The following is a 72,089-nucleotide window of genomic DNA, read 5'->3' as shown; positions in this document are numbered from 1 at the left end:
ACCCTTAGGGCATGCGTAGCAGGCTTGTGGCCTCCTCGGGAACCTTCTGGCCCCCTCTCCAAGTCCTGTGGGTGTCTTCTGGTCCAAGAAAAATAACCGCGCAAGTTTTATTCCGTTAGGACTCCGTTTGGTATTCCTTTTCTGTAAAACTCAAAAATAAGGAAAAAATAGAAACTAGCAAGGGGCTCTAGGTTAATAGGTTAGTCCAAAAAATAATATAAAATAGCATATTAATTCATATAAAACATCCAAAACAGATAAAATAATAGCATGGAACAATAAAAAATTATAGATACGTTGGAGACGTATCATTTGTCGGTGCTCTGACATCGCCCGACGCCGCTGTCTGCCGTACTCAAGCCACTGTCAATCCGACCCTCCTCGGCGTCCGCGTATGGCCTGGGTGGGTGCGGCGCTCCGTCCCGAACCCGCCGGTGCCTCCCCCTCAGCTGGAGGTGGATGGAGCCGCCGAGGCCAGCGTCGGCCGCGCTCGGCGTCGCCCCTCCTCTGTTCTGTCTATAGCTAGGAGAAGGGGAGCCGGAGGAGAGAGCGAAGTCAATGCAGGCCCCACACGTCAGTGACTCAGCCACCGGGCCCACGGGTTTAAGTGGAAACACACTCTCTAAAATGTGTTTTCCCTTTGGGAAAGCGTGTTTCTCTGCTGCTTCAGCCATTAATGCGCTTTCCTTATAAGGAAAGCTTATTTTGCCGAAGTGCATTTTCTTTTTAACCCCGTTGGCCGAAATCCTTATATAATGAGCGTTCATCAGTTAGCAGTAGAAAAGCACAGTTTTCATTTGTTTTTGTGCCTAAGGAACAAACGACCATATCTCCGCGACCATAACTCCGATTCAGGTGATTCAAAAGCCCGCGTTCTCTATTCGTCGAGCCCATTCTGTTGGCACCATTTTCATGATGCTATAGAACTATGAAAATTACCACTTTTCCCTTGCCACCTAAACAACTCCGCCGGGGGAGAAACTTTTCTGGCAAAATTTTCCGTGAATTCATCGTACCTCTTCCTGATGGATCCTTCATCCCTAAGCAAGCCACAACAGCCACTTGCATGTTGGCCTTGCAATATCCATGGTTTCCACTTGAATGATTGAATAATTGTGTGCTCATTTACTTATTATGTAAATGATATGCATATGCTTGTGGGTCCATGTTATTCCTCATGCCATGTTCTTTTGCATCTAGTCAGTTAAATGATTACTTGTTACTATTATTATTATGTTTCATTCTTGCATTCATTTCATATGCTAGTGATAATGCTATGCCCATATGAATTATTATCATCTGTTATGATAATACTTGTGATACTCATGATCCTCATTTTGCCATGCTCAGTTGCATCTAGTAGATTAAATGACTTATTGTTGTTGATGCATATGCTAAATGGTTATGTTGCCTACCCATGATCATGTTGATATCATGCTGATATGCATTGTTATTTCATCATACTATTTTGTTATGGCTCAGCTCGTCACCATTCAAGTTAAACCTGACACTAATCGAACTTGAACAAGTTGTTGATTGAGTCATGGTGCCATCGAACCTAGCTCACCAGTGCAACCACACTTGTCTGGATGGGGAGGCCCTAGTTTTGTTTATTGTCATCCCTCTCGCCGGTGCCTCCAACTAGGGAAGGTTATATGCGCTAGTTGTCCTAGCCTGGTAGGCGACAATAAACTTGTGTGCCCGAAGTTCTATGGTAGCATTGTCCCCGTTTGGGACCGTTTTTGGTTTGCCATGACGGTGGCCGACCACGAAGGTGGCAGATGTCTAGAGTGGGCATGCGAGGCCACCCATGGCATAGCCCAAAAGGGAGTTTATCGGAGTGGCCGGGAGAGTGTCATGCAATAGATTGGTTTTGTCGGAATGTCATTGGACCACCCGAATGGGAGCACAGGGCCATGAATTTCGTGGTGTGGGTACAATGTACTAACCTCTACAGAGTGAATAATCTATCGATAGCCGCGCCCTTGGTTATGGGCCCATTTAGTAGTAGGTCACACTATGGGACAATAGTAACAATAACCGGAGTAATAAACAACCCCATTTTGATGGGAGAAGAAGTTGGTTCATCTTTATGTGGTCACGCAATGAACACGATGGTATCATTGATACCGAAGTTGGTTGATTTGTATGGGGTGATGCGATGATCACGGGTAAAGATCGAGCTCCTTGTGATCATGTGATGATCACTATGGTATTGTTAATACCAAGCTTGGTTAATCCCGAAGTGATCGTGTGATGTTCCTGATGGTAAGTTGATAGTTGTGAGGTGACCTCCGAGCAGAGTAAGTTGGTCCGCAAGACCTTAAACATTAACCCCCCTTGCATACTAGTTCCAGTATAATCATGTTCATATCTTGAGTAACATGTTCATGCAATGCTCATCTTGTTCTAGTAATACCATGTTCATCATGGATAATTAACCTATAAATGACATGTTGTTGTTTGTCTCGATTGCTTAGGTTGCTGTGAGCTTGCGATACATTCAAAGTACTCACCTGGTGTATCATGCCAAATTGCAGGTGATGCCGTGGTTGATTGCTTGTCAAGGATCTCGAATTAAGCAAGTGTGCAGCCCCTGGTCCAAGCCAGGGTGTTGTCAGCATCTGATCGGGAAGTGTCGATCCGTCGCGTGACGCGGAAAAAATCTCCAACGATTTTGTAACCCTTGAACAGCTGACCGGCTCTCGCCGTATCATGACAGTTAGTTTTCGGCTTTCTCTACTGAGGTGCTCACCCGGTCAAAGCCAGGGCACAATCGTAGTAGTTCTCCCTTTACTACCCTAGCCGATAGAGCGGAACATAGGGTAGCAAGCACAGGAGCCGGGCAACCCAACTATTGACCAAAGACATGATTCGGATCCAATGCATATAATACTAAATTCGGGGTGCGAACTGATATATATAATAATTGTTCGGTCTTTGCTGCCATGTTGTGGGGCGATAAGTAGCCCCTGGCGGGTATGAGACGTACCAAAGAATAATGATGCAGCCGATAAGTAGATCGAAATAAAATGAAGTAAGAGGCTAAAACCATAGAAATTGGGCCGCAAACCATTTTCATTATGACTGGATGGATACGTCAAGGCGTATCTTGTACAAATAGTTCGATAAGCCTCCGGGCTATTTAACATGCCGGAATCAAGAGGGCGCAGCGTGCGGGTCCTGGGAAATAAATATAAATACTGTCAAGAAGACGTATAGAGGTTACTCTACGCACCTATGCTGCTTGCCTCCTTATATATGTCGATCCTTCGAAGGGACTGGTCAGCAGGCCCGTGGGAAAAGGAACCTGAAATAAAAAGAAAAGGTGAAAGTATGTATGTCCGGGGTCGGTCTAGCCCAACTGTAGATCCCGGGTTAGCTTCTGCCTCCGTCGATGTCCATGGGATTTTGAGTGCGTAGTTATGTACGCGTGGAGCAAATGCCACTACTTCGTCGGGACTGGGGCGGAGGTCAAATTGCTAATCGAGCTCTTGACGAGCCGTGCTGTCCTGCTGCAGTGTAGTCTGGAGCCTCTTGATGATGTCCAGGGGCTCGGCAGCCGCATTATGGTGCTGCTTGAGAAGGCCGCTCTGTACCTCTGCTGCTAGGGCGGCGGTGTGCTCCTCTGTTCGGAGGGAGCGTTCCGTATTGCCATTGACTGTTATGATGCCGCGTGGACCAGGCATCTTGAGCTTGAGATAAGCATAGTGTGGCACTGCGTTGAATCTAGCACACGTTGTTCGTCCGAGCAATGCGTGGTAGCCGCTTCGGAAGGGGACGATGTCGAAGATTAACTCCTCGCTTCGGAAGTTGTTCGGAGAACCGAAGACCACTTCCAGTGTGATTGAGCTGGTACAGCGGGCCTCTACGCTTGGCATGACTCCTTTTAAGGTAGTCTTTGTTGGTTTGATTCGTGATGGGTCAATGCCCATCTTCCGCACTGTGTCTTGATAGAGCAGGTTGAGGCTGCTACCGCCGTCCATCAGGACTCGTGTTAGGTGAAACCCGACAATAATTGGGTCAAGGACTAGTGCGGCTGAACCGCCGTGGCGGATACTGGTTGGGTGGTCTCGACAGTCGAAGGTGATCGGAAACGACGACCATGGATTGAACTTTGGGGCGACTGGTTCAACCGCGTAGACTTCCCTAAGCGCTCGCTTACGCTCCTTTTTGGGGATGTGTGTAGCGTATATCATGTTCACCGTTTTGACTTGAGGGGGAAATTTCTTCTGCCCCCCAGTGTTCGGCTGCCGGGGCTCTTCGTCCTCGTCCTCACTTTGTGATCCCTTTTCTTTGTTTTTGGCATTTAACTTGCCGGCCTGCTTGAAAACCCAACAATCCCTGTTGGTATGATTGGCTTGCTTGTCTGGGGTGCCATGTATCTAGCACGGACGGTCGAGTATGCGGTCCAGGCTGGAAGGTCCTTCATTGTTTCTTTTGTAGGGCTTCTTCCATTGGCCGGACTTGGAGCCAGTGAATCCGGCATGGACTGTGGTGTCATCGGTGTTGTTGTCATTGCTTCAGCGTTTGTGTCTATTGCGCCGGAGCTTGCCAGTGCTATTCTTGGCCTCAGAGGGGCCTGTCTCGCTGGCTGTGTTATTACTATGAGCCAGCCAACTGTCCTCTCCTGCGCAAAAGCGGGTCATGAGTGTCGTGAGGGTTGCCATAGACTTCGGCTTCTCTTGGCCGAGGTGGCGTGCAAACCATTCATCACGGATGCTGTGTTTGAAGGCTGCTAAGGCCTCTGCGTCTGGACAGTCAACAATATGGTTCTTTTTGGTTAGGCACCTAGTTCAGAATTTTCTGGCTGATTCTCCAGGTTGTTGAACTATGTGGCTTAAGTCATCGGCATCCGGTGGCCGGACATAAGTTCCTTGGAAGTTATCGAGGAGAGCCTCTTCCAAGTCCTCCCAGCTACCGATGGAATTCTCAGGCAGGCTATTTAACCAGTGTCGAGCTGGTCCCTTGAGTTTTAATGGGAGGTATTTGATGGCGTGGAGGTCATCTCCTCGAGCCATATGGACATGGAGAATAAAATCCTCGATCCATACTGCAGGGTCAGTTGTGCTGTCGTATGATTCAATGTTGACAGGCTTGAACCCCTCGGGGAATTCGTGATCCAGCACCTCATCTATGAAGCAGAGAGGGTGTGCGGCGCCTCTATAGCGGGCCGCATCGCCGCGCAGCTCTGATGAATTCTGTCTGCGGCATTCGGCCCGGGCGTGGTTAGTTTTGTCACGTCCGAATAGGTAGCCGTCGTCGTGCCTCGAGGCACATCCTCGTGATCCGTAGATCGATCTCGTATGTCTTGCTCTACGGTCCAATTCTTGCCGAAGATCGTATGTATGATCCCGAGCTGGTATGTCCCTGTTTTTGCGAGGAGGTGGGGCGGGCTGCTGTTCAGCTTGGGTTGCCGCTTTATCCCGACCGCGGGGTGGCCGGTCCGCCGCTCTATCCCGACCACGTGGTGGTCGGTCCGCATTGTGCGAGGAGGGTACGAGATCTGGTGCTTCCTCGTCAAACTGAGGTAGCAGTCTACGTTTTGGGTAGCTCTTGGCTGGGCGCTTGAGGCTGTATTCTTCAGCTATCAGGACATCAGTCCATCTGTCCATGAGCAGATCTTGTTCGGCTTGAAGATCCTGCTATTTCTTTTTCAGGCTCCTTGCTGTGGCTATGAGCTGAAGCTTAAAGCGCTCCTGCTCCAGGGGATCCTCAGGCACGATGAAACCGTCATTGCCGAGGCTTGTCTCCTCTTTGGAGGGTGGACGGTAACTATCGTCCTCCGAGTCATCTTCTATGGCCTGTTCGTCAGGGTTATCTTGCCCGTTGTCATTTTCTTCCTGTTCGGATGTAGCTCCGGCAGGGTCTTCGTTGTTTTTGGCGTCACCTGGAGTGCTATTTTCTTCGGTGCCATTGTTGCCATCTTTTGAGCATCGAGGCTTAGAGCGGAGTTTGGCGCGCCGGCGTTTGGACTGTGTCTTGTCCGTGGCTGGCTCTTCTTTGTCGTTGCCAGATTCTTTGGGTGTATCAACCATGTACACGTTGTACGAAGAGGTGGCCGTCCAGCGTCCAGTAAATGGCGGGTCTTGGCCTTGTTCCTTGTTGGCATCATTGTTCATATCGTCGATGTCTTCGGAGCCATAGTCAAGCACGTCGGTTAAGTCGTCGACGGTGGCTATGAAGTTGGTGGTGGGTGGGAAGCGAAATTCTTCGTCATCCGCCTCTAATTCAAACCGAACATAGTTCGGCTGTGAGTCCTTCTCCACGGATAAGTTCTTTAAAGAATTTAGCATATCACCAAAGGGTGAGTGCTGGAACAAGTCTGCGGCGCCAAATTCGAAAGTCGATAACCGATCCAGCTCGGTATCCGCAGGCGCACCTGATCCGGAACGTGTAGCCGGAAACGAGTCCGACGCTCCATTGACGCAGGTATTGCAGGATGTCGAGTCCGTGTGCGGCTCCAACGCCGTGGACTTTGTGGCCTTGGAGGGCACGAGCTGCTTTGGTTCCGAGGCCGTTGCAGCAACATGATCCATCTCCTGGGTGTGATCCGATGACAGATTTAAGTCATGTTCATCGGAGAGAGGGGGAGCAACTGCCGCAGTCTCGAATCCATCGGAGATCAAGTCTCCACGGGTATCCGTGACGCAGTTAAAGCTTCCAAATCTGACCTGATGGCCAGGGGCGTGGCTATCGACCTGCTACAGATGGCCAAGCGAGTTGGCCCGTAGTACGAAGTCGCCGAACACAAAGGTTTGTCCGGGGAGGAAGGTTTCTCCCTGAACAGAGCCATTACTAACGATCAAAGGGACCATCAATCCTCTTGGCGACGGCACAGTGGAACTCTCAATGAAAGCACCAATGTCGGTGTCAAAACCGGCGGATCTCGGGTAGGGGGTCCCGAACTGTGCGTCTAGGATCGATGGTAACAGGAGACAGGGAACACAATGTTTACCCAGGTTCGGGCCCTCTCTATGGAGGTAATACCCTACTTCCTGCTTGATTGATCCTCATGAATATGAGTGTTACAAAAGTTGATCTACCACGAGATCGTAATGGCTAAACCCTAGAAGTCTAGCCTACGTGAATATATGGTAATGAATGTGTCCTATCCGAACTATGCTCTCCGGTTTATATAGACACCGGAGAGATCTAGGGTTACATGGGGTTGGTTACATGAGAGGGGATCTTCATAGTCGGTCGCCTAGCTTGCCTTCCACGCCAAGGAGAGTCCAATCCGGACACGAGTATAGTCTTCGGCCTTCATATCTTCACAGCCCATCAGTCCGGCCCATTGATAACAGGCCGGACGCCCGAGGACCCCTTAATCCAGGACTCCCTCAGTCGGGGACGAGCGATGGTCTTTTCCTACCAATCTATCCCCCTAGGAGCATGCGTAGTAGTACTTTACTTCGAGGGCTAATACACTTTTGCAATAAGTATGTGAGTTCTTTATGACTAATGTGAGTCCATGGATTATACGCACTCTCACCTTTCTGCATTTTGCTAGCCTCTTCGATACCGTGCATTGCCCTTTCTCACCTTGAGATGTGGTGCAAACTCTGTCGGTGCATCCAAACCCCGTGATAGGATACGCTCTTTCACACATAAGACACCTTATATCTTCCTCAAAACAGCCACCATACTTACCTATTATGGCATTTCCATAGCCATTCCGAGATATATTGTCATGCAACTTCCACCATTATGTTTTATTATGACACATATCATCATTGTCATATTGCTTTGCATGATCATATAGTTGACATAGTATTTTTGGCTTGGCCACCGTTCATATTTTTTTATACATGTCATGCTAGATCATTGCACATCCCGGTACACCGCCTGAGGCATTCATATAGAGTCATATTTGTTTTCTAGTATTGTCACGCCCAAAATGCGATCCTATCCGAGAGAACTCGAAGGTCCCACCAAGGATAGAGTCGCATATTGAAAATGCTTTTGCAAGGTTGATATCATTACATCGTACCATTACATAATAGCTGGGGATACATACAAATGGCATACAAACGCCACAAGAATGCATCAATACATAGCAACCATCAAACTAAAGAGCGGCATCCGACTACGGATGAAAACAAATGAAAAGACAAACAACATCCACCCTGCTAGCCCAGGCTGCCGACCAGGAACCTATTCCCTGATCGAAGAAGAAGCAGAAGAAGAACTCCAAAACAAGTAAACATCGCTCTCATGTCAGATCATCGCATTACCTGCACCTGCAACTGTTGTTGTAGTAATCTGTGAGCCACGAGGACTCAGCAATCCCATTACCATGGGTATCAGGACTAGCAAAGCTTAATGGGTATGGAATGGATATGTGGCGAGGTTGCAGCAGCACTAAGCATTGTATGGTGGCTAACTTACGAGTACAAGAAGAAGATGAGAAACTACGCAACGGTCGCAAACTAGTAATGACCAAGAAGTGATCCTGAACTACTTACGTTCAAACATAACCCCATAGTGTTCTCTTCTCGACTCACCCGAAAAGAGACGGTCACAGTTATGCACGCGGTTGGTGTATTTTACTTCAGATATGTTGTCAAGTTCTCTACAACCGGATATTAAAAATTCCCATCTGCCACATAACCGTGGGCACGTCTTTCGAAAGATCAAACCCTGCAGGGGTGTCCCAACTTAGTCCATCACAAACTCTCACGATCAACGAAGGAAAATCCTCCTCCCAGAACAACCCGATCAAGCTCGGAATCCCGGTTCACAAGACATTTCGACAATGGTAAAACAAAACCAGCAAGACCACCCGGTGCATCGATACCCCGATAAGAGTCGCGCGTATCTCGTTCTCAGGACAACACCATCTATGGAAAGTGGACGGTAGCCAAAATACATCGAATTGCCCAGGGCGGCACCGCCGACTGCTAGGTAGGTGGACCAACACTCATGTCGAGCACTAGCCCGGGGGTTGATTAAGAGACCTCGGGGGCCGGCATGTCCCTATGCAAGTTTTAGTTGTTATTAGGCAAATGGTAAAACCAATGATGGGCCTTGCTGGAAGAGTTTTATTCAAAGCAAACTATCAAGGGGGCCCATAAACCCCAACCGTGTTAGGAACGCAAAATCAAGGAACATAACACCGGTATGACGGAAACTAGGGCGGCAAGAGTGGAACAGAACACCAGGCATATACATGAGCAGAGTTAATATGATGGCATGTTGGAGGCAAGCAGCATAGGTGCTCCACTGAGGCACTTGAGCCTCCATAGGTGCTCCACCAGATCCTGCTGCAGTCTCGGATCTCCTGCCGCATACTGAGGTAGGCAGTCCAGGTTGCCGGTAGCTGGTGATCAACTTTGGCTAGAGGACCCTGCGTATAGTATGGTTCAGTGTCAAACACTGGCTCTTCCTGCTCGCTCTCGATGATCATGTTGTGCAAGACGACACAGCAAGTCATGATCTCCCACATTTGATCTTTCTACTAGGTCTGAGCAGGGTACCTGACAACAGCAAATCGAGATTGGAGCACACCAAATGCCTGCTCGACATCCTTCCTGCAAGCCTCCTGTACCTTGGCAAAGTGGGACTTCTTGCCTCCTGGCACAGCGTTTGAGATAGTCTTCACAAATGTAGACCATCTCGGATAGATGCCATCAGCTAGGTAGTAACCCTTGTTGTAGTGCCGCCCGTTGACCTCGAAGTTCACCGGAGGAGAATGACCTTCAACAAGCTTGGCAAAGATAGGGGAGCACTGCAGCGCGTTGATGTCATTGTGAGTTCCTGGCATACCAAAGAAAGAGTGCCAAATCCAGAGGTCCTGTGTGGCCACCACCTCAAGTACCACACTGCAACTGCCTTTGGCGCCTTTGTACATCCCCTGCCAAGCAAATGGGTAGTTCTTCCATTTCCAATGCATGCAGTCGATGCTTCCAAGCATCCCAGGAAATCCTCTTGATGCATTCTGTGCTAGGATCCGAGCAGTGTCTTCCGCATTGGGTATTCGCAAGTATTGTGGTCCAAAAACTGCCACCACTGCCCGAAAAAACTTGTAGAAACACTCAATGGTGGTGGACTCGGCCATGCGCCCATAGTCGTCGAGTGAATCACCAGGACCTCCGTATGCAAGCATCCTCATCGCTGCCGTGCACTTCTGGATCGAGGTGAATCCAAGTTTGCCGGTGCAATCCATCTTGCACTTGAAGTAGCTGTCGAACTCCCGGATGGAATTCACAATCCTGAGGAAGAGCTTTTGGCTCATCCGATATCGGCGCCGAAATGTTTTGTCGCCGTGCAGTGGAGCGTCGGCGAAGTAGTCGGAGTAGAGCATGCAGTAGCCTTCGAGACGATGCTGGTTCTTTGCTTTGATCCAACCCAGCGCCGAACCACCTCGCCGCGGCTTTTCATTGCTCGCCAGCAGGCCGGCGAGGGCGGCGAGGACCATGAGATGTTCCTCTTCCTGGACGTCGGCCTCGGCTTCCTCCTCCAGCAGCGCGGCGAGCGCCTCCTCGTCGTCCGAGTCCATTGCCGAGGCAGGCAAATCGCTGAACACCTTGCGGGCGCAGTGGGCGCATACCCGCCGCTAAACTGCCTCTCCGTGGCCGGAAACGGCGGGAAAAGCGCCCAGCTGCTGGTGGAGGGGCTCCCTCGGCGAAACCTCTCCTCTTCTTCCGGCAGGGATGGGCACTCTAGCTGTGGCGGGTGGTTGGCGGCGGCGGGATCAGCCGGTTGGTGGCCGAGCGCGTGGGTGGTGGGAGGCGAAACTGGAAGAAAGACTTGACTTTTCGCCTAACGGTGTAGGCCAGACGCGCTTTTCCCTTGCGCCGGAGCCCCCGAGCGCCCCCTAGTGCGTCGGGTTCGGCCTGCGATCGCTGGGCCCAAAAACGGGCCGAACCGGTGGATTTGGCGTCCTGGGGGCGCAACTGGGGCGTTTTTTCGGCGCCGGCGCCGAAAAAGTCGCCTGGGGGCCTGTTGGGGGCGCGGCTGGAGATGCTCTAAGAGTATATGAGCAGCGAAAGTAGAGCATGCAAGTTGCAAGAAAGTAAAGGGATGGGATTAGAGTGTGCAAACGAAATTGGAGACACGGAGATTTTTGGCGTGGTTCCGATAGGTGGTGCTATCGTACATCCACGTTGGTGGAGGCTCCCAAGTGACACCTAACCAATCTAGGAGACACCGCTCTCCAAAAGGTAATAGATGGTGTGTTAATGATGAACTCTTTGTTCTTGTGCTTCAAATGATAGTCTCCCCAACACTCAACTCTCTCTCACAAATTTGGATATGGTGGAAAGATGATTTGAGTGGAAAGCAACTTGGGGAAGGCTAGAGATCAAGATTCTTGTGGTTGGATCGGAATGTCTTGGTTTCTCAGAAAATGAGTAGTGGAAGTGTAGGCACGTTCTGATGTCTCTCTCTCTCTCAAATGGAGAAGGGGGTGGAGGGGTATTTATAGCCTCCACACAAAATCTAACCGTTACACACAATTTACCAAACTCGGTGGGACCGAATAGTCAAACTCGGTGAGACCCACCTGGTTCAAAATGTGAACGTTAGGCTTTTCGGTGGGACCAACATGATCAACTCAGTGGGACCGATGTGCTAGGGTTAGGGCGAAACCTATACTCAGTTTGACCGATTACACAAACTCGGTGAGACCGACTTTGCTAATAAGCAAACAGAGAGTTGGTCAAGCAAACTCGGTGGGACCGACTGCATATCTCGGTGGGATCAAAATAATTGCAGCAGGCAACAGAGAGTTTGCAAGCCCATCTCGGTGAGACTGAGATCCCATCAGTGAGACCGGACTGATTAGGGTTTCTGGCAGTGGCTATGTCAAGTGAACTCGGTGGCGCCAGATAGATCAAATCGGTGGGGCCGGGTTTGACTTTGGGTTTAGGACATATGTGGAAATGAGAAAGTGGTTGAGGGCTCTTGGAGCATATCACTAAGCATTTTGAGCAAGCAAGCCATTAAGCAACACATCATCCCCTTTTAATAGTATTGGCTTTTCCTATGGACTCAATGTGATCTTGGATCACTAAGATGAAAATGTAGAGTCTTGAGCTTTTGCCAATATGTGTCCTTAGCATCTTGAAGGGGTTCCACATTCTCTTGTCCATGCCACGCCTTTGTTGAACTTCCTAAAATATACTAGATGAAGATATTAGTCCAACAAGAGATATGTTGACATTAATTACCAAAATCACCTGGGGAGCACGTGTGCTTTCAATCTCCCCCTTTTTGGTAATTGATGACAACATACATCAAAGCTTCAGATAAAGATATGAAGAATACCAAGTAAAGCTTTGGAAAGACATGTAACATGCATGTGCTACCTCTACATGTATGCAATCATGTAAATATAGAATATAAGAGCATGTGACTGCATAAGCATGTCAGAGCAAGTAATGAGTTACATGTATCTTCGTTATATGCATCAGAGAAAATGATGTAACTAGGAAATGTACCTCCATGTTCATGATTCCTTCTTGCAAACAATATGTACACCAGCAAGAAATCATCATGCACATGAGGGTGATGCATATACTTACCTTGTGGTCTAGAGCTGGCTTTGCAAGAGATGAACCTGAGTAAACAAGGTTAGATAACACACGAACACCTACTAAACAAAGCAAGTTCAGGAGACCACAAAAGTACCAAGACTGGGATGACATGTAGTGAGTGAGTACTTGGTACTCTATTTGGATAAAGACATGTCCCCAAAGAGTAAAGATATGCAATGAATTTGAAGATTTCCTTCCCTTAAGTGTCTTTCTCCCCCTGAATCTTATATTGGATAACGGGAGAACATAGGGTAAAAGAAAATCAGAGCAAAATAATCATAACAACAATCATAACACATACTAACATGTCTTTCCCCTCTCGAAGACATGTGACTTCTCTCCTCTATGGATAATAAGCATCTGGAGAAGCTTAAGGCATGATTTCTCTTTTATGTGATAAGCTTTGGTGTGCTCTCTCTCCCCCTTTGACATCAATTTCCAAGAAGGGATCTTCTGGAGCATGAGCCAAGTAGGTTTGGTCCTTGAGTCACATTACAAAGAGTGAATTGCAGAAAACATCGACATTGAAGGCTAGGGTTGCAGAAACCACAGTTCTATAGTTTTGTGCCAAAAATCACTAATTTTGAGGCTAATTTTTTGCAAAAAACACTAGTCACCTGGTTCGCTCGTTTTAATCACGATTATGACAGATGGGTCCCACAGAAAAGGGTGATGTGGCATGACATCACGGATCGCAATTAGACAGCATATAAGGGACTACATTGTAAAAGGGCATAAGAGGATAAGGTCATTTATATTCATTAAAAAACAAAGGATAAGGTTCCAGCGAGCTGCTAGCTCGTGCATGGCCGCCTGGCCACCGGCGCCACTGCTCGCACACGCGTGGCCGGCGGGGCTGCTGCTTGCTCCGGCGCCGTCGCCGCTGCTCTCTCCCCCAGGCGCCGCTGCTCGCTCGCGCCTGGCCACCTGTGCCACTGCTGCTGCTCGCTCCGGCGCCGCTGCTACTCGTCGTCGCTGACGCTCGGCGGCAGGCACCGCTGCTGCTGCTCGCTCCCATCGCCGCCCCTCCCCCCTGCTCTACCTCCCTCGCGCCCCCACAACCATGGCTCCAGCCATTAGCCAGCGCAGCCGAGCTTCGCAGCCGCCCTCGTCGCCGGCGATCCCAACCCCTCTGCTCCAGCCAACCGGCAACGCCGCCCCGACCCTTGTCTACGGTGAGGACCCCCAGCCACCTAGCAAGCTAGCAGTGCAGCCACCCGCTTGATCCTCACCGAGATGGCACCTCCTCCATTCGTGGCCGTCCCAGCACCACCCGATGCAGACGCGGCACCACCGGCTGAATGACAGACGCCGCCCTCTTCCCCCTCCGGGCGATGCTCTGGTGGCCGTACCTTGCCGGCGACGAGACCCCATGAACGTCGCCGTGTCGTGCTGCAGTTTTGCTTTGGCAGGACCCGATTGCATTTTTATTTTTGCCCCAAGGGTGTCTATGTAAATGTAGATAAACCTGTCTAAGCCGTTCGTGCAAAATCGTAATGCCACATCAGCTTTTGTGGGTTCCACTTGTCATAATCGTCATCAAATGGGTCAAAACCAACAACTAGTGTTTTTTGCAAAAAAATAGCCTTGGAATTAGTGGTTTTTGGCACAAAACTGTAAAACTGTGGTTCATGCAACCCTAGCCTTCAATGTCGATGTTTTCTGCAATTCACTCCATTACAAAGCAACATGTAATATAAGATGCTGGTAGAGGACAAGAATCATCGAGTGGAGCTGGAACAAATAAGCAGGATGCAAATGGCAAAATGTTTTCTCAGCATTGAAATTGGTAACACCGAGTCTTTTTCTTTGGTGGCACCGAGTTGTTTCGGTTTAGCCGATAAGAAACAAATCGTTGAGGCCGAATTCAACACAGGGAGAAAAAAATTGTCATCTCAGCTCACTAGGCAAATAAGATCTCACAAAGATTTGCAAGGAATTAACTGAAGGATTTGCAATGAATTGGATGCAGGGAATGCAGAACATAACGGAGAAGAGAAAAAAGAAATCTAGATGAAGTGAAAGGAAACAAATGTGCTAGACACAAATACATGAGCACAAAGACACACTAGAGAACTTCATCTAGAATTGGTCGGTGACAAAGTCACCTATGTTAGAGTATATTGACTGAGGAGTCAAGTGAGAACACTTGATCGTAGGTCATACTCATCGTTTAAGCTCAAAATGGGGTTGCCATTTTTTGTTTAAGCATTTTGATGTATTCGCATCTTGTTGAGCTTCTCCGACCCAAGTCTTGGGGTAAAGCGTCTCTAAGATGGAATGACATACCTTGGGTGGTGGTGTTGATCTTGATCATGTAGTTGAACTTGTAGTTTGAGTTCATCTACCTACATGGGTTAGTCTTGCAAGGAAGAGCACTTGTGTATCCAAAATGACAAGCATGAAATTTGGTACCAAATGAAATTTGGTATATAAAAAAATTGTCAAAGGATATGTTGAAATGATTTATGCTTCCTTGTCTTCAACCACCAAATTGTAGAGACTTGGTGATGAAGAGATTGCTCGAGATGTGAGTGAGTTGCAAACTCATAGATTTAGATTCATCCAAGTACCTACAAGAGTTAGATAGCATGCAAGGGTACAAGTATAGATCGAAGACGTATGATCATCATCATAAGAGAAATATCAAGGATTAGTCAAAGGCTCATGCCTTGCATGCATCCAAATGGAGTGTCTACTCCAAGTTTGAGGCATCAATGATGTTCAATTCACCTCTCAAATGGCAAAATACTTTCTCATCAAGCGGTTTGGTGAATATATCCGCAATTGCTTATCGGTACGAACATGCTTAAGATCAATGTCTCCTTTAGCAACATGATCTCGAATGAAATGATGACGAACTTCAATATGCTTAGTTTGAGAATGTTGCACGGGATTGTGAGCAATCTTAATAGCACTTTCATTATCACAAAGCAATGGAACATGTTTCACATTTATCCCATAATCTTTAAGAGTTTGGGTCATCCAAAGTAATTGAGCACAACATGAACCGGCGGCAATGTATTCCGCTTTGGCGGTGGATAAGGATACCGAGTTTTGTTTCTTGGAGGACCGAGACACAAGAGATCTACCAAGAAATTGACATGTTCCCGAAGTGGACTTTCTATCAACCTTGTCATCGACATAGTCCGAGTTGGAGTAGCCAACAAGATCAAAAGAATACCTCTTAGGATACAAAATGCCAAAGTTTGGTGTATGAATTAAGTATCTCACTATCCTTTTCACAGCCTTAAGATGACATTCTTTGGGGGGCGCTTGATATCCTGCACACATGCACACACTTAGCATAATATCGGGATGGGAGGCACATAGATATGACAATGAACCAATCATAGAGCGATAAACCTTTTGGTCAACCGATTTGCCATCCTTAGTCAAGTCAATATGTCCACTAGTAGGCATGGGTGTTTTCATACCTTTGCTTTCTTGCATGTTGAACTTCTTGAATAAGTCCTTGGTATACTTCGTTTGGGAAACAGAGGTACCCTCCTTAGTTTGCTTGATTTGCAAACCAAGAAAGAACGAGTTCACTCATCATAGACATCTCAAACTTCTTCGACATTAGCCTTCCAAACTTTTCACTAAAATGAGGGTTAATTGAACCAAATATGATATCATCCACACAAATTTGGCACACAAATAATTCTCCATTAACCCTTTTAGTAAAGAGTGTAGAATCAATCTTTCCAATCTCAAAGCCTTTTTCAATAATGAACCCTATCAAACATTTATACCACGCTCTAGGAGCTTGTTTAAGACCATAGAGCTTTGTGAAGTTTGTAAACATGATCGGGTTTCTTAGGATTAACAAAGCCGGGAGGTTGTTTGACATAAACTTCCTCCCCAAGTTTACCATTTAGAAAAGCACTTTTAATGTCCATTTGATATAATGTGATATCATGATGACTGGCATAAGCAAGTAAGATGCGTATGGACTCAAGTCTAGCAATGGGGGCATATGTCTCACCATAGTCCATACCTTAGACATGAGTGTATCCTTGGGCGACGAGACGGGCCTTGTTGCGTACAACTTGTCAATCTTCATCTTGCTTATTCTGAAACACCCATTTTGTACCAATGATATTTTGGTTGTTGCCCGGCTTCTCTACCAATGTCCACACTTGGTTCCTCTCAAAGTTGTGTAGCTCTTCATGCATGGCGTTCACCCAATCCGGATCATCAAGCACTTCTTCAACCTTCATATGTTCAATACTAGAGATGAATGAATAATGTTCACAAAAATTAGCCAAACGAGTTTTTGAGCGAGTAATTCTCCCGGTTTGGATATCATCGAAGATTTGTTCGACGGGATGATCTCTTGAAACTCTTGCTCTAACTCGTGAGAGCTTTTGTTTGGGTCGGGGTGGAACATCCTCTTCATCATCTTGTTCTTCCTCTTGGCCTTCTTCGTTGTTGGTGTTGTTGTTCTCTCGTGGAGGTGGAGAAGGAGGTTGATGAGGTTCATCTTGGTGTACTTCCTCGTTTTCTTCATCTTGGCGTGTCCCACTTGTGGATGCCTCCGAGTCAACTCGTGGTTCACCTTGTCGTGAGGTAGAAGCTTCCACTTGGACGAACAAGGTACTCTCCTTCACCTCCGTTGGGCGAATCTTGCCAATAGACAAGTCTTGGATTGCTTCCGAAGGGTCTTTATCTACTACATCAATTGGCAATTGCTCTACTTGCGAGCCATTAGATTCATCAAACTTCACATCTACCGTCTCTTCAACCTTTCGGGTGAAATTGTTGTAGACATGGTAAGTGTGAGAGTTTGAGCCATAACCGGGTAGGAAACCCTCATGAGATTTAGGAGCAAATTTAGAATGACGATGCTTATCAAGAATATAGCACTTTGAGCCGAATACTCGAAAGTATCCAACTTGGGGTTTGTTACCGGTGAGAAGCTCGTATGTCGTCTTGCCGAGTAGCTTGTGAAGATATAGATGATTTGTTGCATGACAAGCTGTCTCAACCGCTTCCGCCCAAAAGTATTTTGGCGTCTTGTACTCATCAAGCATCATTCTCGCCATCTCAATAAGAGTCCGGTTCTTCCTCTCAACAACTCCATTTTGTTGAGGCGTGTACGTAGGCGAGAACTCATGTGAAATCCCTTCTTCGTCAAGAAAGGTATCCACATTTGCGTTCTTGAACTCCGTTCCGTTGTCGCTGCGAACCTTTTTGATCTTCACTTCAAATTGATTTTGGGCCTTCCTGGCGAAGTTCTTGAAGATCTTTTGGACCTGAGATTTATCATCAAGAAAGAACACCCACGTAAATCTTGAAAAATCATCGACGATGACTAAACCAAACGAATTTCCACCGAGACTTTTATAGGTGTTTGGACCAAAGAGATCCATATGAAGTAGCTTGAGTGGTCTTCTCGTGGTCATGATGTTCTTCACGGGGTGGCTTCCTCCAACCTGTTTTCCTGCTTGACACGCACTGCACAATCTATCCTTTTCAAATATAACATCTTTCACTCCAAGGATATGATCACCTTTAATAAGCTTATCAAGATTTCGCATGCCCACATGACCTAACCTTCTATGCCACAACCAACCTTTAGAAGATTTAGCAATCAAGCAAGTTCTAGGTTGAGCCTTTTTAGTGAAATCAACAATGTATAGATCACCTCTACGTATACCGATAAAGACCATATTATGATTATCTCTTCGAAACACTTGGCAATCTACTTCAGTAAATAGGACATTGAATCCAAAGTTAGCTAGTCTAGATACGGAAAGTAAATAATAGCCAAGAGATTCAACGAGCATAACATTTTAGATGGAGTTGTCATGTGAGATGGCCACCTTACCAAGGCCAACCACCTTACCCTTTGAGTTATCACCAAAAGTGACATACTTTCGAGGGCCGTCATTTTCAGCAAGCTCATGAAACATATCCTTGTCTCCAGTCATGTGATCAGTACATCCACTATAAAGAACCCATTCCTTTCCTCCAGCCATGTAGCCGCGAAGGTTAGCCATAAGACCAAAGTGTCTCATAGACTCATCGAGATCGAAGTCACTATCATCATCCTCATCGTAGTATCCATGTTCAACATCGTCTTGTGATTGATCATTACATAGAGAGAGTGATTCATTAGATGTATGATCATGGCAATGTTCATCTTTATGAATTCTAATGACTTCCGAGATGATATTACTAATGATTCCAACATCTCTTTTGGCACACATAAGGTTACGAAGCTCAAATAAAAAACCACCAAACTTAGGATCTTTAGGATTCATCTTATTTAAAGCAATGGACTTTTGAAGAATCACATCTAGATTTTTCAAGGAATAGTTTGGGAAACGTTCCTCAAGAAATCTCTATATGGTGTAAGCACAATCAAGAGTAGGCAACCAACCAATCAAATTTCTAGGCAATCCTCTAATGATAAGGTTAATAGTCCTAAGATTGTGGATCATGTCAAGTGACTCATCGAGGGTAGGATGCAAGGGGTCAACAAGGGGCGCACAAGGGCTAGTAATGTACTTGTTCAAATGATATTCATTGAAAATCTCAAGCATCTCCTTTTTTCAAGCATGAAAGAACTCTCCATCAAGTATGGGCACTCTACGTCTAAAACTCCCAATCATAGACTCATCCATCTTCCTCCAATGGTGATTTAACCAAAGCAATGGAGACCAATGCTCTGATACCAATTGAAAGGATCGAGAAGAGGTGTCTAGAGGGGGGTGATTAGACCCTCAACAAAGAAAGGTAGCAGTTTTTAAGATCTTTAAGTTAAGGTGGAGTTTTAGCACAAGTTTAAACATTCACAATACATTTCAAGCAAGCATGGTAAGAGTATATGAGCAGCGGAAAGTAGAGCATGCAAGTGGCAAGAAATTAAAGGGATGGTATTGGTGTGTGCAAACGCAATTGGAGACATGGAGATTTTTTGCGTGGTTCCGATAGGTGGTGCTATCGTACACCCACGTTGGTGGAGACTTCAACCCACGAAGGGTAACGGTTGCGCGAGTCCACGGTGGGCTCCACCCACGAAGGGTCCGCGAAGAAGCAACCTTGTCTATCCCACCATGGCCATCGCCCACAAAGGACTTCCCTCACTTGGGTAGATCTTCACGAAGTAGGCGATCTCCTTGCCCTTACAAACTCCTTGGTTCAACTCCACAATCTTGACCGAGGCTCCCAAGTGACACCTAACCAATCTAGGAGACACCACTCTCCAAAAGGTAATAGATGGTGTGTTGATGATGAACTCCTTGCTCTTGTGCTTCAAATGATAGTCTCCCCAACACTCAACTCTCTCTCTCACACAGATTTGGATATGGTGGAAAGATGATTTGAGTGGAAAGCAACTTGGGGAAGGCTAGATATCAAGATTCTTGTGGTTGGATCGGAATGTCTTAGTCTCAACACATGAGTAGGTGGTTCTTTCTCAGAAAATGAGTAGTGGAAGTGTAGGCACATTCTGATGGCTCTCTCTCAAATGGAGAAGGGGGTGGAGGGGTATTTATAGCCTCCACACAAAATCTAAACGTTACACACAATTTACCAAACTCGGTGGGACCGAATAGTGAAACTCGGTGAGACCGTCCTGGTTCAAAATGTGAACGTTAGGCTTTTCGGTGGGACCGACATGATCAACTCGGTAGGACCGATGTGCTAGGGTTAGGGTGAAACCTATACTCGGTTTGACCGATTACACAAACTCGGTGAGACCGACTTTGGTAATAAGCAAACAGAGAGTTGGTCAAGCAAACTCGATGGGACCGACTGCATATCTCGGTGGGACCGAAATAATTGCTACAGGCAACAGAGGGTTTGCAAGCCCATCTCGGTGAGACCGAGATCCCATCAGTGAGACCGAACTGATTAGGGTTTCTGGCAGTGGCTATGTCAAGTGAACTCTGTGGTGTCGGATAGATCAAATCGGTGGGGCCGAGTTTGACATTGGGTTTAGGACATATGTGGAAATGAGAAAGTGGTTGAGGGCTTTTGGAGCATATCACTAAGCATTTTGAGCAAGCAAGCCATTAAGCAACACCTCATCCCCTTTTAATAGTATTGGCTTTTCCTATGGACTCAATGTGATCTTGGATCACTAAAATGAAAATTTAGAGTCTTGAGCTTTGGCCAATATGTGTCCTTAGCATCCTGAAGGGGTTCCACATCCTCTTGTCCATGCCACGCCTTTGTTGAACTTTCTGAAATATACTAGATGAAGATATTAGTCCAACAAGAGATATGTTGACATTAATTACCAAAATCACCCAGGGAGCACTTGTGCTTTCACATAGCGAGGGTGAACTCACCAGAGGGCCCTTGGGCCAGAGCGGGGTGGTGCAGAGGGGTGGCTCGGGGCGGTCTGGGCGAACCGGGTGGTTCCGGGCCACGGTCTACGCGGGTCGGCCCGATTCAACTAAACCGGCCGGCCAGAGCGGCTCCGGCGGGGTCCACCTGCCCGGCACGGACAAAGGAGGCGGGCGGCGCGGCTTGGCTTGGGGCGACGCCAGTGGCGACGACACGAAGGGGACGACAGGGGCGCGAGACGGGGACCCGGTAGATCCGGGTGCGCCTCGCAGAGATCTGGTCGGGGCGAGGTCCGGCGAAGGGGCTACCGGCACGGGCGCAAAGGTCCACGACCGCGGTGGCAGAGCCCGATGCACGGCGGCGCAGGATCCGGGGCGCGGCGCTGGTCGCCGACAATGAGGAGGACGGCGAGGCGACCCGTGGCGGCAGGCGGGAGAGGCGGCAGTGGAGGTGGTTGCCGGTGAGGCCTCCGGCGAGCAGATGACAAAGGCGGCGAGGAGCTCAAGGGTAGGAGGCAGACCTCCCTAGATGCGGGGCGACGAGGAAGCGACGGGCTCGTCTGCGGGCGGCTCGGGCCCAGATGGGATCGGGCGGGCCTGCTACCTCTTGAGCACTGCGTTGGTTTTCCCTTGAAGAGGAAAGGGTGATGCAGCAAAGTAGCGTAAGTATTTCCCTCGGTTTTTGAGAACCAAGGTATCAATCCAGTAGGAGGCCATGCACAAGTCCCTCGCACCTACACAAACAAATAAATCCTCGCAACCAACGCAATAAAGGGGTTGTCCATCCCTTCACGGTCACTTACGAGAGTGAGATCCGATAGATATCATAAGATAATATTTTTTGTATTTTTATGATAAAGATGCAAAGTAAAGAAAGCGAAATAAAGACGGCGCCAGAAATAGCTAAGTGCTGAAAGATTAATATGATGGAAAATAGACCCGGGGGCCATAGGTTTCACTAGTGGCTTCTCCCATCAGCATAAGTATTACGGTGGGTGAACAAATTACTGTTGAGCAATTGATAGAATTGAGCATAGTTATGAGAATATCTAGGTATGATCATGTATATAGGCATCATGTCCGAGACAAGTAGACCAACTCCTGCCTACATCTACTACTATTACTCCACACATCGGCCGCTATCCAGCATGCATCTAGAGTATTAAGTTCAAAAGAACAGAGTAACGCTTTAAGTAAGATGACATGATGTAGATGGATAAACTCATGCAATATGATATAAACCCCATCTTGTTATCCTCGATGGCAACAATACAATACGTGCCTTGTTGCCCCTACTGTCACTGGGAAAGGACACCGCAAGATTGAACCCAAAGCTAAGCACTTCTCCCATTGCAAGAAAGATCAATCTAGTAGGCCAAACCAAACTAATAATTCGAAGAGACTTGCAAAGATAACTAATCATACATAAAAGAATTCAGAGAAGATTCAAATATTGTTCATAGATAAACTTGATCATAAACCCACAATTCATCGGTCTCAACAAACACACCGCAAAATAAGATTACATTGAATAGATCTCCATAAGGGAGGGGGAGAACATTGTATTAAGATCCAAAAAGAGACAAGAAGCCATCTAGCTAATAACTATGGACCCGAAGGTCTGAGGTAAACTACTCACACATCATCGGAGAGGCTATGGTGTTGATGTAGAAGCCCTCCGTGATCGATGCCCCCTCCGGCGGAGCTCCGGAAAAGGCCCCAAGATGGGATCTCACAGGTACAGAAGGTTGCGGCGGTGGAATTAGGTTTTTGGCTCCGTATCTGGTAGTTTGGGGGTACGTAGGTATATATAGGAGGAAGAAGTACGTCGGTGGAGCAACATGGGGCCCACGAGGGTGGAGGGCGCGCCCCCCTACCTCGTGCCTTCCTGGTTGATGTCTTGACGTAGGGTCCAAGTCCTCTGGATCACGTTCGTTCTGAAAATCACGTTCCCGAAGGTTTCATTCCGTTTGGACTCCGTTTGATATTCTTTTTCTGCGAAACTCTGAAATAGGCAAAAACAGCAATTCTGGGCTGGGCCTCCGGTTTATAGGTTAGTCCCAAAAATAATATAAAAGTGTATAATAAAGCCCAATAATGTCCAAAACAGAATATAATATAGCATGGAGCAATCAAAAATTATAGATACGTTGGAGACGTATCAAGCATCCCCAAGCTTAATTCCTGCTCGTCCTCGAGTAGGTAAATGATAAAAACAGAATTTTTGATGTGGAATGCTACTTGGAATAATTTCAATGTAATTCTCTTAATTGTGGTATGAATATTCAGATCTGAAAGATTCAAGATAAAGGTTTAATATTGACATAAAAGTAATAATACTTCAAGCATACTAACTAAGCAATTATGTCATCTTAAAATAACATGGCCAAAGAAATTTCATCCCTACGAATTCATATAGTTTAGTCATGCTCCATTTTCGTCACACAAGAATGCTCTCATCATGCACAACCCCGATGACAAGCCAAGCAATTGTTTCATACTTTAGTAATCTCAAACTTTTTCAACCTTCACGCAATACATGAGCGTGAGCCATGGATATAGCACTATGGGTGGAATAGAATATAATGATGGGGGTTATGTGGAGAAGACAAAAAAGGAGAAATTCTTGCATCAATGCGGCTAATCAGTGAGCTATGGAGATGCCCATCGATTGATGTTAATGCAAGGAGTAGGGATTGCCATGCAACGGATGCACTAGAGCTATAAATGCATGAAAGCTCAATAAAAGAAACTAAGTGGGTGTGCATCCAACTTGCTTGCTCACGAAGACCTAGGGCATTTGAGGAAGCCCATTGTTGGAATATACAAGCCAAGTTCTATAATGAAAAATTCCCACTAGTATATGAAAGTGACAAAACAAGAGACTCTATATCATGAAGATCATGGTGCTACTTTGAAGCACAAGTGTGGAAAAAGGATAGTAGCATTGCCCCTTTTTATTTTCTCTCTTTTTTTAGGCCTTCTTTTTTTTGGCCTTTCTCCCCTTTTTTATTAGGGCAATGCTCTATGAAAGATGATCATCACACTTCTATTTATTTACAACTCAATGATTACAACTCAATACTAGAACAAAGTATGACTCTATATGAATGCCTCCGGCGGTATACCGGGATAACAATGAATCAAGAGTGACATGTATGAAGAATTATGAACGGTGGCTTTGCCACAAATACAATGCCAACTACATGATCATGCAAAGCAATATAACAATGATGAACGTGTCATGATAAACGGAACGGTGGAAAGTTGCATGGCAATATATCTCGGAATGGCTATGGAAATGCCATAATAGGTAGGTATGGTGGCTGTTTTGAGGAGGATATAAGGAGGTTTATGTGTGAAAGAGCGTATCATATCACGGGGTTTGGATGCACCGGCGAAGTTTGCACCAACTCTCAATGTGAGAAAGGGCAATGCACGGTACCGAAGAGGCTAGCAATGATGGAAGGATAAGAGTGCGTATAATCCAAGGACTCAACATTAGTCATAAAGAACTCACATACTTATTGCAAAAATCTACAAGTCATCAAAAACCAAGCACTATGCGCATGCTCCTAGGGGGATAGATTGGTAGGAAAAGACCATCGCTCGTCCCCGACCGCCACTCATAAGGAGGACAATCAAAGAACACCTCATGTTTCAAATTTGTTACATAACGTTTACCATACGTGCATGCTACGGGACTTGCAAACTTCAACACAAGTATTTCTCAAATTGACAACTACTCAACTAGCACAACTTTAATATCACTACCTCCATATCTCAAAACAATCATCAAGCATCAAACTTCTCTTAGTATTCAGCACACTCATAAGAAAGTTCTTTACTAGTCTTGAATACCTAACATATTAGGATTAATTTCCCAATTTAAGCAAATTACCATGCTGTTTAAGACTCTCAAAATAATATAAGTGAAGTATGAGAGAATAATAGTTTCTATAAAACAAAACCACTGTCGTGCTCTAAAAGATGTAAGTGAAGCACTAGAGCAAAAACTATATAGCTCAAAAGATATAAGTGAAGCGCATAGAGTATTCTATAAATTCCGAGTCATATGTGTCTCTCATCAAAAGGTGTGTACATCAAAGATGATTGTGGTAAACTAAAAATCAAAGACTCAAATAATACAAGACGCTCCAAGCAAAACACATATCATGTGGTGAATAAAAATATAGCTCCAAGTAAAGTTACTGATGGAAGTAGACGAAAGAGGGGATGCCATCCGGGATATCCCCAAGCTTTGGCTTTTTGGTGTCCTTAGATTATCTTGGGATGCCATGGGCATCCCCAAGCTTAGGCTCTTGCCACTCCTTGTTCCATAATCCATCAAATCTTTTACCCAAAACTTGAAAACTTCACAACACAAAACTTAGCAGAAAATCTCGTGAGCTCCGTTAGCGAAAGAAAACAAAGACCACTTCAAGGTACTGTAATGAACACATTCTTTATTTATATTGGTGTTAAACCTACTGTATTAAAACTTCTCTATGGTTTATAAACTATTTTATTAGCCATAGGTTCATCAAAATAAGCAAACAACACACGAAAAACAGAATCTGTCAAAAACAGAACAGTCTGTAGTAATCTGTAACTAACGCAAACTTCTGGAACTCCAAAAATTCAGCCAAAATAGGACGACCTAGATAATTTGTTTATTGATCAGAAGCAATTGGAATCAATATTTATCACGTTTTGGTGATTTTTAACAATTATTTTCGTGAACAGAAAGTTTCTGGAATTTTCAGCAAGATCAAATAACTATCATCCAAGAAGATCCTATAGGTTTAACTTGGCACAAACACTAACTAAAACATAAAAACACATCTAACCAGAGTCTAGATCAAATATTTATTCCTAAACAGAAGCAAAAAGCAAAAAACTAAAAATAAAATTGGGTTGCCTCCCAACAAGCGCTATCGTTTAACGCCCTTAGCTAGGCATAATAGCAAGGATAGATCTAGGTATTGCCATCTTTGGCTTTCAATTTTTTAGCGGAATCATGCTCGAATCCAGGAGGTTCTTTACGTTTCCCTTCATATTCGGAAATTTTTAGATCTAAAGAATCCAACCGCTTATTGCAAAGGGTAATCAACATATTCATGCGGTGAATATTTCCGCTAACGTTCTTAAGAGGTTCAAGAGACTTTTGTAAGATCTTAGTTACTTCGCAAATCTTTTCAAAAACTTGTGTCTCTTCCTGGGTATGTTGTGGCCCCTTTTGTTGAGGTAGTGTTCCCACTATTCCCTCTATGATTTCATGCGCAACACTGGGATCAATTTCAATAAAAATTTCCTTTGGCAACACAATCCAAGAGTTGTCTATGGGACATATTCAGTCCAACATAAAAACTGCGAAGCAAAATTCTAAAACTCACCTCTAAGGTGCAATTACGATAAGATTCTATCATCCTATACCAAGCATCTTTGAAATTTTCTTCTTGTCTTTGTTTAAAGTGAAGAACTTCAAACTCAGGGGACAAAGGAGCAGATAGGGGACTAGCCATAACGACAAGCAAGCGAAAAAAGAGGCAAACGGAAAAGAGAGGGCGAATAAAACGGCAAGGATGAAGTGGGGGAGAGGAAAACGAGAGGCAAATGGCAAATAATGTAATGCGGGAGATAAGGGTTTGTGATGGGTACTTGGTATGTTGACTTTTGCGTAGACACCCCGGCAACGGCGCCAGAAATCCTTCTTGCTACCTCTTGAGCACTACGTTGGTTTTCCCTTGAAGAGGAAAGGGTGATGCAGCAAAGTAGCGTAAGTATTTCCCTCAGTTTTTGAGAACCAAGGTATCAATCCAGTAGGAGGCCACGCGCAAGTCCCTCGCACCTACACAAACAAATAAATCCTCGCAACCAACGCAATAAAGGGGTTGTCAATCCCTTCACGGTCACTTACGAGAGTGAGATCCGATAGATATCATAAGATAATATTTTTGGTATTTTTATGATAAAGATGCAAAGTAAAGAAAGCGAAATAAAGACGGCGCCAGAAATAGCTAAGTGCTGAAAGATTAATATGATGGAAAATAGACCCGGGGGCCATAGATTTCACTAGTGGCTTCTCTCATGAGCATAAGTATTACAGTGGGTGAACAAATTACTGTTAAGCAATTGATAGAATTGAGCATAGTTATGAGAATATCTAGGTATGATCATGTATATAGGCATCACGTCCGAGACAAGTAGACCGACTCCTGCCTGCATCTACTACTATTACTCCACACATCGACCGCTATCCAGCATGCATCTAGAGTATTAAGTTCAAAAGAACAGAGTAACGCTTTAAGTAAGATGACATGATGTAGAGGGATAAACTCATGCAATATGATATAAAGCCCATCTTGTTATCCTCGATGGCGACAATACAATACGTGCCTTGCTGCCTGTACTGTCACTGGGAAAGGACACCGCAAGATTGAACCCAAAGCTAAGCACTTCTCCCATTGCAAGAAAGATCAATCTAGTAGGCCAAACCAAACTGATAATTCGAAGAGACTTGCAAAGATAACTAATCATACATAAAAGAATTCAGAGAAGATTCAAATATTGTTCATAGATAAACTTGATCATAGACTCACAATTCATCGGTCTCAACAAACACACCGCAAAAGAAGATTACATCGAATAGATCTCCACAAGAGAGGGGGAGAACATTGTATTGAGATCCAAAAAGAGACAAGAAGCCATCTAGCTAATAACTATGGACCCGAAGGTCTGAGGTAAACTACTCACACATCATCGGAGAGGCTATGGTGTTGATGTAGAAGCCCTCCGTGATCAATGCCCCCTCCGGCGGAGCTCCGGAAAAGGCCCCAAGATGGGATCTCATGGGTACAGAAGGTTGCGGCGGTGGAATTAGGTTTTTGGCTCCGTATCTGGTAGTTTGGGGTACGTAGGTATATATAGGAGGAAGAAGTACGTCGGTGAGCAACCTGGGGCCCATGAGGGTGGAGGGCGCGCCCCCCTACCTCGTGCCTTCCTGGTTGATGTCTTGACGTAGGGTCCAAGTCCTCTGGATCACGTTCGTTCCGAAAATCACGTTCCCGAAGGTTTCATTCCGTTTGGACTCCGTTTGATATTCTTTTTCTGCGAAACTCTGAAATAGGCAAAAAACAGCAATTCTGGGCTAGGCCTCCGGTTAATAGGTTAGTCCCAAAAATAATATAAAAGTGTATAATAAAGCCCAATAATGTCCAAAACAGAATATAATATAGCATGGAGCAATCAAAAATTATAGATACGTTGGAGACATATCAGGGCCCCGCACGGGCCTGGCGGGCCGGCGGCGCTGGGAGGCTGGGCAGGGGCACGTGGTGTCGAGGGGTTGGGCGCGGGCGGTGGCTCAGGTGGTGGCGGGAATGGCTGGTGGAGGATAAGTGGCGGCGGGGCAGCGGCGCGGCGCAGATTTCGAGGTGGTGACGGCGACTGATCTGAGGGGAAGGCTAGAGGTAGGTGGAGGTGCTTGGGATGCCAGAAATGGAATATGGGTGCTGCTTAAATAGGCAGGGGGTCTAGGGTTAGGGGATTTAGTCCGTTTTCGGACCGTTCGATCGCCATAGGACGGTTTGGAGCGGAGGGAGTAGGTAGGTGGGCTAGGAGAGGGCTATTGGTGAGCCGTTTTCGCCCACATGATCGTGATCCGACGGCGATGAGCATGGAGGGGAGTTTGTTGGGCTAGGTGGCTAGTGTGGAGAGGTGTTGGGCTGCAAAGTGAAGGAGGGAAAGGGTCTGGTTCGTCTTAGAGTACCGAAACGTCCGGCGGTTAACACGGTTAACCGTTGGGGCATCAAACAACCTCCAAATGAGACGAAATTTGGAAGGCGGTCTACCGACCGCTCGCCAACTCTCGGCCCATTCCGAGAACGTTTTTCTCCCGCTCATAAAACAAGATCTTGGAGGTGCGGCGGGTGCGTGTGAGAGTGTCGGAATCCGAAACGGACAACGGAGAAAATGTCGAACACGACCGGATGCAAGTTTTAGAAACACATGTAGATGAAATGCATATGATGACATGACAAAGTGCAACACGCAAGCGGATGACATGGCAACGATGGCGAATAACTGGAAGACATCTGGCGCATCGGTCTCGGGGCGTTACAAGTATCGAGTTGTAATTCTTGAGTTGTAAGTAAATAAAAGTGTGACGATCATCATTATTAGAGCATTGTCCCATGTGAGGAAAGGATGATGGAGACTATGATTCCCTCACAAGTTGGGATGAGACTTCAGACTAAAAAAATGAGGCCAAAGAGCCATAAATAAATAAATAAAAAGAGAGGCCAAAGAGCCCAAAAAGAAAAGAAAAAATAAAAAATGAGAGAAAAAGAGAGAAGGGACAATGTTACTATCCTTTCCACACTTGTGCTTCAAAGTAGCACCATGTTCTTCATGAAAGAGAGTCTCCTATTTTGTCACTTTCATATATTACTAGTGGGAATTTTTCATTGTAGAACTTGGCTTGTATATTCCAATGATGGGCCTCCTCAAATGCCTGAGCAAGCAAGTTGGGTGCACACCCACTTAGTTTTCTTTTGAGATTTCAGACACTTATAGCTCTGGTGCATCCATTGCATGGCAATCCCTACTCCTTGCATTGACATTAGTTGATGGGCATCTCCATAGCCCGTTGATTAGCCTCGTCAATGTGAGACTTTCTCCTTTTTTGTCTTCTCCACACAACCTCCAACGTCATATTCTATTCCACCCATGGTGCTATATCCATGGCTCGCGCTCATGTATAGCGTGACAGTTGAAAAAACTGAAGCGCGTTAAAAAGTATGAACCAATTGCTTGGCTTGTCATCGGGGTTATGCATGATAAATACTTTATGTTAAGAAGATGGAGCATGACAAGACTATATGATTTTGTAGGGATAAATTTATTTAGCCATGGTATTTTGAAAGACATATTCCAAAATAATTCTCCAAACAATTTCGTCCAATTCCGAGAACTTTTATTTCTGCACAAAAACAACACCATGGTAGTTCTGCTGAAAACAACGTCAGTCCGGGTTAGTTTCATTCAAATCATGCAAAGTAGAGTCCAAAATAAGAGCAAAAGTGTTAGGAAAAGTAGATACTATGGAGATGTATCACTGCTATTACAATTACTATAAAACTGCTATTGTTACTACTACCGTTGCTATTGCTACTGTTACTACTACTATCAAACTATCATATTACTGTGCTACTGATCACTCTGCTGCAAATATTTAGTCTCTAGGTGTGGTTGAATTGAGAACTCAACTGCTAATACTTGCAAATATTCTTCGGCTCCCCTTGTGTCGAATCAATAAATTTGGGTTGAATACTCTACCCTCGAAAACTGTTGTGATCCCCTATTCTTGTGGTTATCAGTCGTAGATGCCGAGATCAAGCACCTTCATGTCGGCGGTGAATTGGTACCCTTGTGAGCACCACGTGCATCCTGGAACATTTGTGGAGCAGAGCAGCTCCCCCCCCCCCCCCCCCGTCCGCTACGCGCACCTTGTATGCTCTTGATAGTGGACGCACACCTTCACTGCCCTCGGGGAATCACTTGTTGATGAACGAGGTGACGCTACCTGAGTCGGCCAGCATCAACACCTCGCGGCCTTGAATCCACGCCCAGAGCTGGAACGCCTTCGGGAACACCCCTCTCGTCATGGCTGATCGCGAGATCGCCATGACTGCATCCTATCTTGGCTCCTCTGGTGGTGTGTTCTATAGATCAGACGATGCGTTGATGCCGAACAGCTCCAGCAACTCCTCCACCATGTCGAATTGCACCGATGTGGGGCAAACATTCTCGTGGCCCCAGCGCTCACCGCACTTGAAGCATAACCCCCTTGCTCTTCGATAATCTCATAGGGTCTTGATCTTTGTTGCTTCCGCCCGGGCCGTGTCGGTCCCGCGCCAACCGGTCGCCCCTTCTTGCAGTGGGTTGCGGGCCGATGGAGGAGGAAGCGGCAGCGCTGCTGGAGGTCAAATTGGCGCCTCTGGTGGCTGCGTCGCCGGTTGACGGGACGGCTCCATGTACACCCCATATGCCACTTCTTCTTACAGTAGTGCCAAGGCACACGCAGTGTCCAGGGCTGGTGGTCGTTGCAACATGACCACCACCCAGATGTCCGGCCTCAGTCCGTTGGCCGGGAGGAGGCGGCGTCTAGAAGGACACCGCCATCGTCCCCCATTGCAGATGGAACAAGTCATGGTCATTGGACCCGCGAGGTGCATCTATCGCGCCTTCAGCAGCACGAGGAGATGTGCTACGAGTTGCTGGTGGTGGCGCCATGGGATCCAGTGCCTGGGTTCCCCCGCCGTTGGCGTCGTTGGTGTCGGGTCGCCCTTGTTGGAGTGCGGATACAGCATCTCCCAGATCGGCGACGCGCCGCTCCAGATCGGGCCGCCACGCTGCCAGGTCATCCAGGCGGGTGGTGACTGCCGTGACGGCCATCGTGTTGGCCTCCATCGTGGAGGTGAGCTTGTCAGAGTAGGTCCTGGTAGCCGGATCCATGTGCTCCAGTTGCAGTTGCACTTGGCGAAGATTTCGTGTCTCGATGAACTACGCCAGAACGCGCGACGGGAAGGGTGGTGGTGGCGACTGATACCAGATGTAAGGGACGCACTAGTATCTCATAGGTTTGATGGAAATCTCACTCACAGATACGAATCACAGTAGCAATTAGAATATGTTTTCAGTAGATGAACTAGGGTTCGAGCTAGGAGGAAAGGGGATCGGGTAGTTAGTAGCTGTCGGGTGTTGTTTCGCCGTTGATCCACTGGATACCCTAGACGAGGGTTGGGTGCTGTCTTAAGTACACCTCTTGGCTGGGTCGGCCTTGTTCACCCACTCTGGGCGACCTAGTGTGGGTTGTCCTTATGCGCGCGCCTGGGCCGCGCACTGGTTTCCTCTGTGGTCCTGACTGGTGGGGTCCCATGGTCAGGGGCGCTAACAGATGAATCCCCGGGCTCTTGGCTAGAATAAGAGGTGAGGATGATGGAATGTATGTTCGGCACTATTGTGCGATTTTACAGTATGGATATTTTACAAGGAGATATCCCATGGTGTATGCTCTTTGCGGATGATGTGGTGCTAGTTGATGATAGTCGGACGTGGGTAAATAGGAAGTTAGAGTTATGGAGACAAACCTTGGAATCGAAAGGGTTTAGGCTTAGTAGAACTAAAACCGAGTACATGATGTGCGGTTTCAGTACTACTAGTTGTGAGGAGGAGGTTAGCCTTGATGGCCAGGTGGTTCCCCAGAAGGACACCTTTCGGTATTTGGGGTCAATGTTGCAGGGGGGTCGGGGTATTGATGAAGATGTGAACCATCGAATCAAAGCCGGATGGATGAACTAGCGCCAAGCTTCTGGCATTCTCTGTGACAAGAGAGTGCCACAAAAGCTAAAAGGAAAGTTCTACAGGACGGCGGTTTGACCCGCAATGTTGTATGGCTCTGAGTGTTGGCCGACTAAAATGCGACATGTTCAATAGTTAGGTGTGGCAGAGATGCGTATGTTGAGATGGATGTGTGGCCACACGAGGAAGGATCAAGTCCGGAATGGTGATATACGAGATAGAGTTGGGGTAGCACCAATTGAAGAGAAGCTTGTCCAACATCGTGTGAGATGGTTTGGGCATATTCAGCGCAGGCCTCCAGAAGCTCCAGTGCATAGTGGACGGCTAAAGCGTGCGGAGAATGTCAAGAGAGGGCGGAGTAGACCGAATTTGACATGGGAGGAGTCCGTTAAGAGAGACCTGAAGGATTGGAGTATCACCAAAGAGCTAGCTATGGACAGGGGTGCGTGGAAGCTTGCTATCCATGTGCCAGAGCCATGAGTTGGTTGCGAGATCTTATGGGTTTCACCTCTAGCCTACCCCAACTTGTTTGGGACTAAAGGCTTTGTTGTTGTTGTTGTTGTTGTTGTTGTTGGATATTCATGCTAGCAGCCACCCACGTTTCTGTGTATTAGTGTGTTAAAATGTTCTGATATGAATTAGCATGCACACTTGCTGCTTTGAAAGGCAAATTCCATCTAGCAGATTACTAGGATTCATCTGCGGCATGATGTTAAGTGGAAAAAATTAGTTAAAAGGAACAATTTGATTGCTTGTAGGTTGAGGATATTTAGGTTTTCAAGGTCCAACGTTTTTTTGTACTATGCAAAATGTTGTCATATGAGCTAGCGTGCATGCTTACTGTTTTTAACGGCAAATTCCATCTATCAGATTACTAGATTTCATCTGCATAATGATGTTCGGTGGAATAATTTAGTTGACAGAAATAATTTCATTGCTTGCAGGTTGAGGATTTGGTGCCGCTGCCCCTAGCAGGCCCAATGGTACTACTTTCGACTCGCTGGGCGAAGCATATGATTTCTACAACTTGTATTCTTGTGAAAAAGGTTTTGGGATCAGCTATGGCAAAAGCCGACTGAATGTTGAGAGGACGAAGTGCATGTAGGAAATTGTCTATGGTTGCCCGATGTTGCGTAGTAGTATGATGTTCAGCAATACAAATAGATGCAGGTTATGTGTAGTGTGCGCATTCTGATCAGATTGATTACCTATGCAGGGTAAACCTGGTGCGGAGAACACACGGTCCTGCCTTTGCAAATGCCCGGCACTCAATAGGTTGATGCGGATGGAGGACAATACGTGGTATATTGCTGATCCTCGGGAGAGTCACAATCATTCGCCCCGCCAGACTTTGGCGAGATGATACACTGGCATTGCACAAGCACATTGATGTGTAAAGTAGAGACCTGATAAAGGAGCTGAGGCGGAACAATGTCAACCTTCTGAAGGTTTATAAACATCATAGGCAGCTTTTTTGGATCTATGGAAAATGTGTCGTTCATTAAGAGGTATTTGCGAAAATCTGTGTGAAACGATAAGCAGAAAGCAGGCAGATGATAATGTGAGGAAGACGATGGAGGTTTTTGCAAAAATTGGGGCAAAGGATCCACACTTCAAATTGGAGTACAGAGTTCAGCCTGACAACGAGGGCATGATCAAGAACCTAATGTGGGCAAGCGGGAGCAACATGTTGCAGTACACATTTTTCGGCGACATCATAACATTCGGCACCACATACAGGCCCAATTTGTACGACATGCCTTCGGCCTATTTGTTGGTGTCAATAATCATTTCCAGAATGTCATGTTGGTTAGGGTGCTTGTACATGATGAGCCCGCAAAGAGTTTTGAATGGGGTTTCTCTAAATTTCTGAGAATGATGGGCAGCACAGCGCCGATGGTTGAAGTATATGAGGCTACAATTTGATAGAGAGTCGGAAGAGAATTATGTTTAAAGAATATGTGCCTCCAGGTAATCCAATGCATATATTTGTGGACTTGGAACATGTAGCCACAACTTCAATTAGCATGAGTCGAAGGTGAAATCTGCCAGGGCAGAGACCTTTGCAGCGGCGGAGGAAATGTTGGATTCCATCATGAAGACGGTCTGCTACAGGTTTGTTTTGAAGCTATGAGCGGCTAGACCCGGAGGTATTTTTTGTTGGCAGAAGCTCTTGTTCACTGGCTCAAGAATATCCTATCGGCAGCATGTGTTTTATATGGGATTCATATTTTTGCTAACTGCTATTACTCATATATATGTGGAAGATAAATGAAAAAGCCATTCCTACTGTACCGTGAAGAACTATCTTTGTGTTAACCATACCTTATTGATGCCTGTTCTAGTGTGAGAAGCCGCACTAGTGTGAAACCAACTGCTCGGAGAAAGTTCATCTGCATTTATTTTTTATTGCTTTAGGATTCATATGTTGCTGGTTCACAGTTTTTATTGACTACCTGGTAGTAACCTTCAAAAATTAGCCTTGTCGTGGTGTAAATTGTCGTGTTTATTTTGCTTCGAAATAACCAAACAAACATATCTGTGCTTGAATTGCAGTGACCCTGTTCTGTTTAAGCCATCTTTCAGAGAAAGGAAACTGCATCTGTAATTCATTTGTTTTTGGAATGGTTAATCATTTAGCTGAGTATAGTATTCATGTATGGAAAGGATGCAACCTAGTCCAACATAATTGCTTGCACAACAGTAGATGAATAAGAAATTATATGTTTCGTTCTCTTAGTTTTCCCGCTGCCTCCTTGTTTTTGGGTTTATTTATTTTTACCAGTGGCTAAGATAAAATGCTTTGTGATTGCGCAGGGTTAGAATTCAGCAAGCACCTGTAGATTGTGATCTTATGAACCCAAATAGGAAAAGTGCTCTGGAACTATCAATGAGGGCGTTCATAATAAAGCGAGATGGCAATGTTGTGAACCCTCCCATTGGAACATCGTTTGATTCTTTGGATAAGACGATGTGCCAAGAGCTCCAAGGAAATTGCTGAAGTGTTTGAAATATGGAGTGCTCGGGCACCGGAGGAATGTCTGCGGCAAACATTCAGATCCATTTGAGGCTAGCCGATATTCTTTAGCATCACTTTTATCAAAACAGTAAGAGAAATGTTCATTCCTTTGCATTGTGTTTGTAATTTGTTCCATTCCTGAGCTTTGTAGGCATGCATAACATTAGTACATTGTGTGTTCTTAATTACGTGGTACCGCCGAAAGTGTGAGTTGCTTTGGTATTTTTCTGCCCTTTGTTAGTAAACAAATTATGGTTCGTTGAGGAAATTGCAATAGTTTGAGAAAACAATTTCAGCCGAAGACCTTACTCATTGGGTCTCCATTTGGAAATTGGGCCTGCTGTTACACTGGGTGGCATTTGGTCAAGGCATATAGAAAAAAAACACTTGGCACGTCGTATGCGTTTGATGAGGTATGAGTCGTGCGTCTATGACAATAAATGAGCAGTATGAACGGCGGCCGTTTGTGGGCAAACGTGTGAGCCGTGGTCCATATGGTGCACGCCCGTCTGAGCCGTCAAGCGTGGGACGGTGATTGTGACATTAAAGTATGGTATAGGGTGGACCATCGCCTGGAAATTGATTGGGTATATTTGGATATACTATTTGGAATATAGAGGCATATACGTGTGATGGTGGCAATCTTGACGCAAGCGGACGAAGCAGATATGGAGCTCATCTGAGCTCATGCTTAGAATAGCACTTCCGACTTACATGACACTTTTGTCTATGTGTAGAAGAGAGATGCGAAAAAGAATAGTGAGCCCTCATACAAGAGCCTAGTTATATACGCATTCTTAAGCAAATACAATAAATATGAAGAAACAGAAAGAGAGAAGGTAGAAATATGTATTAATGTACTCCCTCCGTTCCTAAATATTTGTCTTTCTAATCATTTTAAAAGGACTACCACATACGGATGTATGTAGACATATTTTAGAGTGTAGATTCACTCATTTTGCTTCGTATGTGGTCACTTGTTCAAATATCTAGAAAAACAAATATTTAGGAACGGAGGGAGTAGTAGTTAACTTTATAGCCCATATTATTATATGAGTGACCATAGGTGAGCACACAACTCATCCAAGCTCATGTGAGCTCAGGTGAATAGTAAAATCAAAATAATTGAAATAAATTTGATATTTTTTTGTCAAACATTGACAAATTTTTTAGTGAATTGCAAGACATTCATATAAAACGTGGTAAAAAACAAAATCTATTCTCCAAAATGTAGTTTTTTAAAGAATTTTGGAGCATCGATTTTTTTCACCATGTTAATAACATTTTTTAGCATTTTTTTGCCACGTTTTACACGAATGTCACCTCGTTATGAAACTAACATTTGTGAATGTTTGACACGAAAAATCAGATTTTTTTTTTTACGTTTTTTAATCTTTTTTATGATTTTACTGTTCACCCCTGACACCAAAAAAACAGATTTTTTGATGTTTTTTTTATGATTTTACTGTTCACCCGAGCTCCGGATCAGAACACCACTTTCACTATAGATGATGGCTATAAATGAGATGGCAGTTTCATATAGCTGAACATTCGACGCTGTTAGGTAAATTAGTACACCTCTACAAGGTTATACCTGTTCGAATAGACATGCCCATGGTTACGGACAACTTGGAGATTTAAGATCATACAAGAAACTATCTTTTCCAGCTTCTCTATAGTTAGCATATTTGCTTCACCCAAGATCGTGGCATACCGTGAGGTGGAAGTGATATAAAGATCAGTTGTCGATTCAGAGGACTAAAAAAGTGATGAGAGATTTACACAAGGTAAACGCTTGTATCTGGTGCACCGGCCGAACTTTGCACCGGACGCCTCGAACACACTTTGAGGCCTCGTGCACGCGACCACGTTACTCTTTGGCCCCACGGACACTGCTTTCTCCTTCCTTTTATCCCCCACAACATAGCGCAACCACTCGTTGTCCCTGGTCTCTCTCTGCTACCAATCCACTCCGAGCTACCAATCCCCTACCTCCAAACTCCCAGCCATGGTCAGCCCAACACAGGAATCTTCCCCGACGAGCGACTCCCCGGTAAGCTAGAACCGGTGTACCTCCACGGCTTGCTCGGCGCCCAACCTCGTCGCTCCGTCGTTGCCGGCGAGACCCTCTCCCATCCCCGCGGCCATGGACGCCTACAACCCTCGCGGATCCCAGCGAAGTCCTCCGCCCAACGCCGGCTTCGAGTCCCGCCGACATAGCCACAGGGACAGTCCATCAGGGCGCAACAACGGCGAGTGGTGGTGCTGCACACGGTTGCTACAACCGTCGTCGACGGCTGCACAACGAGCGGTGGTGGTGGTGCGCACTGGCCATGGCATGATGAGTTTTTGCTGGAACCGGCATCCTTGTGTGCTACAACCGGCCACAGAATTTGCTACAACCGGCCACGGCATTGCCCAGAAGCTGCAACCGCGCTCACCAGAGTTGCAACCGGCGACGCTGTTGTCGACATTTTTTTCGCTACAACCATGCTCGTAGGTGCTACAACCGTGCTCACCGGAGCTACAACAGCGACGCCTTCGTCAACGATTTTTGCTACAGTCATGTCACCGGAGCTGCATCGGCGACATCATCGTCAACAATTTGCTTCAATCGGGTAGCGGGGATGCTGGAATCGTTTGGTTTTTTTGCAGCAGGGGTGGACAGAGACGACGACTTGCAATCCTCTGATTTTTTATGGAACCGACTAGTAGCGGAGCTACAACCATGTGATGTAGATGCTGGAACTGTTATCGAGAGAAGCTGGAACCGGTGTATTATTTTGCTTCAACCGACGAAATGGTGCTAAGACAACAACGGGCGCCGCCGCGGTGGGCTACAACTACAACCAGCACCATCAAAAGCTACATCCGGCGTTTTGTTTTGCTGCGAAGGTTATTGATGCAAGCATGCCTATTATTCACAGTAATTGTTTGGATGCTGTTCCAGCAAAATATATTGTTCCGGCATTGCGCCGAGGGAGAGACTCACAAAATATACGTGAGATAATCCAGTCGAATAGAAAACGTTCTGGAGACGACAACAACAACAAGTCTGGTAGTTTTGGAAGACAGCTTACTAGTTCTGTGCTTCGTTTTGGGGATTTCCTGTGTGAGATTGTACCACAAGATGAGATTGAGCCATGCTTCCGGACTCCATGTAACAATTGGATGATTGTTGAGTGTACGTGAACCTCAAAGCAAGTACTAGTTCGTTTTGGCTTCTTGTGATCAGCGTTGCCGGATTTTTAAATTATTTTTAAATTAGAAAGAGTCCAAAATTTAGGAAGTATGTGTACGTGTGTGTTAGGAGAGGTTTTAGGTGTGCGTGTCCTTTAAATTGGTTACTGCTATAAAATCAAGTTTGGACGTCATGTAAAAAGAGATTAGGTTATTTTGAGATGAATTAGACACGTGTGTGTTTTTCGGTCGTCGGCCATTATCGAGTTTAGAGAAACTTTGTCAAAAATCTCTGTTGGCGTGTGAGTTCCTGCGACGCGACGCGTAGGGGATTACAAGCTGGGCCTATACGGTTCGTCCATGTTATTCCTTCGAATTGAGGGGTTGGCGTGTTGTTTCTGCGGGATTTGCGAGCATCTTCGTAAACCTGCGACGAGTTCTTGCTGCGATGGATTTTTGTGCCGTGAAAGATCGGGCCAACAACGGACCGACCCTCGTCACGAGGTTCGCTCCACATCAAGTGGTATCAGAGCAAGGTTGATCACGGTACCAAATTTTTTCTTGCTATTTGATTCAACTATTTCAAGATGGTGAACTCGCAGCATGACAAATCTGATCATGAGGAGGTCGATGAGCTTCCGGAGGGTCTGGAGATAAGTGATGATTTGCGTATTCATCTGATGGCGATCAAGGGAGCCAACAAGAAGCTTGGGACAAGGGTTGAGGAATTGTCTGCAAATATTGTAGGCGTCGAGGACAGGTTGAACGAGTGTTTGACTGCCAGTGATCGACAACGCATTGATAGTCTACAGGTGGTGACTGAGAGTCTTAATCGGCTCACCGCGGCAGTTTAGCGCCTCCAGGCGAGAGATGTGGCACCCCGACAGTCCCGCTCACCACGACAACGTCGTGACCGCGACAACGACGATGATGGTGATTTTTCTGAGGATTCTGATGCCCGTGGAGGCTTACCTCACCGACCACGGCATGATGCTGGGGCTCACCACCATGCTGGGCGGCGTCGTGACTATGGCGGCAATGGTGTCCATGAGGATGATGGTTTGGGTCGAATCAAGATAACCATACCTGAATTCTCAGGACGTTGTGCTGACCCGGAGAAATATTTGGAGTGGGAGATGCGTGTAAATCAGATTTTTGATGGTCACAACTACTCCGAAGAGAAGAAGGTTCGTGTTGCATCAATGGAATTTACAGAGTATGCTCTTGTATGGTGGGATAATAAGAACCGTACTCACGAGCGACCAGCGACATGGACTGACATGAAGCGAATCATGAGGGAACGTTTTGTGCCTGCTTATTACACTCGCCAGCTCCATAGTAGACTGCGTCGTCTAGTGGAAGGTACAAAATCACTTGATGGGTACTACAAAGAGATGCAAGTTTTGATGATCCGTACAGCTGTGCGTGAGTCTGCGGAGGCGACCATGGTACGTTTCTTTGAGGGGTTAGAAGAAAAGATTCGTGACCGTGTTGATTTAATGCAATATAATGATATTCATGAGTTGCTTCATCAAGCGGAGCTTGCTGAACGTTGGGTATTGGAGAAGCAAGCTTCAGAGACTCGTCCAACTTACAACAGTGGGCGACATGGTTCTTCTCCAATTGATGGTGGTTTTAGTGCTAAACCGACTCCTTCTTATAAGTCGGGAAGCATTGAACAGAGCAAACTGGCGGCTGCGTCAAAGGAGGTCTCTCAGGTTTCATCTAATGCGACTTCATCTCATCATCGCAATATTATTTGCCACAAGTGTGGAGGACGTGGACACATGAAGCATGAATGTTCCAATCAACGAAGGGTTCTACTTGTTGATGCAGAATATATTTCAGAATCTGAAGATGAGATGCCTAAGTTAGAGGATGGAATTGAAAGAGGTCATGGTGATACCATACTGTGTTATCCTCATGATGATCCTGATATGGAGAGTTTGCTAGCACATAAGGTCCAGCGAGATGACAAGGTCATTTTTGAACCAGGACAACGACGGGGTATTTTCCAAACTGCATGTACCATCAAGGGAGAAGTGTGCAAACTGATAATTGATGGCGGCAGTGCTAGCAACATGATTAGCAAGGATGTGGTGGAGTCTTTTTCTTTGCCAACATGGGAGCACCCAAGACCATACTATATGAAGTGGATAAATGATGTTGGCAAAGTGAAGGTAACTCACAGGGTGAAGGTTCCTTTTTCTGTTGATGGCTATGTTGATAAGGTGGAATGCGATGTTATGCCACTACATGTTTGTCACCTTAGTTTGGGGCGTCCGTGGCAGCATGATGTTAACGCTCTTCATCATGGGCAAACAAACAGGTACACTTTTATGCATAAGGGTAAGTTCTATGCTATTCTTCCTAAGAATGCACAGAATATAAAGTGTACTGTGGAAGTGTTCAAGAAGAAATCTCCAAGGCCTAAGTCGAAACCGAGGACGGTTTCTTTTCAAGGAATGGAGGATGATGCAAGCATGCCTATTATTCACAGTAATTGTTTGGATGCTGTTCCACCGAAATATATTGTTCCGGCATTGCGCCGAGGGAGAGAGTCACAAAATATACGTGAGATAATCCAGTCGAATAGAAAACGTTCTGGAGACGACAACAACAACAAGTCTGGTAGTTTTGGAAGACATCTTACTAGTTCTGTGCTTCGTTTTGGGGATTTCCTGTGTGAGATTGTATCACAAGATGAGATTGAGCCATGCTTCTGGACTCCATGTAACAATTGGATGATTGTTGAGTGTACGTGAACCTCAAAGCAAGTACTAGTTCGTTTTGGCTTCTTGTGATCAGCGTTGCCAGATTTTTAAATTAGTTTTAAATTAGAAAGAGTCCAAAATTTAGGAAGTATATGTACGTGTGCGTTAGGAGAGGTTTTAGGTGTGCGTGTCCTTCAAGTTGGTTACTGCTATAAAATCAAGTTTGGACGTCACGTAAAAAGGGATTAGGTTATTTTGAGATGAATTAGACACGTGTGTTTTTCGGTCGTCGGCCATTATCGAGTTTAGAGAAACTTTGTCAAAGATCTCTATTGGCGTGTGAGTTCCTGCGACGCGACGCGTAGGGGATTACAAGCTGAGCCTATACGGTTCGTCCACGTTATTCCTTCGAATTGAGGGGTTGGCGTGTTGTTTCTGCGGGATTTGCGAGCATCTTCGTAAACCTGCGACGAGTTCTTGCTGCGATGGATTTTTGTGCCGTGAAAAATCGAGCCAACAACGGACCGACCCTCGTCACGAGGTTCGCTCCACATCAGTTATGTGTCGAAACGATGGATTTTTGTGCCGTGAAAAATCGAGCCAACAACGGACCGACCCTCGTCACGAGGTTCGCTCCACATCAGTTATGTGTCGAAACGATGACCCAAGAGATGACAGCGGACGGGCACCGATGCGCCGAGCATTGATGGCGAGGGGCGGCGCAACCTGGTGCTGCAACCATGGGGCCGGGAGCTACACCCCTTGGCGGCCGGTGCTAGGAACGACGCGTCCATGGCCAAGAGCTGCAAGACAAGGTAGCCATGGTGAGCGATCTGAACGTCGACGGTTAAGGCTACAAGCGCGCGCCCAAGGCTGCGAGGAAGGCGGGCAGCAGCACTCGCCGTCGCTCTTTTCTCGCCTATTTGGGGAAGAAGATAGAGGACGGGAGGATGAGAACGAAACAGACGCTCGATCTAGACGGTTAAATCATCGGACGACCGGCCCAAATTTGGGCCGGACAACCTGTGGGTATAACTTTACCACAAAACCCCTGCTCAAGGGCTCGTGGCAAACAACAAACTGGAAGCTGGAAACACAAGAGAAAGCATGCCTTTCAAAATACACAAAGTTCTTAAATATCAATAATTAACCGTTAAGCATAGGGCTATCGTTACTTTCCAGCAACGGAACTGTCAGACGAATTTCCATGCAGTTCTTATTTCAGGATACAACGACAGTTCATGGCCACTGGAGTTCAGTTTGTGATTTAACAAATAACAAGGAAACAGCAACATGGTCCATTATTATTATCGCCTCTCGCATGAAAACCTAAACCTGTATCAACAAGACACTTGCACAAGCAAAATTTGCCCCAGTGCTTGGTACTATTTCTGCAGACATTCTTCGTCCATGAACCTGACCTTCAACAATAGTTCAAACCTCACTGCTTTGCCTACATCAGAATGCAGTTAAGAAAATGTCAAGTATGAAGATAAAAATGCAATATTTAAGTTAGGCATAAACACTGAAGGAGGAAGAATCAACCGAACGGAAGTTTATCGAGTCTTTATTACTCGAATATATTTCTATGGTTTCTTATTTCCCGTTTTGTTGGCAAGTAAATACTTCCAGTCATTGCCAAACTAGCTTGAGTGTATTTTGAGCATGTATTGACGTAATCATTTGATGATTTCTCTTCATGATCTAGTCACGTTTTTCATAAAATGACACCTGCCCCTCAAAGCAACCAATCATAATTTCGAATTACAACAACAGCAAGGATGAGAAAGTAGCATATTCATAATTAAGCTACCTCTGCACCTCTATGGTCATAGGAGAGCCACATAATTGTATGCACAAGCTCGAGTGGTGAAAAATATTAAATGCTACATACACGGAGCTCTAACCTGTCCTAGTCCAGCAAAAGAAAGGTTTATTTCAGTTGATACAAGGGAAGGACAATCAGAAGGAAATCTTAAAGCAACCAAATTTACCTGAGAGTACAGGAATGTGCCAAAGATGGCAATGGCAGCTCCTAGTGCATTTACAGGGCGGACAGGTGTACGGAAGATAATGATTGACGAAACAATAACTGATATGCGCTTCATTGTATTGCCAATGCTAAACGTCAATGGAGAAATCTGGTCCAAAGACATGTAGGACACCTGATTATACAGGTGGTAGAAAACGCTCTGTGCACCAATCCACCTACATGAGCGAACATTTACAACATCAGAAAACTGTCAATGCAAAGAAAAGTAGTTGCGATATATGTTCGGGTACAAATGCGCATAAATCCTGGTCACCTCCAACACAACATGCTGAATTGTCGACAAAGACTCCCAACAGAATATGTCAAGAGAATTAAAAGGCTATAAGCAACAGTGCTGCTAGTGAGTTATAAATGTATCAAAAATGTTGAAGTATGTCTTTAAATGGTGTGAATATGGAGATCATTTCAAGTTTCCACATGAAATTTAAGCACAAATCACAGCACATGGTATAAATGTAGAAGAAAAATGAATTCTCGATTTTTCCTGCTTACCAGAGAACGTTGGGGCCAACATCTGCAAGAGCCTTTTGCCATCCAGCGGCCCACATTTGGGGGCCTTCCATAGCAATAGCAAATGGTGTGAGTATGACCAGGGACATAATTGAAAGGCAAGCGTAGTAATTCATGCCACTGACAGACTTCCCTTTCATGCCCCGCTTCGAAAAGATGTTGCGGAAAACAAATGCAAGGTTCGATATCATGGCACCCATAAATCCTGGTGGGAGGATAAGGCTATTAGCATCATGGAAGGAGTACATCAGAATAGCTGCCTCCCCTAACCAGTGCAAGACCAATCAAGAATTGCAAAGTTGCCTATGCAGCTATAGCCCCTATTTTGTCTGGTGTCAAACTTCACGAAAAAAGGTTTTAAGCTGTATCTTCTTGTGTTAAGGAGAATGCACTAGCCACAGTTTATGTAACCATTCGCCTAATTTACACAAAGTTAAAAGATTATATATATGATTACTTTACTGTTTATTCATTTCCATAAGTTTCAAATCTAAAGCACATAGTTCTTGAAGCTCACTTGAATCCAGATAGAGTAAATAATCATTTAGCAAGTCTTTTCAGTTTTATGTCAAAAAACATTAGGAATGTCGATTATTTAACCAATTAAGAATTGTCACCTCAGTTAACTCACAGAAACTGCTTCTTTGTATCTATGAACAACATGACTATAATGGTTAGAAGCAAAAGGCACATCAATTTCTCGACAACCAATAGGGAGAGGATACGAGAGAAACAACTTAAGAGGATTTTTACTTAATTATACTCACCAATCATATTAAAGTTCAGCTCTGTCGCAGCAGCTAGACCACAACCACCAATGATCGGGAGAAGAGAAAGATATACAGGCATCGGAAATGACTCTCCGAGAATGAACCTTGACACCAAAACACTGAATGCAGGCTCAGCACTCTTGATAATGTGTGTGAATGACACTGCCACCTTTGACATGCTCACTGTGGCAGCAACATGTCCAATTGTATGAGCCACAGCAACCTTCATCAATGCAAACAACAAATATGATTCATGATTTCCATCAACAGATAAAATAGTTGCCACAGAACGAACGAACTCACCGGGAAAAGTGCTTTCCAGAAATCTAAGTCAGTCTTGGGGGCCTCAACTAGGCAGGTGACCCATGAGAAGAGCATCATCGCTGAGCCGCAGGCGAGGGATAGTGTGGAGGTGAGCCAGGGATACGGGAAAGCATTGAGAACCTTCTTGTTATAGATGTTAAAGATCACATTAAGCGCCCACCAAGTCGCAAAATAGATTGAAATCTTCAACTTTTGTGCTACTTCTGAGCTGGCTGGCACCACCTCAGCCTTTGACTCCTTGTCATCAGCCGCTGAAGCTGCACACCGGAAGTCAAGCAGCTGCCTCCGAGGCTTCAGCTCGGAAGTGTGTGGGTCATCTAGCCGTGTGAGGTAGAGTGGTCTAAGGGAGCAGGACGCAAATTTTTTCATGTTGAGAATGGACACCGACGGAACAAAAGCTGATTTAGACCGTTGATTGGTGACAGAGAAGGCGGCCGGAGAGAGCTTCACAGCAGGTATCATGGCTCCTGCAGATCAACCAAAAAACATTCATAAAGGAATAACAGATGGCAAGTGACATACAAACTGAACAAAGAGCTGCTAAAAAAATATGATGTTCCTTTTCAGTGAGACCTCCATTGAGCTGATCAAAAAATATGATGTTCCTTTTCAGTGAGACCTCCATTGAGCTGATCAAGAAAATGACATGGAACAACTTCCCCCAAAACAATGCTTGAAAATATTTACTCCAGTTTTATTGATGCAAGCTTTCCTTGAGATTATTATCGAATGAATGCATCATCCAAGCATGATCCAACCAGTTACATCTCTTGTCAGCACTATGCAATTCATGCACGTCACAGACTGGGTTTTTTTTGTCAGATAAGACCACATACGCTTTCATATTGACAGAAAGAACCATCTGCGATCCGTACAGACAAAAAAGACCATTTACACCGTGGCGGCAGACCTGGCAGCCGACAAGTGGCACCTACCACCTCAGTGGGCGGCGGCAAGACCTGCCGCCACAGCCGCCGCCGGCAGCTCGGCTGCAACAGAAATTTCCGGTCTGCAACGGAATAGGACGCACTGGTGGCCCTGCCGCCCCTCCCGATGGCGGCAGCTCCTTTTCCTACATGTATGGCAGCTCCTTATCTGACAAAAATTCAACTCACAGTACCCGCATGCACCTGCCCGCCTGCACTCGAACAAATTTAGAAGGGGTGTATGTAGTACATATCCATGAAACGTCGTGATACAAAGAGTGCACGCAGTCACTTAACACTACCATTACAAAGTCGTGTTGGTACGTGCATGATGATGCACCTTAGACTAGACATTGCTATACTACTACTTGATGTGCACACCGGCCGATTCATCTAGTGACAGAAAGGAGCACTTGTAACCGTTCACATGCATGCTACCGCGAGCAGCAGGAAAACGAGCGGCAGCCATCAGGAGTGGCAGCAGGGCCCACCAGCGTGTCGCCGTTCCGTTGCAGACCCGAATTTCTATTGCAACCGAGCTGCCGCCGTTGGCTGTGGCGGCAGGTGCCACATGTTGGCTGCCGAACCTGCCGCCACGGCATAGGTGATTTTTTTGTCAATACGGATCACAGATGGTCTTTTCTGTCTATACGAAAACGTAGGTGGTCTTATGTGACAAAAATTCCAGACTGGGAGCTATATGAGCTTGGTCACTGGAAAATCCCCAAAGGCTAAAACGCAAGGTCAAAGGTGTACATGAGGACAAATTATGCATAAGCACATCGCTTTCGCCCAGTAATCCACACGTAAGGGTGTCGCCTTTCACCCCTTTGCACAAGCTCCAACTCTCACGGTCGTCTAACTGGGCAGATTTCGCATCCATTTATGAAATATAGAACAGAGAAGCCAGAGACTGCAGCTTGCAGGAGAGGGGGTGGTACGGGGGAGGCGACGAGTTGGCGGTGCGGGAGGTACAGCGGCGAGGCGCCGACCGCGGATGATGGTTGGCAGCTGGGTGAGAGAGATGGGTGATACGGCGACGGATCATAAAGCGGTGTTGCAGATTAATTATTTTATTTTTACAGGATCGACAGAACAAACCTCTGCAAGATCTCACCTTTCTTCCCGCCCAAGAAGACTTGCTCGGATCGATAAAGCCTTCTTCTCAAATCGCGGCAAGAAGAGGTAAAAGCGGCGCCTCTGCGACGAAGGATTCGAGGACGGCAGAGGCAGGTGGGGATAGCTGGGGATCAAGATCGAACCTGGGAATCTGAGACGGGAACCCGGAGATCACAAGGAGGGAGAAGGGGATTGCTCGAGGCAGGACGGAGGTAGGAGTTTAGTTCCTTCGACGAGTATAAAGGCAAAGGGAAGGGGGGAAGGTGGCGGCTCGGGAGTGGGGCAGGGAGGTTAGGTGCCGTGTGGCTCTTTGTTAGATTGTATAAATGCCAGGGGCTTCTTGTACATGTCTTCTCCAAGGAGACCAGCCATGGTAATTTGGAGTTTTTTTTGGGTGGGGGTGGTTTTTTTTTTCAAGAGTACGCCAAGAGCGTATCGTATTTTTATAGAAGAGAGGAATGTTGATTACAAGAGACCTTTAGAGTATTGCATCCTGCTACAGTGCACATGATAGGTGGGGTTGGGTCCACATGGCAGCGACTATACTGCACCATATGCTAAGGATCCTAGGGAGGGGGAGTGGTGGCGCGTATTGATTTCAGATACAGGTTATAGAAAGGATTTGGCAATCCTTAACACATAAGTTGCCTCGCTTTCACGCATACGATAGTGACCTCCTGTATGATCTACTTTACAACAAGCAAATTTTTGGCTTGAAAGATGAACATCTATGTAAAAACAAGCTGCACAATTGTGATCTTTTCTTTGCGGGGCACAATTATGAGCTTTTACATTAAGCTTCCTTGGAATATGGAAGACCTGAGCTTGAATGTTGATTGTTGCAGCAAAATATTTTGGTAGTTGGCTTCTAATTTGCTAGTGTTCTGGGACTTGAAGAAGATTCCTTGACGCCACTGCATGAGCTAATGTCAAATTATCCGCTAGGAAAGTGATTTTGATGTTGGCGATGTGTGAAGCAATTTCCGCGACAACATATAAAGTTGTAGCCTCCGCCTCTAGTGGAGTTTTGACACTTTTAGCTGCTGCAGAGGTTAAGATACCTATTCCTTGCTTATTCTTGCCAGTGTAAATGTAAATTCCTATTCCTGTTTTCCTTGAGTTATTATTGGAGTTAGTAGTGTACTTTTTTCATGCAGCGTCGGTATAAACCTTGGAACCTGTAATTCAAGCATCTGTTTTTAGTGAGCATCCCTGCTTTTGATTGTGTGCAGATTTTACCCTTGTTTCCTGCTTTATTTTTGTTGGTAAACCTGCAATGTCTGCATAAGATAGTAAATCGTGATCATTTATTATTGCTTACATAGGAGAGTTTGATTTTTTGCCAAAACGTTTTTATTCCTGAACTTCCAAATACACCAAAGAATAGTGATTATGTTATTGAGAGAGGCATGAGGGTGATGGGAGGTTAACAAAGCCTGGATAAATAGCAGGTATTCAATAAAAGTTCTGCACAAAGAATTCAGACCTAATATTCCAGACCAAGCAGTTTTAGCAAAAGGACAAGTGAAGAATAGGTGTATGTCATTTTCTTCGTGATCACATCTTACACAATGTTTTATAATATGAGAAGAAATTTTACCTGCCCTCGTACCTGTTGGAATTGCTCTCCTAAGATGCCTTCATGCAAAATTCTGTACTCTAGGTACCATCTCATTTGTTCTCCAATTCTGTTTTAAAATTTGCTTTACACATGTAGGTACTTGTCTGGGTGTAGGCTCGCCATGTTCCTGCATATCCTGTAGGCAAGCCCTATATGCAGATTTGGATGTACATTTTCCTGAATTATGTAGCTTCCAACATAAGATGTCAATGCCTCCCAACTGAATTATTGGAACCTGCATAACGATGTTAGATGCCTGCTCATCAAAGGGTGTGCAGATAAGATTAGTGTTCCAAGATTTTTGGTTAGGCGGCCATAGATCTTTAAATTGCGAAGGATAAATGAAATTCCCATGTGTTGTAGGGTAAAACCCTAGGTGGGATCTTTTCACACTTGAAGGGGGGAAAGGGAAGAGCACACAAGAACACAAGGGGGAAATCACTCAAACAAACACAAATCACACATCCACTAGAGTAGCATACATGAGATCCACAAGAATACAAGAACAATTCAAGGAGAAAGCATTAGGGTAAAGTTCTTCCCACTCCCAAGGAGGTGAGCTCTTGGTGATGATCTTCTCCAAGAGGAGGCCTTGATAATCCACAAAGGATCTTCCCTAGAGAGGGGTCTTGATCTCCAAGAGGAGGGAAGATGAGCAAAGCTCTCTCAATGTCTATCCAATACTCTGTTAGCCCCAAAAACGAGCTAGATGAGGAGTACTTATAGGCTAGGGACGAATTGGGGGTACAACAAGGGTACATGGGTAAATTATCCTGAAATGTGCATAGCCACGGTGGAGGGTCCGGGCACCCGGGGTCAAGGGGTCCGGGCACCCGGGGGTCGCTGGGAGACGGAGGGCCGGGCACCCGGGGCGCGCCTAGGGATGGGGGCCGGGTACCCGGGGGTGTGAGGCCCGGGTCCCGGGCACCCGGGGCGTCCAGGGGGCCGCGCCCTTAGCTGCTATAGAGGTCGGGCACCCAGGGGCTAAGGGTCGGGGCACCTGGGGTGGGCGGAGGAGCGCCGAGGCAGGAGGCCGGGGCACCCGAGGCCAAAGGGCCGGGCACCCGGGGCGGCCAAGGCCAGCGTCCAGGCAGGGGTCGGGCACCCGGGGTGTCTAGGGGCGGCTCCCAGCCGGCGGCCAGGCACCCGGGGCTGCGTGTGGCCGGGCACCCGGGGTAGTACGGGACCTCCGCTTCTTCGTGCTTCGCGTGTCCTTCTTCCTCCTCCTTCTCCATGTGTACTTGGGTCTCCCTCCTAGCTTCTTCATGGACTTCTCCGTGGCACCTTAGAATGCATAAGCTTTCCATTTGAGGTAGAATCCAACTCTCATGTGAATCCAAATGAACCTCGGAGAGGAAAGAATTAACCTCGGTTTCGATGGCACGTGCGCGAGCTCTTGTCATTAGTCCTCCTTGTGGTGCTTGATGAGTTGTAGTAGAGTCCATGGGGATGATGTAGGGATGCTCCGCATCACCATGTTGGATAATAAGGTGATCATAGATGGATTCCCAAACAAGACACCATGGAGTGCTCCATATATAGAAGAGTCATCTTCAATAAGTTGATAAAAAGAATTAGAGTAAAGCAAGTGGCATATTTTTAAAATAGATGACCGGAAGACAGATTTGGGATTTTGAACTAGCTCTCTAGATTGAAGAGGCGGGAAAGTCTTTGGTTTTGAGAACACTTGAGAGAAAGCTGTCAGGGTTTTCCGCAATCCTCCATCCTGCTGAAAGTACAAGGTCCTTGTTCATAGCTTGGATGTTCCTGATTCCTAGACCCCCCCCCTCACACTTTGGAATACAGATGTCCTTCCATGCCCTAAGACAAAGTGTTCTAGACGTTGGTTTCTCTTTTATTCTTATTCATCAAAAATTTCTAATGGTGGCCATGAGCTTTGCAATCAACTTCTTGGAGAATACAATGTTAGACATGTAACACATAGGGATCGAAGCAAAGACAGAATTACTAAGAATCATATCTAGCTCCAGGAGAGAGTTTATTGGCCTTATAATCACTAAGTTTAATACGAAAATTTTCAACCTCAAAATCATAAGCTGCAAATATATCCTTGGCTGGTAGGATTAAAGAGTGCCCAAGGTGAACTGAATTAGCATCGATGTCCATATCAAGAAAATTATTTTAATGTCCTTGGAGTTTTTATGTAGGGCATATGCTTCATGTCAAGTATATTTAGAGCAACTCTAGCAGATGCACTATATTTATGACACGCTAAAATAGTTTGTGAGTCCCCCTAAAATGGATTTGTAGTACCGTCTGGCATCAGGCGGAATAAATGCTGCAAAACTAATATGGAGTTGTTATGTAGGGCACATGCTTCATGTCAAGTATGTTTAGAGCAACTCTAGCAGATGCGCTATATTTTCGACACACATAAACAGTTTGCGGCTCCCCCTAAAACAGATTTTTGGTACCATGCGACATTAGGAGGGCCGAATAGATGCCACAAACCCTGGGTTTGTGGCATCTGTTCCGCCCGCCCGACGTTGCGCGGTTCCGCAAATCCATTGTAGTTATGATTTTCAAAAATATAATTTAAATAAAGCAGCAATATAAATCAATCTTATTAATGTTTTAACATCATACAATACAATAATTCAAATCTAAATTACGATGAATGAAGAATTGTTCAAATCACACATGAATACAAATAAGACCAAATAAATAAAATGGGAGTCTATCTCCCATACAGTTGCCACTGGTGCTCAATGAGATCATTGCAGAGATGCTGGTCTGTGTCACGGTCTTCAATCTACCGGTAGGTCTCAAGAAATGCAATGATCCCATCTGGGTTCCTAGTAGGCTTGACAAGGCTACCAATATTGTCACGAAAAAACTCTAAGTTTAAATCCCTATCATCCTCACTGATCGTGTTGTGTAGAATCACACATGCACTCATGATATTTGAGAAGGATTTCTTATCCTAGAAGGGAGTAGGACCTTGGACAATAGCAAACCAAGCTTGCAACACACTGAATGCCGTCTCAGTATCTTTTTGACATGCTTCTTGTACTTGGGAGAAAATAGTGTGTTTTCTGACTACTGGTTTACTAATTGTCTTCACAAATGTTGCCCACGAAGGATAAATACCATCGGCAAGATAATACCCCATGGTATAACCATGTCCATTGATAGTGTACTTGCAAGCTGGAGCTTTTCCACTAGCTAGCTGTGCAAAAGGATGTGACCTATGCAATACATTGATATCATTGAGAGACCCTAGCAATCCAAAGAAGCAATGCTAAATCCACAAGTCATGCGAAGCCACGGCTTCAAGCACACTAGTGGGTTTATGTTAATGGCCAATGTACTACCTGACCCAAGCCTTTGGGAAGTTCTTCCACCTTCGATGCATGCTATCCACACTCCCAAGAATGCCTGGCCATCCTCTTGCTTCATTCATCGCAATCAATTTTTTTGTGTCCTCATTGGGAGTTCGGAGGTACTCAGGACCAAATACCCGGATCAGTGTCTTGGCAAACACCCACATGCATTTGAGCATGGTGCCTTCTCCAATGCAAAGATACTCATTTGTGTAATCGGCTGTAATGCCATATGCTATCACTCTTTGTCAATATTTTTTTGTATGTAGTAAATCCAAGCAAACCGGCAGCATTCCTCCGGCCAATGAAGAAATGACAACTTTTCTCGTAAGCTTCCACAATGCGAACAAAAAGAGACCTTCTCATTCAATAACGCCTACCACTGGTACAACGAGGTTCTATACAAGAGATTTTTAACCCCTTTCCGCGACGGCATTTTGAACCGTCGCCAAGTGAGTGTGTGCGATAGGAGGGTCCTTCCCACACGACCCAAAAACCGTCGGGGATAGGGAGCCATGATGCATATAGTTGTCCCTATAAAACTGTTTCTGATATCTCGAATATCCCAAACGCTCCATCCTTGCTACTCGTTTGTGCTCGCATTGCCATCACAGTCGATATTCTGTGGTGCTACGTTTACGATACGCGTCCCATCACAAACAGTTCACGATTATAGAACGTGTATGATAAGCAGACAATCACACACATTCACTTTTCCCGAACCGTATGTGATAACTAATTAAGAAGATTAGCTAATCATCGCACGAGTGTTGGATAGGATTACGAAATGTTGTACCGTCATAACATCGTCGTACATGATAACCATCGCACACGCTATTCTGTGGTGCAATATTTACGATGTGTACCACATTAGAAACAGTTCATGGTTGCAAATCATGTACGATAAGGCAACTATCACAAACATTTAGTTTGCCCGCATCGTTTGTGATATTGTCTGACATCACACACGCTTTGCAAACGGCAATTGTGTGCATGCTCACACACATTTCCTCTCTGTGAACCGTGTCAAAATTATGGTGTATATCACAAACGTTTGTGTGTTTACTGACCATGTGCGCCGTAACGACCTATAGAGCGTAATTTCACTATAATTTAATTGCTGCTATTTAAAATTGTACCGGATTTGAATTTGAAAGTATGCTATAGCTTTATTCATATCCATCAGGTTCAAACAACCAATGCATCATTCGATTCACAGGTACATATGTTCAAGAATTACATAAGCACCAAATAAAGAATGATGAACCACAGTTGTATACTTGTACTATTAAAGACGGTAAAGAAAGTGGCGAAATACATTCTGGTTGCTGAACAAGGTGAAGCGGAGTGCCCATATTGTGCCCTCCTCCATGCAGAAGGTACACATGACTCTAGTCCACCCCCTTGTGATGGCCGACCGCCCATCCTTCATTGTCTTCATGAACACATCTAGATAGTCATTGTGTTCTGGTGGAAATACTTTAACCTTTGCATGCCCACCAATCATGTAGTTTGAGAGGTAATCTTGAGTAAACTTCTTTGGGAACCAATGCAAAGGAAAAAGATTCAGACATTGTCATCTAACACAACTCATTATGGGCAGTAAAAAGAAGGTTGCAGAGTTCTTACTTACCATCTGCAGTTTAATTGCCATCTTTTGACCCATTTTACTAACAATCTTTGTCAGCTTCCTCACTTGATGCTGGTTCATCAATATCTCATTGCCCCATACGCAGAAAGGGTCGAAGCACGGATCTTTACCAATGACATATGTACCTGAAAGCACCAAGTAAATATTAGAAGCTAAACAATAATTGCACAATGATGTAGTACAACACTCCCTCTGTCCCATTATATAATATATTATAACATCCAATATACTCACATATTGGATGAATTAACTACTGTTGTTGTTGTTGTTGTTGTTGTTGTTGTTGCTGCTGCTGCTGCTGTTGCTGTTATTGCTGTTGTTGTTGCTGTTGTTGCTGTTGTTGTTGTTGTTGCTGCTGTTGCTGTTGCTGTTGCTGTTGGTGTTGGTGTTGCTGTTGTTGTTGGTGTTGTTGTTGCTGTTGGTGTTGTTGCTGTTATTGTTGTTGCTGTTGTTGTTGCTGCTGTTGTTGTTGTTGTTGTTGTTGTTGTTGTTGTTGTTGTTGTTGTTGTTGTGCAGCCTAGGATTGCATATTTAGACATTCAGTACAGTGCATATTTAGACATCATCAGAACATAGGTAACACTCTTCCTTGTTGCTATGCAGCCTAGGATTGCATATTTAGACATTCAGTACAGTGCATGTTTCTATGTTGCCTCAGATATATTAGATATGGCCCTAGTTAACCTACCGATAAATGAGTTATAGATATATTCAGTTAAAAGTCCGATTCACCGATTAGTCCCTTATCAGCCCTCGGCCTATATGGTACCAGCTACCAATATCCTGAACAGTGAGTATATATAAGCCATGGGATGAAACTAACCTCGATGGAAAACAGCAGTCGTTCCCAAAATTGTCTTGTGTAAGTACATCGAGAGGCATGTTAAGCACAATAGGCTAAACATCAACCAGATATATCCATGGCAGACAAAATAATCTCCAAACGGTAGCTTCATTGTGCAGGTTTAAGCACGCTAGTTAAGCAAAACAAGAAGTGGAAAGGTGTGTTAACTGCAACAGTCCTAACATTTAACAAGAAGCAAATATAGTAATTTAAACTGGTATTGTGACGATCTAAGTACACTGGTTATTGTTAAATAAAAAAAGAAAGGCATGTTAACCACAACATGCTTAACAACAACCAAATGTAGTCATTCATAGTGGTATTGTTTAAACTGGTATTGATGAAATTGAACTGCACAGTTCATACTTGCACATATAGAACATCACGTTGTGAATAACTGGAACAAATAAGGCACACTACGAACAACCAAATATATCATTTGAAACTGGACATATGCTAACTACAAACAACCGAACTACCAAAAAACTTTAAAAGAGGCATATGCTAGCTATAACAGGCTTAACAGCAAGCAAATATATGCATTCCTATCGGTATGTTTAAAACTGGTATTGATGAAAATGTACTGCACAGTAAATAGTGCACATATAGAGCATCACATTGTGAACAACTGAAATAAACAAGGCATACTGCAAACAACCAAATATATCAATTAAAACAGGACATATTCTCGCTACACTACAAAAGGGACTCGACAAAACAAATCATGGGTTCCCCCCTGTGAAGAGGCACGGCAAAACAAATCATGGGTTTCCTCACTTGTCACAGATGGGCTCGTTCCTGTGGGAAGAGCACGGACCCTAGGTGCGCTCCATGTTGTCACAGATGGGTTCCTTCAACTTGGAAGAGCACGGCTATAGGATGCCCTCCCTGATGTCGCAGATGGGCTCTTTCCCCTTGGAAGAGCCGGAGAGGGTGCCCTCTTCGTGGTTGCCGTCGATGAGGTCTGACTTGGCAGCTGTGGATCCCAAGCCAGCGTCGCAGAACGTGTCCTTCAGAAATGACAAAAGGGGCTCGATGGCGATGTAGGATGGCAAATTCTTGACAACGAGCCAGAGGAGATTAGCGGCGGGGCCATGGATGAGATCGATGGCGGTTGAACCTGAGGGGTTAGGGGTGGGCCACTTAACCTGTGACATAGCCCGCGTCAGGCCGTTGTTGTCGATGACCTCGATGTCGTAGCCGGCGTCCGTGACATACCCGCATACTCTAGCCCACTGATTGAGAGCCTGCGACCAGTAATGGTTGTCAGCTTCCTCGACGGCCACCTCAGCGATGTCGGGTGAAGAGGCCACGATACATCTCTTTTGGGTCAGTCGCTCCTCGAGCTCCACGGGAAGCATAGCCGAGCTTAGGCTGCGACGCTCTGGAGTGGGGATGGGGATGGGGATGGGGATCTGTGGGAAAGGGGCGTTTGGCAGACATCATCTAAGAAACTCAGAGTGGCTAGCGTATGGAGATCGGTGGGTAAGCTGCACGGGCAAACCGGTAGATGTTGACAACGGAGGCCTTGCGGCGATGGTGGTGGGGACCTTGCTAGGGTTTCGAGTGACGGAGGGGTTGTGGTGTGTGCTACCTCTTGAGCACTGCGTTGGTTTTCCCTTGAAGAGGAAAGGGTGATGCAGCAAAGTAGCGTAAGTATTTTCCTCAGTTTTTGAGAACCAAGGTATCAATCCAGTAGGAGGCTACGCGCGAGTCCCTCGCACCTACACAAAACAAATAAATCCTCGCAACCAACGCGATAAGGGGTTGTCAATCCCTTCACGGTCACTTACGAGAGTGAGATCTGATAGATATGATAGGATAATATTTTTGGTATTTTTGTGATAAAGATGCAAAGTAAAATAAAAGCAAAGTAAAAAGCAAAGGAAATAACTAAGTGTTAGAAGATTAATATGATGAAGATAGACCCGGGGGCCATAGGTTTCACTAGTGGCTTCTCTCAAGAGCATAAGTATTTTACGGTGGGTGAACGAATTACTGTTGAGCCATTGACAGAATTGAGCATAGTTATGAGAATATCTAGGTATGACCACGTATATAGGCATCACGTCCGAGACAACTAGACCGACTCCTGCCTGCATCTACTACTATTACTCCACTCATCGACCGCTATCCAGCATGCATCTAGAGTATTAAGTTCATGAAAACAGAGTAATACCTTAAGCAAGATGAAATGATGTAGAGGGATAAATTCATGCAATATGATAAAAACCGCATCTGGTTATCCTCGATGGCAACAATACAATACAATACGTGCCTTGCTGCCGCTACTATCACTGGGAAAGGACAACGCAAGATTGAACCCAAAGCTAAGCACTTCTCCCATTGCCAGAAAGATCAATCTAGTAGGCCAAACCAAACTGATAATTCGAAGAGACTTGCAAAGATAACAAATCATACATAAAAGAATTCAGAGAAGATTCAAATATTGTTCATAGATAAACTTGATCATAAACCCACAATTCATCGGTCTCAACAAACACACCGCAAAAGAAGATTACATTGAATAGATCTCCACAAGAGAGGGGGAGAACATTGTATTGAGATCCAAAAAGAGAGAAGAATCCATCTAGCTAATAACTATGGACCCGAAGGTCTGAGGTAAACTACTCACACTTCATCGGAGAGGCTATGGTGCTGATGTAGAAGCCCTCCGTGATGGATGCCCCCTCCGGCGGAGCTCCGGAACAGGCCCCAAGATGGGATCTCGTGGGTACAGAAGGTTGCGGCGGTGGAATTAGGTTTTTGGCTCCGTATCTGATCGTTTGGGGGTACGTAGGTATATATAGGAGGAAGAAGTACGTCGGTAGAGCAATAGGGGGCCCACGAGGGTGGAGGGCGCGCCCTGGGGGGGTAGGCACGCCCCCTACCTCGTGGCCTCCTGGAAGCTTCTCTTACGTAGGGTCCAAGTCTCCTGGATCTTGTTCGTTCCAAAAATCACGTCCCCGAAGGTTTCATTCCGTTTGGACTCCGTTTGATATTCTTTTTCTGCGAAACTCTGAAATAGGCAAAAAACAGCAATTCTGGGCTGGGCCTCCGGTTAATAGGTTAGTCCCAAAAATAATATAAAAGTGAATAATAAAGCCCAATAATGTCCAAAACAGTAGATAATATAGCATGGAGCAATCAAAAATTATAGATACATTGGAGACGTATCAAGCATCTGTGACACCCCAAAATTTTGGCCTTGTTTTTATTTATTAAAATGTTGCCAGGAAATAAAACTTTTCCAATTGTCAAGTTTTACCTTTTGTGATTTTGGATTTATACCTCTTGTGGGAAAAAAACCTTCAAAGAGTATTTTTGGACTTGTGTGCCCTCTTTATAAAATCAATCCCTTATCAGTGGATTTATTTGCATATTCATTATTCATGAGTTTTAATCCTTTTAAAATGATCTTTCATAAATTTGGAGTTCCTTTTTGCACTACAACCATTTGATAAATGCTTCACAAAATTCCACCAAAATTTGGGGATGTCAGGTGATGGTTCCACATCACTTTTGTGCAAGAATACCTTCTGGCCATTGGAGATTTTGAGCTCTACACCAACTTTTACAATCTGGTCCAGTAAGCACCTTTGCACTACAACCCATTTAAATATTCTTCTAAAAATTCTTCCAAGTGTTTGGAGATGTCAGTGGATGCATGCAATTCATCTTCAAGCAAAAACCCAGGGATGTTCTTTGGAAAATTTGAGTGGATCAGCCTCTTTTGCATTCTGGTCCAATTTGATGATTTGTACTGCAACCTTATTTTTCCTTGCTCTAGTAACCCTGAGCTTTCTCCTACTTGTAGCCCTCCCTACCGAACTCTTAAGTCCAGGAGATTGGGCTCATTGGAGGCTTTGAAGTGCATGCTTTAAACCCTTTTTCTTTCTGTCCAAAACTGGAGTTTTGCAAAGCTTGCACTATCAACTTTCTGTTTTTGCCAAACTAACCTTACCACCATCTCCTGCATCTAAAGAGACCCTGATCTGGAGATTTTGGCCACTCCAAGAGTTGCCTAAGTGCACTAGACATTATGTCGAACACCTGGTGGGCACAGTCATTTTTGGCAAGCTCTCTGGTTTTGCATTGTGGACTTGGACCCCTGACCTATCCACCTTGTCCACTGAGTGTCTTGCTACCCCTACTTCCATCCTGTGCAGTGCCAGCTCCACCCTCGAGCTCTAGAGCGCGCTGGCATTTTGTCGAGCAGGTGCCGTGCGTGCTCTGGGCGCGCCCAGAGCGCACGTTTTGCATGCGCGCGCACTACGCTGACACGCCGCACTGCCGCACTCGACGCGACCCGACCCTGGCCCCCTCTGCATCGCTGAACCGCGCACTAGCCGCCCCCTGCTCCACGGTATCTCTGACGCCCTGCTGCGCCGCTGGCCGCACCCTTGGCGGCACGCCGGCGTCGGCAGCGGATTCCGCCGTGGACGGCGCCGCCCAAACCACCAGCGCGCGCCAGCTGCCTCAGAGCACAGGCCGTGCTTATCCTCCCACTCGTTGGGACGCGTTCGTCGCCGCCACGATGCCCTGCAACTACAGCAACGGCTATCGCCGGCGATCCTATCTTCTACCGCCTCGGTCCGACCTCGAGCGCCTATATAAAGGAACCCCGAGCCCCTCCGAGCATTCAGGCGACATCGGACACTCCCCGTAGAGCTCCCCTAGCCGTAGATTGACCGGAGAGGACCGTCCTCCTCAACTCCGGCCAGTTCGGCCGCCGCTAGGCTCCGGTGCGATTCGTCGCAACTGGCCACCCTCTCGCCCAACCAGCACCACCAGTCGCTCCCTCTGGTCCTTGCGGAGCTGCCCAGCTACCCAAGCTCGATCGGAGATCACCGGAGCACTAATAGCACTTCACCACCATAGCTTCTCCCCGCCGCGGAGCTCGCCGCCGGCGACTCCTTCCACCTCCGCCGACCCAACAACCACCCAGAGGATCGCCTCGGTCTAGCCAACCCATCCCTGCCCGCAGATGCCCTCGAGGGAGCCGCCGTTCATCGCCGGCGACCGCCGGAGCCTCGCCACCGTTCGGGCACAGAGAAAGGAGGGAGAGGGAGACCAGTCAAACCTGACTAGTGGGCCCTCTGGACCCACTGTCAGCGACTCGCACGTCCGCCCTCTCTCTGTTTAAGTGAAGGCGCAAAACCCCGCGTACGTTTCTCTGCTGCGAAAGCGTATTTCCCTCGAAGCGTTTTCCTTTTTCTGGTTTTATTTAAAAACAGAGTTGACCAAACTTTGACTGGCTATAGCTTTTAAAATAAAACTCCAAATGAGTTGATTCTTTTTCCTACCTCTCTCAAATTTCATCTAGTTTATTTTAAGATTTATTTCAAAAATATTTGAGACAGGTTTTGGTACTGTGTTTGAAATATTTGTATTTGTGTATTTTGCAAAATAGGATTTTTGGAGGAAAAGGAAAGCTTCCAATAAGTACATCCTTTGCATACTCTTGAAGGCAAGCATTTCTGAACTCTGGCATAATATTTTGTTGAGGTGTTTTGATGCGATCACAACACCTTGTGACTTGGAGTATGTGGTAGTTTATGTATCGGTATATTCTCGTGCATGAGTGCACTTTGGAGTTGTTTTGTGGTCAGCAATAGATACACTACTGATTTGGATCATCCTCGTGAGCTTCTCTTGCACACCGGTAGGAAGCCGGGAAAGTCGTGGTCTTGGGTAGACACGAGCTTGTCCCTAATCCCTCGTCGAGACGAGTATGCCCGGCATAGCATGGTGAGGCTCGAGGAGTGGTGATTTATTTCACTAGTGGTAATATTGTTGGTGGATTCCTGGACCACCGGAGTCGGTTGTAGACCGAGTCTTGATCAATAGCTTCCTTCTTTGTCAGTGCCACCACTTGTCCCTGCAGGGGACAGGGTATGGTTCGGTAGGTTGTCAACCCCTTTCCAAAGCACACACCGTACAGAGAGGCCGTGATGAGGGTCCCATGGCCATGGATTAAAGCCTGTCATTCGGTCCGGGGGCATGGGTGTTTCGGTTGTAGCCGAAGGGGATAGCTTCCCCAGTTTGCGCGCGGTATAAATTTTGTGATCCCATGCTACGTCGAGGTTGTAGTCTCCCCACTTAGAGTTTTGCTTGGCAGGTGTCGTGGGTGATTCCAGACACTGGTGAGTTAAGCTGGTGTGTGCAGGTCAGGCGTGTTTTCAATCAAAAGACCGTAGACGGAATTAGTCCCGAGGGACTGAGTAATCCCGTTACTCGTGGAAAAATGGTACTCCCTCTGCAGAGGATATATCCTGTTGGATCGTCATGTCCTTGAGTAAAGACCACAGTCTGAGTTGAGTCTGGTAACGGTATTCGGATGGAGAACGATTTAACTAGAACTCTGTAGCAGTATTCGGATGGAGATACGACTTGACTAAATTATCGGTTTTCGGATGGAGAAACGACTGTACTAAATATTGTTTATGATTATGGTACCTATGGATTATGATCTTTATTATTTTGGACTAACCATTTATATTACGTATATTATTGAGTATCCCTGGGATGGTTCTACCTCCTGGATATTCATTGTGATTATTCTCTTATAAGCCCTTTATGTGGTGTCGCTCAGACGCCCGACTGCGGCATTAGTATTCTGCATTTTCCGCTTGAGGAGTCATTCAGACACTCGTTTGGCACCAGTATTACTATTCTGCATTTTCCGCTCGAGGAGTCATTCAGACACTCGTTTGGCACCTGTATTATTATTCCGCATTTTCCGCTCGAGGAGTCTTTCAGACACTCGTTTGGCACCAGTATTACTATTCTGCATTTTCCGCTCGAGGAGTCATTCAGACACTCGTTTGGCACCTGTATTATTATTCCGCATTTTCCGCTCGAGGAGTCTTTCAGACACTCATTTGGCACCAGTATTACTAGTCTGCATTTTCCGCTCGAGAAGTCTTTCAGACACTCGTTTGGCACCCAGTATTTTATTTTGGTACATTTTTTAACCACACGTGTGCATCTTGGTGTTCGTATCTATTCGTGACAGACGTGTGATCACATATTAATCCAGAGCATGTTTTTGATTTATTATACCCGTGTTCTTAATGTTTGCGAGTACATTCAAACGTACTCACTGGCTTGTCCCTGGCTATTGTCTTGGCCAGATTCCTTGCTCGGAGTTAAGCATCGCGGTGACAACCTCGGAACCTACGCGTTGACGTGTGCAGCCTCGCGAAGATAGGAGTTATCCTGGTCAGCTGTTCTTGTGGGAAATGGAGTCCCATAGACGCAGATGTACCCAATCGCTTCCGCCCTCAACCATTAGAAACCAAATGTTGTACTCCTAGGCCTGAATGGTCTTGTACTACATATTTTTTGTACTTGCTTGGATTTTCCTTGTATCAAGTTGGTGCCTCATCAGCTAACAGTAATCCTGGGGCTGGTGAGCTCACAGGCCGTAATTCTGGGAATTTATATCCTGAGAATCCGGTCGTGACAGCATCCCCAAGCTTAATTCCTGCTCGTCCTCGAGTAGGTAAATAATAAAAACAGAATTTTTGATGCGGAGTGCTACTAGGCATAATTTCAATGAAATTCTTCTTAATTGTGGTATGAATATTCGGATCCGAAAGATTCAAGATAAAAGTTCATATTGACATAAAAATAATAATACTTCAAGCATACTAACTAAGCAATTATGTCCTCTCAAAATAACATGGCCAAAGAAAGTTCATCCCTACAAAATCATATAGTTTAGTCATGCTCCATTTTCGTCACACAAGAATGCTCTCATCATGCACAACCCCGATGACAAGCCAAGCAATTGTTTCATACTTTAGTAATCTCAAACTTATAAACTTTCACGCAATATATGAGCGCGAGCCATGGACATAGCACTATGGGTGGAATAGAATATGATGATCGGGGGTTATGTGGAGAAGACAAAAAGGAGAAAGTCTCGCATCAACGAGGCTAATCAATGAGCTATGGAGATGCCCATCGATTGATGTTAATGCAAGGAGTAGGGATTGCCATGCAACGGATGCACTAGAGCTATAAATGTATGAAAGCTCAACAAAAGAAACTAAGTGGGTGTGCATCGAACTTGCTTGCTCACGAAGACCTAGGGCACTTGAGGAGGCCCATTGTTGGAATATACAAGCGAAGTTCTATAATGAAAAATTCCCACTAGTATATGAAAGTGACAAAACAAGAGACTCTCTATCATGAAGATTATGGTGCTACTTTGAAGCACAAGTGTGGTAAAGGATAGTAACATTGTCCCTTCTCTCTTTTTCTCTCATTTTTTTGGGGCCTTCTCTTTTTTTTGGCCTTTCTCTTTTTTTATTCCTCACTTGGGACAATGCTCTAGAAAATGATGATCATCACACTTCTATTTATTTACAACTCAATGATTACAACTCGATACTAGAACAAAGTATGACTCTATATGAATGCCTCCGGCGGTGTACCGGGATATGCAATGAACCAAGAGTGAAATGTATGAAAGATTTATGAACGGTGGATTTGCCACAAATACTATGTCAACTACATGATCATGCTAAGCAATATGACAATGATGAACGTGTCATGATAAACGGGATGGTGGAAAGTTGCATGGCAATATATCTCGGAATGGCTATGGAAATGCCATAATAGGTAGGTATGGTGGCTGTTTTGAGGAAGATATAGGGAGGTTTATGTGTGAAAGAGCGTATCATATCACGTGGTCTGGATGCACCGGCGAAGTTTGCACCAACTCTCAATGTGAGAAAGGGCAATTCACGGTACCGAAGAGGCTAGCAATGATGGAAGGGTGAGAGTGCGTATAATCCATGGACTAAACATTAGTCATAAAGAACTCACATACTTATTGCAAAAATCTACAAGTCATCAAAAACCAAGCACTAGGCGCATGCTCCTAGGGGGATAGATTGGTAGGAAAAGACCATCGCTCGTCCCCGACCGCCACTCATAAGGAGGACAATCAAAGAACACCTCATGTTTCAAATTTGTTACCTAACGTTTACCATACGTGAATGCTACGGGACTTGCAAACTTCAACACAAGCATTTCTCAAATTCACAACTACTCAACTAGCACGACTTTGATATTATTACCTCCATATCTCAAAACAATCGTCAATCATCAAACTTCTCTTAGTATTCAACACACTCATAAGAATTTTTTTACTATTCTTGAATACCTAGCATATTAGGATTATTTAAGCAAATTACCATGCTATTTAAGACTCTCAAAATAATCTAAGTGAAGCATGAGAGATTAATAGTTTCTATAAAACAAATCCACCACCGTGCTCTAAAAGATATAAGTGAAGTACTAGAGCAAAACTATATAACTCAAAAGATATAAGTGAAGCACATAGAGTGTTCTAATAATTTCCCAATCATGTGTGTCTCTCTCAAAAGGTGTGTACACCAAGGATGATTGCGGTAAACTAAAAAGAAAGGACCCAAATCATACAAGACGCTTCAAGCAAAACACATATCATGTGGTGAATAAAAATATAGCTCCAAGTGAAGTTACCGATGGAAGTAGACGAAAGTGGGGATGCCTTCCGCGGCATCCCCAAGCTTTGGCTTTTTGGTGTCCTTAGATATCTTGGCGGTGCCATGGGCATCCACAAGCTTAGGTTCTTGCCACTCCTTGTTCCATAATCCATCAAATCTTTTACCCAAAACTTGAAAACTTCACAACACAAAACTCAAGAGAAAATCTCGTGAGCTCCGTTAGCGAAAGAAAACAAAAGACCACTTCAAGGTACTGTAATGAACTCATTCTTTATTTATATTGGTGTTAAACCTACTGTATTCCAACTTCTCTATGGTTTATAAACTATTTTACTAGCCATAGATTCATCAAAATAAGCAAACAACACACGAAAAACAGAATCTGTCAAAAACAGAACAGTCTGTAGTAATCTGTAACTAACGCAAACGTCTGGAAGTCCAAAAAAATCAGCCAAAATAGGAAGACCTAGACAATTTGTTTATTGATCAGAAGCAATTGGACTCAATATTTATCACGTTCTGGTGATTTTTAACAATTATTTTCGTGAACATAAAGTTTCTGGAAATTTCTGCAAGATCAAATAACTATCATCCAAGAAGATCCTATAGGTTTAACTTGGCACAAATACTAATTAAAACATAAAAACACATCTAACCAGAGGCTAGATCAAATATTTATTCCCAAACAGAAGCAAAAAGCAAAAAAAAACTAAAAATAAAATTGGGTTGCCTCCCAACAAGTGCTATCGTTTAACGCCCCTAACTAGGCATAAAAGCAAGGATAGATCTAGGTATAGCCATCTTTGGTGGGGAATCCATAAGTGGCTCTCATAATAGATTCATAAGGTAGTTTTATTTTCTTCCTAGGGAAGTGTTCCATGCCTTTCTATAATGGAAATTGGAATTTAATATTCCATTCCTTCATATCAATAATTGCACCAATCGTTCTAAGGAAAGGTCTATCAAGAATAATAGGACATGAAGGATTGCAATCTATATCAAGAACGATGAAATCTACGGCACATAGTTCATATTTGCAACAATAAGAACATCATTAATTCTTCCCATAGGTTTCTTAATAGTGGAATCCGCAAGGTGCAAGTTTAGAGAGCAATCATCAAAATCACGGAAATCTAGCAAATCACACAAAGTTTTGGGAATAGTGGAAACACTAGCACCCAAATCACATAAAGCATAGAACTCATGATCCTTAATCTTAATTTTAATAGTAGGTTCCCACTCATCATAAAGTTTTCTAGGGATAGAAACTTCCAACTCAAGCTTTTCTTCATAAGATTGCATCAAGGCATCAACGATATGTTTAGTGAACGCTTTATTTTGACTATAAGCATGAGGAGAATTTAGCACGGATTGCAACAAGGAAATACAATCTATCAAAGAGCAATTTTCATAATTAAATTCCTTGAAATCCAAGATAGTGGGTTTATCAACATCTAAGGTTTTGATTTCTTCAATCCCACTTTTATCAATTTTAGCATCGAGATCTAAAAACTCTGAATTTCTGGAACGCCTTCTAGGTAAAGGTGGATCATATTCAGTCCCATCATTATCAAGATTCATATTGCAAAACAAAGATTTAATAGGGGACAGATCAATAACTTTTAGATCTTCATCTTTATTTTCATAGAAATTTGAAGAACACGCTTTCATAAAGCAATCTTTCTTAGCACGCATCCTAGCGGTTCTTTCTTTGCACTCATCAATGGAAATTCTCATGGCTTTGAGAGACTCATTGATATCATGCTTAGGAGGAATAGATCTAAGCTTTAAAGAATCAACATCAAGAGAAATTCTATCAACGTTCCTAGCCAATTCATCAACTTTAAGCAATTTCTCTTCAAGCAAAGCATTGAAATTCTTTTGCGAATTCATAAACTCTTTAACACTAGTCTCAAATTCAGAGGGCATCTTATTAAAATTTCCATAAGGGTTCTTGTATGAATTACCATAATTATTGGAGAAATTGCTAGGATAAGGCCTAGGATTAAAGTTTCCTCTATACGCGTTGTTACCAAAATTGTTCCTACCAACAAAATTCACATCCATAGATTCATTATTATTCTCAATCAAAGTAGACAAATGCATATCATTAGGATCAGAAGAAACACTCTTAGTAGCAAATAATTTCATAAGTTCATCCATCTTTCCACTCAAAACATTAATTTCCTCTATCGCATGCACTTTTTTATTAGTAGATCTTTCAGTGTGCCATTGAGAATAATTAACCATAATATTATCTAGGAGTTTGGTAGCTTCTCCTAAAGTGATTTCCATAAAAGTGCCTCCCGCGGCCGAATCTAAAAGATTCCTAGAAGCAAAATTCAATCCGGCATAAATTTTTTGTATAATCATCCACAAATTCAAACCATGAGTAGGGCAATTACGTATCGTTAATTTCATTCTCTCCCAAGCTTGTGCAACATGTTCATGATCAAGTTGCTTGAAATTCATAATATCGTTTCTAAGAGAGATGATCTTAGCGGGAGGAAAATACTTAGAGATAAAAGCATCTTTACACTTGTTCCAAGAATCAATACTATTTTTAGGCAAAGACGAAAACCAAGCTTTAGCACGATCTCTAAGCGAAAAAGGAAATAGCTTCAATTGAACAATATCATTGTCAACATCTTTCTTCTTTTGCATATCACACAAATCAACGAAGCTATTTAGATGAGTAGCAGCATCTTCACTAGGAAGGCCGGCGAATTGATCTTTCATGACAAGATTCAACAAAGCAGCATTGATTCCACAAGATTCAGTATCGGTAAGAGGAGCAATCGGAGTCCTAAGGAAATCATTATTGTTGGTATTGGTAAAGTCACATAATTTGGTATTATCTTGAGCCATCGTGACAAACAAGCAATCCAACACATGAGCAAACAAAAAGCAAGCGAAAAAGAGGCGAACAAAAAAGAGAGGGTGAATAAAACGGCAAGGGTGAAGTGGGGGAGAGGAAAACGAGAGGCAAATGGCAAATAATGTAATGCGGGAGATAAGGGTTTGCGATGGGTACTTGGTATGTTGACTTTTGCGTAGACCTCCCCGGCAACGGCGCCAGAAATCCTTCTTGCTACCTCTTGAGCATTGCGTTGGTTTTCCCTTGAAGAGGAAAGGGTGATGCAGCAAAGTAGCGTAAGTATTTCCCTCAGTTTTTGAGAACCAAGGTATCAATCCAGTAGGAGGCTACGCGCGAGTCCCTCGCACCTACACAAAACAAATAAATCCTCACAACCAACGCGATAAGGGGTTGTCAATCCCTTCATGGTCACTTACGAGAGTGAGATCTGATAGATATGATAGGATAATATTTTTGGTATTTTTGTGATAAAGATGCAAAGTAAAATAAAAGCAAAGTAAAAGGCAAAGGAAATAACTAAGTGTTGGAAGATTAATATGATGAAGATAGACCCGGGGGCCATAGGTTTCACTAGTGGCTTCTCTCAAGAGCATAAGTATTTTACGGTGGGTGAACGAATTACTGTAGAGCAATTGACAGAATTGAGCATAGTTATGAGAATATCTAGGTATGATCATGTATATAGGCATCACGTCCGAGACAAGTAGACCGACTCCTGCCTGCATCTACTACTATTACTCCACTCATCGACCGCTATCCAGCATGCATCTAGAGTATTAAGTTCATGAAAACAGAGTAACGCCTTAAGCAAGATGACATGATGTAGAGGGATAAATTCATGCAATATGATAAAAACCCCATCTTGTTATCCTTGATGGCAACAATACAATACGTGCCTTGCTGCCCCTACTGTCACTGGGAAAGGACACCGCAAGATTGAACCCAAAGCTAAGCACTTCTCCCATTGCAAGAAAGATCAATCTAGTAGGCCAAACCAAACTGATAATTCGAAGAGACTTGCAAAGATAACCAATCATACATAAAAGAATTCAGAGAAGATTCAAATATTGTTCATAGATAAACTTGATCATAAACCCACAATTCATCGGTCTCAACAAACACACTGCAAAAGAAGATTACATCGAATAGATCTCCACAAGAGAGGGGGAGAACATTGTATTGAGATCCAAAAAGAGAGAAGAAGCCATCTAGCTAATAAGTATGGACCCGAAGGTCTGAGGTAAACTACTCACACTTCATCGGAGAGGCTATGGTGTTGATTTAGAAGCCCTCCGTGATGGATGCCCCCTCCAGGGGAGCTCCGGAATAGGCCCCAAGATGGGATCTTGTGGGTACAGAAGGTTGCGGCGGTGGAATTAGGTTTTTGGCTCCGTATCTGATCGTTTGGGGGTACGTAGGTATATATAGGAGGAAGAAGTACGTCGGTGGAGCAACAGGTGGCCCACGAGGGTGGAGGCGCGCCCTGGGGGGGGTATGCGCGCCCCCCTACCTCGTGGCCTCCTGGAAGCTTCTCTTACGTAGGGTCCAAGTCTCCTGGATCTTGTTCGTTCCAAAAATCACGTTCCCGAAGGTCTCATTCCATTTGGACTCCGTTTGATATTCTTTTTCTGCGAAACTCTGAAATAGGCAAAAAACAGCAATTCTGGGCTGGGCCTCAGGTTAATAGGTTAGTCCGAAAAATAATATAAAAGTGAATAATAAAGCCCAATAATGTCCAAAACAGTAGATAATATAGCATGGAGCAATCAAAAATTATAGATACGTTGGAGACGTATCAAGCATCCCCAAGCTTAATTCCTGCTCGTCCTCGAGTAGGTAAATGATAAAAACAGAATTTTTGATGCGGAGTGCTACTAGGCATAATTTCAATGTAATTGTTCTTAATTGTGGTATGAATATTCAGATCCGAAAGATTCAAGATAAAAGTTCATATTGACATAAAAATAATAATACTTCAAGCATACTAACTAAGCAATTATGTCCTCTCAAAATAACATGGCCAAAGAAAGTTCATCCCTACAAAATCATATAGTTTAGTCATGCTCCATTTTCGTCACACAAGAATGCTCTCATCATGCACAACCCCGATGACAAGCCAAGCAATTGTTTCAGACTTTAGTAATCTCAAACTTATAAACTTTCACGCAATATATGAGCGCGAGCCATGGACATAGCACTATGGGTGGAATAGAATATGATGATGGGGGGTTATGTGGGGAAGACAAAAAAGGAGAAAGTCTCACATCAACGAGGCTAATCAATGAGCTATGGAGATGCCCATCGATTGATGTTAATGCAAGGAGTAGGGATTGCCATGCAACGGATGCACTAGAGCTATAAATGTATGAAAGCTCAACAAAAGAAACTAAGTGGGTATGCATCCAACTTGCTTGCTCACGAAGACCTATGGCACTTGAGGAGGCCCAGTGTTGGAATATACAAGCGAAGTTCTATAATGAAAAATTCCCACTAGTATATGGAAGTGACCAAACAAGAGACTCTCTATCATGAAGATTATGGTGCTACTTTGAAGCACAAGTGTGGTAAAGGATAGTAACATTGTCCCTTCTCTCTTTTTCTCTCATTTTTTGGGGCCTTTTCTTTTTTTGGCCTTTCTCTTTTTTTATTCCTCACTTGGGACAATGCTCTAGAAAATGATGATCATCACACTTATATTTATTTACAACTCAATGATTACAACTCGATACTAGAACAAAGTATGACTCTATATGAATGCCTCCGGCGGTGTACCGGGATATGCAATGAACCAAGAGTGACATGTATGAAAGAATTATGAACGGTGGCTTTGCCACAAATACTATGTCAACTACATGATCATGCTAAGCAATATGACAATGATGAACGTGTCATGATAAACGGGATGGTGGAAAGTTGCATGGCAATATATCTCGGAATGGTTATGGAAATGCCATAATAGGTAGGTATGGTGGCTGTTTTGAGGAAGATATAGGGAGGTTTATGTGTGAAAGTGCGTATCATATCATGGGGTTTGGATGCACCAGCGAAGTTTGCACCAACTCTCAATGTGAGAAAGGGCAATGCACGGTACCGAAGAGGCTAGCAATGATGGAAGGGTGAGAGTGCGTATAATCCATGGACTCAACATTAGTCATAAAGAACTCACATACTTATTGCAAAAATCTACAAGTCATCAAAAACCAAGCACTACGCGCATGCTCCTAGGGGGATAGATTGGTAGGAAAAGACCATCGCTCGTCCCCGACCGCCACTCATAAGGAGGACAATCAAAGAATACCTCATGTTTCAAATTTGTTACATAACGTTTACCATACGTGCATGCTACGGGACTTGCAAACTTCAACACAAGCATTTCTCAAATTCACAACTACTCAACTAGCACGACTTTGATATTATTACCTCCATATCTCAAAACAATCATCAAGCATCAAACTTCTCTTAGTATTCAACACACTCATAAGAAAGTTTTTACTATTCTTGAATACCTAGCATATTAGGATTATTTAAGCAAATTACCATGCTATTTAAGACTCTCAAAATAATCTAAGTGAAGCATGAGAGATCAATAGTTTCTATAAAACAAATCCACCACCGTGCTCTAAAAGACATAAGTGAAGTACTAGAGCATAACTAGATAACTCAAAAGATATAAGTGAAGCACATAGAGTGTTCTAATAATTTCCCAATCATGTGTGTCTCTCTCAAAAGGTGTGTATAGCAAGGATTATTGTGGTAAACTAAAAAGCAAAGACTCAAATCATACAAGACGCTCCAAGCAAAACACATATCATGTGGTGAATAAAAATATAGCTCCAAGTGAAGTTACCGATGGAAGTAGACGAAAGAGGGGATGCCTTCCGGGGCATCCCCAAGCTTTGGATTTTTGGTGTCCTTAGATTATCTTGGGGGTGCCATGGGCGTCCATGTAACGCCCACGATGCGGCTATATCTCCCACGTGTCGAGGCACGACTTAGAGGCATAACCGCATTATGGTTTGTCGCAAGAAGGGTCATCTTCACACAATCCCATGTAATGAACAAGAATGGGATAAAGAGTTGGCTTACAATCGCCACTTCACACGATACATAAATAAATCATACATCAGTCAGAGTACACACATAGACCGACTACGGTCAAAGCCAAAAGAGAAGAAGATAACCCAACTGCTAGATCCCTGATCGTCCCAACTGGGCTCCACTACTGATCAACATGAAAAGAAACATAGTAATGGCCAAGTTCCTCGTCGAACTCCCACTTGAGCTTGGTTGCGTCATCTGCACTGGTATCATCGGCAACTGCAACTGTTTTGGAAGTATCTGTGAGTCACGAGGACTCAGCAATCTCACACCCGCGAGATCAAGACTATTTAAGCTAATAGGAAGGATGGGGTAATGAGGTGGAGCTGCAGCAAGCACTAAGCATATATGGTAGCTAACATACGCAAATGAGAGCGAGAAGAGAAGCAACGGAACGGTCGTGAAGCTAGCAATGATCAAGAAGTGATCCTGAACTCCTACTTACGTCAAACATAACTCAAAAACCGTTTTCACTTTCCGGACTCCGCCGAAAAGAGACCATCACGGCTACACACACGGTGGATGCGTTTTAATTAAGTCAAGTGTCAAGTTCTCTACAACCGGATATTAACAAATTCCCATCTGCCACATAACCGCGGGCATGGCTCTCGAAAGTTTATACCCTGCAGGGGTGCCCAACTTAGCCCATTATAAGCTCTCACGGTCAACGAAGGATATTCCTTCTCCCGGGAAGACCCGATCAGTCTCGGAATCCCGGTTACAAGACATTTCGACGATGGTAAAACAAAACCAGCAAAGCTGCCCGATGTGCCGACAATCCCGATAGGAGCTGCACATATCTCGTTCCCAGGGCAACACCGGATGAGACATCCTACGAGTAAAACCGGACCTCGAGTTTCCACGAGGGGGCCCCGCAGTCTACTCAGTTCAGACCAGCACTTAGAGAAGCACTGGCCCGGGGGGGGTTAAAATAAAGATGACCCTCGGGATGCGCGACTCCCAAGGGAAAAAGGCTAGGTGAGGCAAATCTAAAACCAAGGTTGGGCCTTGCTGGAGGAGTTTTATTCAAAGCGAACTGTCAAGGGGGTCCCATAAATCACCCAACCGTGTTAGGAACGCAAAATCAAGGAACATAACACCGGTATGACGGAAACTAGGGCGGCAAGAGTGGAACAAAACACCAGGCATAAGGCCGAGCCTTCCACCCTTTACCAAGTATATAGATGCATTAATAATATAAGAGATATTGTGATATCCCAACATAAACATAAACCAACATGGAGCAATCTTCATCTTCACCTGCAACTAGCAACGCTATAAGAGGGGCTGAGCAAAAGCGGTAACATAGCCAAACAATGGTTTGCTAGGAAG

General features: G+C 44.8%; 1 protein-coding gene and 1 long non-coding RNA gene across 6 annotated transcripts; one reads left to right on the top strand and one right to left on the bottom strand.

The window, feature by feature from the left end:
- Nucleotides 1–30,566: 30,566 nt before the first annotated feature.
- Nucleotides 30,567–35,490, top strand: LOC109759719 (uncharacterized). 2 transcript variants are annotated; one of them, XR_002232171.4, is made up of 4 exons: nucleotides 30,567–31,319; nucleotides 33,148–33,304; nucleotides 33,420–34,353; nucleotides 35,021–35,490. It is a non-coding gene; the product is annotated as an uncharacterized lncRNA (long non-coding RNA). The 2 variants fall into 2 exon arrangements; XR_002232172.4 differs by having other exon boundaries at nucleotides 30,980–31,456.
- Nucleotides 35,491–42,228: 6,738 nt separating this feature from the next.
- LOC109759718 (glucose-6-phosphate/phosphate translocator 2, chloroplastic) lies at nucleotides 42,229–47,141 on the bottom strand. 4 transcript variants are annotated; one of them, XM_020318549.3, is made up of 6 exons: nucleotides 46,817–47,141; nucleotides 44,753–45,240; nucleotides 44,447–44,672; nucleotides 43,662–43,884; nucleotides 43,111–43,324; nucleotides 42,229–42,569 (listed from the first exon to the last, which is right to left on the bottom strand). In XM_020318549.3, the coding sequence occupies exons 2-6, from the start codon at nucleotides 45,233–45,235 to the stop codon at nucleotides 42,558–42,560; spliced, it is 1,158 nt and encodes a 385-aa protein (XP_020174138.1). In that variant the 5' UTR covers nucleotides 45,236–45,240; nucleotides 46,817–47,141; the 3' UTR covers nucleotides 42,229–42,557. The 4 variants fall into 4 exon arrangements, with proteins under 4 accessions (XP_020174138.1, XP_045087825.1, XP_020174139.1 ...); XM_045231890.2 differs by having other exon boundaries at nucleotides 46,962–47,103; XM_020318550.3 differs by having other exon boundaries at nucleotides 46,801–47,088.
- Between the last annotated feature and the right edge of the window lie 24,948 nt (nucleotides 47,142–72,089).

This window comes from Aegilops tauschii, chromosome 7, assembly GCF_002575655.3.
Source record: "Aegilops tauschii subsp. strangulata cultivar AL8/78 chromosome 7, Aet v6.0, whole genome shotgun sequence".
NCBI lineage: Eukaryota > Viridiplantae > Streptophyta > Magnoliopsida > Poales > Poaceae > Aegilops > Aegilops tauschii.
This window is presented reverse-complemented; position numbering and strand designations above follow the sequence as displayed.

Bases quoted from the DNA above. Each gene is read 5' to 3' on its own strand.
- LOC109759718 (XM_020318549.3), bottom strand. From the start codon at position 45,235: ATGATACCTGCTGTGAAGCTCTCTCCGGCCGCCTTCTCTGTCACCAAT. The intron at 44,673-44,752 runs GTGAGTTCGTTC...GCATTGATGAAG, and splicing joins TCTGGAAAGCACTTTTCCCG to GTTGCTGTGGCTCATACAAT. The intron at 43,325-43,661 runs GTAAGCAGGAAA...TCGCTCATGTAG, and splicing joins GTTGGCCCCAACGTTCTCTG to GTGGATTGGTGCACAGAGCG.